The sequence below is a fragment of the Motacilla alba genome, unplaced genomic scaffold (assembly GCF_015832195.1).
Source record: "Motacilla alba alba isolate MOTALB_02 unplaced genomic scaffold, Motacilla_alba_V1.0_pri HiC_scaffold_28, whole genome shotgun sequence".
NCBI classification, from domain to species: domain Eukaryota; kingdom Metazoa; phylum Chordata; class Aves; order Passeriformes; family Motacillidae; genus Motacilla; species Motacilla alba.
Genome location: NW_024037374.1, coordinates 4,682,653 through 4,752,830, shown reverse-complemented (window position 1 = coordinate 4,752,830; position 70,178 = coordinate 4,682,653). Strand labels below are relative to the sequence as shown.

At 50.3% G+C, this 70,178-nt stretch overlaps 2 protein-coding genes and 1 pseudogene across 5 annotated transcripts; 1 reads left to right on the top strand and 2 right to left on the bottom strand.

Annotated features, from left to right (window-relative positions):
• The first annotated feature begins 10,114 nt into the window (after positions 1-10,114).
• On the top strand, positions 10,115-11,330 carry LOC119696436 (annotated as a pseudogene).
• Positions 11,331-26,189: 14,859 nt separating this feature from the next.
• On the bottom strand, positions 26,190-29,269 carry LOC119696432 (olfactory receptor 14J1-like). Its single transcript, XM_038126167.1, has 2 exons — positions 28,718-29,269; positions 26,190-27,607 (listed from the first exon to the last, which is right to left on the bottom strand). The coding sequence occupies exon 2, from the start codon at positions 27,582-27,584 to the stop codon at positions 26,652-26,654; it is 933 nt and encodes a 310-aa protein (XP_037982095.1). The 5' UTR covers positions 27,585-27,607; positions 28,718-29,269; the 3' UTR covers positions 26,190-26,651.
• Positions 29,270-32,123: 2,854 nt separating this feature from the next.
• LOC119696420 lies at positions 32,124-61,690 on the bottom strand. 4 transcript variants are annotated; one of them, XM_038126151.1, is made up of 11 exons: positions 61,597-61,687; positions 57,017-57,071; positions 56,299-56,325; positions 55,605-55,658; positions 48,117-48,170; positions 47,761-47,823; positions 46,528-46,686; positions 45,853-46,017; positions 43,157-43,321; positions 38,816-38,956; positions 32,124-32,701 (listed from the first exon to the last, which is right to left on the bottom strand). In XM_038126151.1, the coding sequence occupies exons 2-11, from the start codon at positions 57,048-57,050 to the stop codon at positions 32,658-32,660; spliced, it is 906 nt and encodes a 301-aa protein (XP_037982079.1). In that variant the 5' UTR covers positions 57,051-57,071; positions 61,597-61,687; the 3' UTR covers positions 32,124-32,657. The 4 variants fall into 4 exon arrangements, with proteins under 4 accessions (XP_037982079.1, XP_037982077.1, XP_037982080.1 ...); XM_038126149.1 differs by having other exon boundaries at positions 56,299-56,366; positions 61,597-61,672; XM_038126152.1 differs by lacking the exon at positions 55,605-55,658 and having other exon boundaries at positions 61,597-61,690.
• Between the last annotated feature and the right edge of the window lie 8,488 nt (positions 61,691-70,178).

Below are 70,178 nucleotides of genomic sequence, written 5' to 3'. Positions count from 1 at the left end.
TGAACTACCCATGATGGCATGCTTGTATCTGTATCTGCATGTATATATGTATATAATTTTTAAAGGTTTAAATTTGATGTAACATGTTGGTGTGGGAAAAAATTTGGGGTGGATAATGTTGGGGGTTGGGTTTTAGTTTTTTTTCTTTCTTTCCCGTTCTTTCCTTATCACCTATAGAATTTTTTCCCATTGAGTTGCTAATGGGAACTGATGGCTTGAACTGGGTAGGGAGGAGGAACTCTACGTTTTTTGGGAGTTTCTTGGGGAGAGGGGGAGGACGGCAGGGATATCAGGAGATTTGGGCTGGGGGCAGTTCCTAGCTCCCTCTCTTGGCACTGGAAGGGACACAGGCTGGGGAGGGAATTCGCCACCACTGTGAGACTCTGTCCCTGCTGCCTTCTCCTACCACCCCGGTGACCCAGCAGGAAACCTTCCTTCTGCTGCTGGGCCCCGCATCCCCCTGCCCTGCCAGGACATCCCACAGGTTCCAACTATTGCCATGGAGTTTCTGATATATCTCATCCACTGCTTCGGGATTTTCTGCTCACCCTTGCCGTTCCATCCGGTCGCTCCCGAGAGTCCTGTTGGGGCACGGGGCTCGGCTGCCCCAGGGTTTGAGAAGCAAAGCCTCTCCTCCATCCCTCCCCGTCTCGGCCCAGCCGCCATTGCCGCTGCTCCCCGAGCCCACGCCGGAGCGCCCCCTGCAGCCCGTGGGGATCACTGCACCGGCCCTGCCCGCCGGGAGCCAGCAGCGCCCCTGCTGGCTGTGCCCAGAACTGCGCCAGAGGGGAAAGCGCCGCAGCCCAAAGGCTGGGACTGGGTTCCTGCTCCTGCTCTTGGGAATGCTGCAGCTGCTGGGGTTTCGTGTGCCTTGTGACACACACGGGTAAAGAACTGTTATTACTATTCCTATAGCTTTGCCTGAGAGCCCCTTAATCTCAAAATTACAATAATTCAGAGGGAGGGGGTTTACATTCTCCATTCCAAAGGAGGCTTTCTGCCTGCCCTAGCACACCCTTCCATTGTAAACAAAACCAGGTTGGATGAGGGAAATGGTGGGGTGGTGGTAGGGACAAAGTGTGATTGGTTGTCAGCCATGAAAGATCCTGATTTTCATATATATTCAAACTGCACTAGGAGGTGCTAGGGATCAATATCAATTGGAGACTGCTGATATCAATCTAGAAAAAGAGAAAGAAAACTAAACACGACAAAACAATTCTCCTTTCCTTGTTTTCAATAGAGTAGATTCACTTTGAACACACTTCTGAAATCTATCTGATTAACCACAGAAGAATGGAAGACTTTAATTATTCCCATGGGCTTGTCTTGTCTGGGTGTTTTGAACAAGTGTTTATGAGTCTTTGTCATTGAATGTCTCAGCTGAAGATCTCAAGAAAGAAGAAGCCTCTGGAAAAGTAAAATTCATCACCAGCCTCCATGTTGCTGAGGATGCATCCTCATCAGAGAGGAATGAACAGAAATGGGCACAGCTTTGTGGCTGCCCCAGCTTTGGCATGGGCACTGGGCCTGGAGCAGGAACAGAAGTGGCTCTTGAGGACCTCAAGGCTGGGGCTCTTGTGCTGGCTGGGGCAGATGGGATGGCAGCAGGGGCTGCAGAGCTCTCAGGATCTCCTGCAGAGGAGAGCAGGGCACCCAGGGAGCCTCCTTTCCCTTGGCCAGGCCCGTTCCCCCATACTGGGGCTGAGTCCTGTGGCAGCTGCAGCTGCTGCTGTGCCCTTGAGAGGGGCTGAGGCCGTGGGGCCAGTGCCCAGAGCAGCCTGGCCTGAGCAGAGCTGTGGGGCCAGAGCCGGCTGGGCTGGGCTGGGGAGAGGCCCTTGGTGCTGCCCAGAGCTCAGGGCAGCTGGCAGAGCTTGCAGGGAGCTGGGCTGGGCTCAGAGAGCCTGGCACAGAAACCATCAGTGTCCATCTCAGCCTGGCTGAGCGTGCAGGGGCCAGGAAGAACACCCCAGGGTGTGCAAGTTCTCTGTGTGGGAGCTGAGCTTGTGAGCCCTTGAGCCCTGCCAAGAGCTGGGGCTGCACCTGCAGCTCCAGAGGAGATGGGACAGATGGGAGCAGAGGAAAATCATTCCTGTTGAATTCTTTCTTGTTTGCTTATACAGGTGACCTGGATCCATATGAAGAGGAGGTGTTTTGTGTCAGATAACACTGGTAGAGTGAAAAGAATAATATATTTTCGCTGAAAATAATATTTCATGCATAATATACAATGAGAAATAAAAGGCAGATATGATCAGAAGAGCATCTGAGTTTTTCAGTGGATGAGAGACTCATTGATGTTCCAGTAGTCAAACCTGTTCAAATACTTGTGGGGTTTTGTGCCCCCGGATTGGGGTGACCCCAAAAGATGGAAAAGTCTCTCCTCCAACCCGTGCCTTCAAAGAAAGACTCAGTAGTCCTCTGTTGTCCAGTCTCAAGGTTGTTTATTATTGGTTATCTAAAAGATTCTTTTCCTGAACTGCTGTGGCCTGTTCAGCAGGTCAGACAAAGGCACACTGCCCTCCCAGGGGGCTGGTGCTATCTTTTATATCATATATTACGTACTACATGTTTATACTTTTTCCCCAATGCCTATCATCTATATTGAATAGTGACTTTCTACTCTAAACCAATCTGTGAGTGCCAACATCACCAAAGACATGGAGACTAGGAAGGAGAAAGAAGGAGGACAGGGCACACACAAATCCCTCCATCTTAAAACTCCTGATCCCAATGCACAAAACTTGGACCCCTGCGTACAAGGCTTAAAACTCCCCTGTACAGCACTCAAAAATCCTTCCTTTCACTTCGTGACTACTTCTACTACTGTCGTGGTTTGAGAGGAAGTGAGTTTTTGGGAGGTGGTGGTCAAACCAATAGGTGCTCAGATGTGAATATTGGCACATAGTTTGGCCACTGAGGATATGGATACGCCTCTGAGAACACAGGGGTAAAAGCAAAGAGCTTCCAGGGGAACACTCTCTCTTGGTTCCGGTGGATGGAGAGGTCAGACCTCCCCTGCCCAGCTGCAGGCTGGGCGGGGGAGGGGAAGCCACGAGGCCGGAGGGAGGTAGGCTGGAGCCTTGGGCAGAGAAGGGAGGTGAAGGCCCCTGGCCCCGGTAGGACAAGAGTGAGTTTCCCATAGATTGTAGAAAGGTGGAAGAACTCTGTGAGGCATCGGGCAGCCCTCCTTTCCCAGAAGGGAGAGATAGAGAGAGAGAGCATGCCAATTTGATAGCACTGGCTTGGCCGAGAAGGAGAAGGGGGGGTGGCAAGAAGAGTGCCCAGCAGGGCCAACGTGTGAGTTCTGGACGAGTAGAGACTGTGATTTTAACCCTTCTATGGGATGATGGAAACCTTGCAAATGCTGATCCTCCGGGAGCTGAAGGAGAAGAGAGATAGGGACAAAATAGGAGGAAATGCGCAAGTGTGGTGCAAGCTGTGCAAGTGAAGAATGACTGAGAGAAGTTGAGAAGAATTCTAGGTGGGAGGAGATGATGGAGTGGCTTTTGGCTGGACTTTTCTCGTATGGCCATGGACAGAACCATTTTTCCTGTAATACAGAGACTGCATTTTAGGGGGAGGCGATGGCTTGGTGCCGAAGGAGTGATGTGAGCGGAGACGACAGGTGAGGAGGTGATGGTGCTCTCGAGACCCCTCGGCCCCAGGGGATGAAATTTGGGGGGGACTGGTGTCCCAAAAAGGTGAGAGACCGTCATTTTCTCCTGGAACTGGGTGAAGCATCCTTGAAAAGGGAACCCTAAAAGCAGCTCTGGTCCATGTGCAGTGGTGAGAGCACTGGACATGGAAGGAAGAAGTCACAAAGGTGATGCTGAGTGACGTGGAAACACAACTGAACTCGGCTGTGTTTCCAGGGGATGCCTGTGGTGCAAGAGGGACTCATCTCTCCTTGGTGAAATGAGAGGTGATTGTCGGAAGGGTGGAGATGGACTAAGAGTTGATTATTTGAAGGGTGATGGACTGGTAAAAATCTAAGGTTTTGTTTTATTCTGTGGGAAATTGAGTGGGGGGAGGAAAAATGTTTGAAAGGTTTCCATTTTGCTCTGTGTGTTCATTTTATAATAGTTGTAAGATAATAAAGTTTCTTCCCCTCCTTTGTTCATAAGTAGAGGCCTGCTTTGCTCTGTCTCTGATCGCATCGCACAGCAGAAACCAGGGAGAATATGTTTTCATGGGGGCACTGGCATTGCGCCAGCACCAAACCATGACAACTACAATACCTAAACTTTTGTGTGTGGCTTGTAATTCTTCATACAGAGTTGGTAATTTGCTCCATGGGCTATGATCAAAACCCCATGTGTGTCTTTGGCTGCATGCCAGGGTCTCAGAGCCCCCTGCCAGTGGCTCTGGCCATCCAGGACACCCAGAGCGATGTCCTGGGTTCCCACAAATACTTTCTTCAGGGCTTCCTTGAGATGAGAGGAGACTTCCAGAGGCCAAGGCCAGCCAGAGCTCTCTGTCCTGGCAGCTTTTGTCTGGAAGAACCCTTGCATATAGGGAATTTATCAGGGGGAGATCAATTTTGGCCATAGGCACCTAGAAAGAGGTATGGTTCTTTTCCACAGGAAAGAAAGCACAGAGCCCCAATTCTTCTGAGGCTGATGAGAGGCAGCCCTCGACATTCTGAAGAGCAGATGGACCTGTCAGGTGGTCCCTGGGAGGCCAAACCAGCCAGAGCTGTTCCATGTCCCCTTGGTTCCATGAGGCCCTGCAGGGTCACAATGGCCCTTTGGTTCCATGAGGCCCCACAGTGTCACAATGGTCTCCATGATTCCATGGGGCCTTGCAATTCCACAATGCTCTCCATGGATCCACGGTGCCCTGCAGGATCCCAACGGCTCCACAAGGCCCTGAAATGCAACAATGGCCTCTTGATTCCACAAAGCCCTGCTGCTTCACACTGGCCCCTTGAGACCATGCGGCCCAGCAGTGCCACAGTGATGTCCTTGGTGCCACAAGGCCCCACAGTGTCACCATGGTCTCCACAGATAGGAAACCACGGAGTCCCAGTGTTTCAGGGGCTGATGAACTGCAGTCAACAGAGGCCAAGGCCAGACTGACCTGCCTGTTCTGGCAGCTTTGTGAGTGAGCAACCCTTGGATATTTGAAATGTTGCATGTGAAATCCCAGTTTCAGCCATTTGCGCCTGGAGGAGAAGGCCAGTTCTTTTCCATAGAAAGGAAAGCATGTACCCCCTGAGTTTGGAAGGCAGGTGAGAGCCGGCCCTCAGGAGGCCCAGACCAGCCATACCTGTCTGTAATGGCAGCTTTTGTACAGGAGCAATTTTTGGATATAGGACTTTTGGAGGTGGAATCCCAATTTCAGCCATCAGCACCTGGAGAAGAAGGATGGTTCTTTTCCATAGGAAGGAAAGGGTGGAGCTCCAGTGTTTCAGGGCAGAATAGAGATGACCACCAGAGGCCAAGGCCAGTCAGAGCAGTCTGTCCTGGCAGCTTTTGTCTGAGAGAAACAATTGCATATAGGAGTTTTAGAGGAAAAGTACCAGTTTTGGCCATGGGTGCCTGTGCAAGAGGGATGGTTCTTTTCCATAGCAAGAAAAGCACTGAGCCCCAGTGTTTGAAGGCAAGTGTGACCCAGGTCTCAGGAAGACACGGTCAGCCAGACTTATTAATGGCAGCTTTTGTCTGGGAGCAATCTGTGGATATTGGGAATTTTGGAGGGGATATACCATTTTGGCCATGGATGCTTGAATGAGAAGGGCAGTTCTTTTCCATTTGAAGGAAAATCCAGAGCTCCAGGGTTTCAGGGGTACATGAGAAGAGACCCTCAACATGCCCAGGGCAGTTGGACCAGTCAGGCCAAGCCAACCAGACCAGATCCCTGTTCCCTTGGATTCATGGGGCCCTGCAGTGTCACAGTGGCGGTGTCATATTGGATCCTTGGTTCCATGAGGCCCAGATGTGTCACACTGGCCTCTTGCTTCCATGGGGCTCCATAGTGCCACAATGGTCCCTTGCTTCCATGAGGCCTTGCAGTGTCACAGGGGTCTCCTTGGTGCTGCAGTGTCGCAATGGAGCCTTGGTTCCATGGGGACTCACAAAGTCAGAAGGGTCTCCTTGGTTCCATGAGGCCCTGCAGAGCTCCTTGATTCAACGAGGCCTCAAAGTGTCATCATGGCCTCCAGGATTCCATGAGGCTCTGCAATGTCCCAATGGACCTTTGGTTCCATGGGGTCCTGGACTATTCCATGTACCCTTAGTTCCATAGGGCCCTGTAGTGTCACAATGGCCTCACTGGTTCTATGGTGCCACACAGTGTGACAACTGCCCCTTGGCCTGCAAAAACCCCATAGAGTCACAATGGCCCTTTGCTTCCATGAGGCCTTGTAGTTGCACAGAAGTCTCCATGATTCCACAAGGCCTGGCAGTGTAACAACAGACAGTTGCTTTCACCGAGCCCCACAGTGTCACTGTGGTCCCCTTGGCTCCACAAGGCTCTGAAGTGCCACAATGGCCCTTTGGTTTCACAAGGCCTCAGAGTGTAAAAATGGCCTCCATGGTTCCATGAGGCCCTGCTGTGTCACAGTTGCCCCTTGGTTCCATGATGCCCCACAGTGTCACAATGGTATCCTTGGTTCCACGGTGTCAGAATGGACCCTTCATCCCATGGACACCCACAGTGTTCACTGCAGTCCCCTTGATTCCACAAGGCCCTGCCATGCTCTAATGGCCCCTTGGTTCCAGTGGGTCCCAAAGTGTCAGAAGAGTCTCCATTGTTCCACGAGGCCCCGCAATGTCACTGTGCTCCCCTTGGTTCCACAGGGCCCCACAGTGGAACAATGGACTCTTGGTTCCATGAGGTTCCTCACTCACAATGGTCTCCTTGGATCCACAGTAACACAGCGGCCCCTTGGCTCCATGTGGCCACGCTGTGTCACAATGGCTCATGGTTCCATGAGGCCACACAGTTTAACAACAGACCCTTGGTTCCATGAGGCCTTGCTGGCTCACAATGGACTGCTGGTTCCATGAGCTTTCACACTGCCAACAGCAGTCTCCTTGGTTCTGCAGTGTCACCAGGGTCCCTTTGTTCCATGAGGTCCCACAGTAGAACACGGTCACCTTGGCTCCGTGAGGTTCTGCAGTGTCACAATGGACCCATGGTTCCACGAGGCCTTGCTGTGTCAGAATGGCCCCTTGGTTCCAAGAGGTTTCTCAGGGTCACAATGGTCTCCTTGGATCCGCAGGATCACAATGGACCATTGGGTCAATGTGGCCCCAGTGTGCCACAATGGATTTTGGTTCCATGGGGTTCTGCTGTGTCACAATGGACCCTTTGTTCCATGAGGTTCCACAGTGTCAGAGCTGACTCCTTGGTTCTGTGAGCCTCTGCTGTCACCAAATCTCTGAAATATCAGAATGAGGCTCCTTAACTCTAATTTGCTATTTCAGAGGGTATCATATATTCAGGCCTGAGGTCTAGTGAGGGATAACTTCTAACCTTATATGGACATGTAATTCTACCAGGGTGTTGCTCATATACTGTCACTAAATGCCAATTACAATTCACCCATTTCCATAACACCCATCCCAAGTTTCCAGATTCAGTCCTTGTTTTCTCTGTCGCTGCACCCTTGAGCCAGATGTCTTCTCCTTCTCTTCCAACCATCCTTGCTGGGAAAGCAGCCCCTGCATGCCTTGTTCCTGTGCTGAAAGGTCACAGGCAGGGTAAAAATGGAATGAAGCCTTTTGGTATCAGCCCAAGGCTTTGTGTGGGCAGGCAGAGGCAGGCAGGAGGCAGAGCTGTCAGCAAAGGAAGGGGCCAGCCAGGTGGGGCAGCCGGGGCATGAGGACAGCCTGCAGGGACAGAGGCGCAGGGCAGGGACACCGTGGCACAGCCTGGGCTGCACAGGGCACAGGCATGGGCAGCAGCTGCAAGGCCCTGACAGAGCCAACCTGGGCAGCACTTGGGCCATGGCTGCTGGCCCTGGGCCTGAGGCAGGAGCAGCAGACAAGTGACCCTTGCAGGCCTGGGGCCTCATTGCCTCCTTGGCCCTGCTCAGCAGCCTGGCAGGGGCCGCCCCATGCTCCTGCCCTTGCCATTGCACATCCCCACATGCCAGTGCCCATCCCAGGAAGAGCCCTGAGCAAGGAGGGAGGGACAGCATCTGCCTGGCCAGGGGCTGGGGCTCAGGCCTTGGCCCTTTGCATTCCTGAAACACATCCAGCTTTGCTCAGCACCACAGACACCTTGGCCTTGTTTGTGCCCAGCTGTCATCACTGCCTCCAGTGTTCTGCTCTAACTGGAACCTGGGGACACTTTCTCAGTCGTGTCCCTCAGTGGGACCCATTAAAACTTCAAGAAACTTTGGAGTTTCCATCTGAATTTGAGTTCTTGAGAAGTTTTCTGAACACTCTCTCAGGGACTGAGTCTGATGAATACAACACCAAAGCCCTGAGAGAGTCATTAAAGTCCTTGTGCTGTGTCTGTGCTGCTGAGCTTTAAAGGAACAGCTCTTGCCAGGACCAGCTCCTCTCCCAGCCCAGCAGGGCTGAGGGCTCTGCCTGCAGGCACTGAGGGGAGAGGAGCCAGGCAGAACAGGCTGAAGGGAATCAGGATTGGGAAGACATTTGTGGGAGGTGGGCTGAGAGAAGCATCGGGGATGCCTTGGGAGGAGACATGTGTGTGAGGCAGTCCCCACCTGTCAATCAGTGTGCCACTCACCTGCTCCCCACTCCCTTGTTCTGGAAGGTTCTGTTGTTCTCTGTCCCCCATTAGTCCCCTGCCCTAAACCACTCCCTTCCCTCCTTCCCGTTGGTCTGTGCCTTGTTAACCCGCCCTAACTCCTCCCCAATCTCCGCCTTTACTCCCCTCGATTATATACCCGAACCCCTCCCAGGGTCGGGGCTTTTTTGCCTCTGCTGCCCCTCGGGGCGAGTTGTACCCCTGTTCCCTTCTACGTCTTTCCTTGAATAAACTCCTCCGGACTTGGCAAGCAAAGGAGCCCCCCTGCTCGTCATTTCCTGGTGAGGCGTCGATACTATCCGGGCTTGGGCGGAAGGTTGGCTGAGGGCTCCCATCCGAGGGACCTGTCGGGACCGGCCCAAGGACAAGACACCCCCGCAGACATTGAGCTGAGAATTCACCTGGGGAAAGATCTCCACAGCCCTCGACACGGTGAGTCTGTGGATGCAGGGCAATGTCCTCTGTGCTCCTGGAGGGATCTCCTGAAGCTGGCAAACCCCACAGCCTGGGGGATGTGTCAGGACGGTTGCAGGGGGTGAAGCTGGGGCTGCAGCCAGGGCTGCCCAGGGCTGTCCTGCAGAGCAGCTCCTGCAGCCCTCAGGGCTCTTGGCCAGCCCAGGGCATGTGCCACCTGCCAGGGGCAGCTCTCAGCCTGCCTGGCAGCTCCCCATGGACGCTGCAGGGGAGAAGTTGGAGGTGGAAGGAGCCACCCCCATCAGGGCAGATTCCTGCTGCTCTGGAGATGGTGCTGTGTGGCCAGGGCTGCTCTCAGCTTTCTCCTAAAGGGAAGGGAAAGGGGCTGCCAGCTTTGTCTGTGTCACTGAGACTCCTGCTCTGTCAGCCTGGGCATCAGCAGATGTGCCTCAGATCTCCCTCAGAAAGTGCCTCCTCAGCCTCCTCTCCCTACAGACAGCAGCAGCAGCACCTTGGCTTGCAGCATCTCTGTTTGTCTGCCCTGCCCTTCAGGCCCTGCTGCCAGGGAGATGCCCCTGGGCAGTGCCCTGTGCTGGGAGGGGTCTGCAGGGCAGAGCTGAGCCCCCAGGGCTGGGCTGGGCGCTGGGAGCCCTGGCAGGGACAAGGCTTGGATAGAGAGAAACAGCTCCCAGTAGGCACAACTCCAGGCAGCAGAGTGCCAGACCAACCCTGGATATCCCTTCCTGTTCAGGTGCACAGGGAAAGAGAGAAAGGCTTAGAGAAATTGTCTTTGAAACTGGCGTCTATTAAAAACTCCACTTTATTTTTCAAGAAAGTTTTAAGTGTGATGACACTGAAATAGAGGGAGGTGAAATGAGCAAAGGGCACCTGGGTAGTTCCAGCAGGTCTGACTGCACTGGGGCACAGAGAGCCCTGTTTTCCCTCTGGGCTCCCTAGTGTTCAGGCGGAGAGCAATGAGGCAGTAATTTAGCAGCACAATCCTGAACTCAAAAAAGTTTAGCCGTTTAGCCAAGTTCAGGAAGAATATTTGGCTCCCGGGAAGATAAGTCATTTTGAGGGGATTCCAAATAAAACCATAGGATTGACTCAAAGAAATAGGTCCCAGTTTGTCAATGTCTTCTTTCAACAGTGCACGATGCCTAGATTGAAGAAATGTCCAACAGCAGCTCCATCAGGCACTTCCTCCTGCTGCCATTGGCAGACACGCGGCAGCTGCAGCTCCTGCACTTCTGCCTCTTCCTCGGCATCTCCCTGGCTGCCCTCCTGGGCAACGGCCTCATCATCAGCACCGTAGCCTGCGGCCACCACCTGCACACGCCCATGTTCTTCTTCCTGCTCAACCTGGCCCTCAGCGACCTGGGCTCCATCTGCACCACTGTCCCCAAAGCCATGCACAATTCCCTCTGGGACACAAGGGACATCACCTACTCAGGATGTGCTGCACAGGTATTTTTCTTTGCCTTTTTCATGTCAGCAGAATTTTCCCTTCTCACCGTCATGTGCTAAGACCGCTACGTGTCCATCTGCAAACCCCTGCACTACGGGACCCTCCTGGGCAGCAGAGCTTGTGCCCACATGGCAGCAGCTGCCTGGGCCAGTGGCTTTCTCAATGCTCTCATGCACACGGCCAATACATTTTCCCTGCCCCTGTGCCAGGGCAATGCCCTGGGCCAGTTCTTCTGTGAAATCCCACAGATCCTCAAGCTCTCCTGCTCACACTCCAAACTCAGGGAAGTTTGGCTCATTGTGCTAAGTGCTCTTCTATATTTTGGTTGTTTTGTGTTCATGGTTTTCTCCTATGTGCAGATCTTCAGGGCCGTGCTGAGGATCCCCTCTGAGCAGGGACGGCACAAAGCCTTTTCCACCTGCCTCCCTCACCTGGTCGTGCTCTCCCTGTTCCTCAGCACTGCAGCATTTGCCCACCTGAAGCCGCCCTCCATGTCCTCCCCATCTCTGGATCTGGCCCTGTCAGTTCTGTACTCGGTGGTGCCTCCAGCCCTGAACCCCCTCATGTACAGCCTGAGGAACCAGGAGTTCAAGGATACCCTGGGAAAACTGGTGACTGTATCTTCAAAAGCAATAAATTCTCTTTTCTTCTGCAGAGCCTTCAGAATGTAACTCTTTACAATCTCAGCCTTTTTCCCTCACTTTTTCTATTTTTTCTATTGTAAGTTTTTTCTATTGTTGTAATGTTTCTCACAAAATACTGTAGTACTACTCTTAGCATTTCTACATGAATATCTACCTTTCTTTTGAAATACAAAGATCTGCAAGAGGCTTGTTTCCTTGGCGTTTAAATAAAAACAAGTGCTTGCCCTAACCTGTGTGTCCATGATTCTTCCTCAGCCCTTCTCTGTCCCTGCAGGGGCAGTGCCTGTGGGCAGAGGTGGAGGGAAGAGACTCCCAGCACAGCAGCACAGCCAGGGACAGTGGCCCTGGCTCTTCCCACGTCTGCTCTTCCCAACTCCACCCTCTCCTTCCCAGCCCTGCTGTGGCTGTGAGGCCGGAGTGCTCTGGCAGCTTGGGCACTGTCCTGCTGCGTGTCCCTGCTGTGACCACAGGCAGGGACAGGCCACGGGCACTGCTGGGACACAGCTGGGCTCCAGCACAGCAGCTCCATCAGCAGAGGGCATCTCCTGAGGGCAGGGCAGGGAGGCTTTGCTCTCCTCCAGAGCCACTCTCATGAACAGGCCCAAGGAACAGACCCTGAAGAGGGTCCTGTGTTCCTTGTGTTCCTTGTGTTCCTTGTGCTCCTTGTGTTCCTTGTTCTCCCAGGGCTCCGTGGGATGAGATCAGTGTCCCAGTGGGACTTTAAGGGGACTCAGGTCTGAGTCAGCTTTTGCTTGTGGGTGGCCAGTGCCCATCAGATGCTGAATGGTCTGTGCTGAACCTTCCTGGGGCTCTGCAGCTTGTGCCAGGGCTGATGGCAGGGCAGTGTTTGTCTGGAGGGCCTTGGGAGCTGCCAGGAGAACACAGGGAACCTGCAGGGACAGTGTGTGCCAGGATCAGCAGGGAGTGGAGCTCACAGGGCACAGGCCTGTGCAGGGTGGGGTCACCTGAGATCAAGGACTGAATGTCTGCTGTGAGCCAGGAGAGCTCTGCAGCCCAGGGGACACAGCAGGCCCAGGGAAAGGAGTCTGGGCACTGACTCGTCTGACCTCAGGGAACTCCCCCAGGAGGATCCAGGGCAGCCCCAAGCCCATCTGGCAGCCCTGGCACAAGGCAGGCACCCCTGAGCCCCCTCCATGGCCCCGCAGAGCCTGTGTGGGAGGGGGTCAGTGCAGGGAGCAGCATCAGCTGCCTCTGTGTGCCAGGCTGAGCAGCAGAGCCCAGCAGAGGCAGCCCAGGGCCCCGGGCAGCACAGCCCCCGAGCTCTGCAGAGCAGCAGCCCCAGCTCGGGGCTCTGGGGAGCAGGGCAGGGGCTGCAGCAATGGCTGCTCAGGCCAGCCCAGACGTGTTCCCCTGGCAAAGGCTCTGGGGGCACCTGGCATGGGCCAGGAGCAGAGCAGGAGCCCGTGGGTGTGCAGAGGAGCCCTGGCAAGAGGCTGCCCTGTCCCTGGGCCAGCAGGAGCTGCCTGAGGAGCCCCGGGGCCAACTCTGTGCTGCTGTGCTGGGCAGCAGGGCTGGCCCTGGGGCTGCAGGAGCTGCCTGAGCTGAGCATCTGCTGAACATTCCAAACACAGCGTGGCTGTCCCTGACTTCCAGTGCCTCCAGTTCCTGCTGCAGGGCCAGGAAGGGCTGGGCTGCTCAGCGGGGTTGGGGCAGGGAGAGGAAAACAATGGGCCTTTGGTTACAGGAGCCCCCAAAGCGTCATAACGACCTCCATGGTTCCATGTGGCCCCACAGTGTCACTCTGGTCCCCTTGGTTCCCGGTGGCCCCACAGTGTCCCTCCAGTCCCCTTGGTTCCATGTGGCCCCACAGTGTCACTCTGGTCCCCTTGGTCACACTGAGCCCTGCAGTGTCACAAGGCACCTTTGGTTCTGTGGCCCTGCAGTGTCTGTTTTGCCAGTGGGCAGGGTCAGCACCAAAGACACAAACACCAAGCTCAGGAATTGTGTGATTTATTATAATGCAAAACTGCAAAAAGTCACAGGAAGAGCAGCTCAGCAATGCACTCAACCATGACCACCAAAGATTGCCTGCAGTGATTAGGAAAGAGACAGCCCCAGTTACCCTCAGCCTTTACCATCCCCCAGATCCACACAGCAGCTGGGGAAGCTGTCACAGCCAAGGGCTGCAGAGCCACTCCTGGACACTGGGAATTGCTGCAGGTGCCTCCAGCCACAGGTGAGGCTCCAGCGCTGCTGTGAGAGGGCCCAGCTCTGACGGTGCTGAATGAACAAACTGACAGCACTGCTAATGTGGGAACATCTGGTTTCATTCTCCTCTTTGGTTCCACCCAAAGCCTGGCCAGGGCCCAAGGAGGAACCAAGGGAGCTGACTTTGACCATACAGCCCCAAACAAAGCCAGATGGGGCCTTGTCTGGTTTCTAAATAGAGAAAGGTAAATCCCTGTTTCACCAATGAACAGATACATACATCCTATTGCTAATAATGCTTTGTTAATCAGCAGGTACAAGTAGCCTTTGGTTGGTAGGTTTTTCCAGAGGTCGCCTTTGGCTCAGGGCCTGCTGTCCAGGCCTTGGTACTTCAGTAGGACCTTTGACCTAGAGATGAACTACAACCTTCATAACAATTCTGTTGATAACCGAGTTCAGATTTAGGTATTAGGCATAAAGGCATCGCATCTTGTTCTTCAATTAAATGCTGTTCAAGTTCATTATTCAGAGTTATAATTCACATTCCTTTAAACCTGCCTAATTAGTTGCTATTATCCATGTTATTTATCAAATCCCCCTTTTCTCTTGAGACCGTATCTTTTTAGACAAGTCTTAATATGCCATTTTCCAGCACAAAGTATCACAACAACTCTCACATGGAATTGTAACACAGAAAATGCTCACACTGCAGTGATTACAGTGATTGCCACAAATGCATTTTGTAGCAGCCTCCAATTTGGCAGTCATGAAGCCAATCCCATCAAGAAGAAATTTTCTTCTTTCTGCCACTCTTCTACTGCTCTTTCTATCAAGGTGATTCCTGATTGTTGGACTTCAAACCCAGCACTGATAGAAGTGCAACATTCCTGTCCTAGAATAGCCCAAGTTCCTCCCAGGCCAGCAAGCAGATAATCCAAGGCCATGCAGTTCTGTGGAGCCCCATTAGTGTTTGTTGGAGCTCATAAGATGGCCTATCAATGTTTTAATAGCATAAATCACTACTTCTTCTAATATTTGATTTAGTTCATTAATGTAAACTCCATAGGATGAGGCAGTGTGCATGGGGCACAGGGTGAACCAGAATCTTTTGGTTTCTGAAATCCAAGGGACTCTTTTGGAGGGAAGATGTTCTCCTGGCCCCAACTCTTCCTTGTGGTTGTTGCCAAAGTACCCTAAAGGGAGGCACCAACATTACCTGGAAACAGGACCCAAACCATCCTTTGGGAAGCCATTTATGGGCAGTCTCCACACACCCAGCAGGTCCCATTCCCAGTACCAAAGGTCTGATTTCCTATTTCCCACTGTGGGCTGCTGGTGGATCCAGGCTCCTCCCTGTGCTCCTGTTGTGTCCTCTGTGCCTTTGGGCCAGAGTATTTAATGTTTTTGCCTGGGGTTTTGAGCTGATCTGATAAGCTCTCAACACCCAAACGTTATATCCCAGAATAGCTCAGCATTCATTGGGAGGCATAAAAGAAGCAGGAGGCTTATATGACAGCGTCAGGAACAAAAAAAGGTTTAATAAAAGACAAAATACCAAACTCAAATCGACCCAGGTGCCACTAGCCTGTGCTCCTGGTAAAGACACCTCACAAAAGCGTGACGGAGAAGGAAGACTTGCACACCCGATGATGATCAACAAGTCTCAAACTGTATTGATAGGCACGCATATTTATATTGGTGTTAATGAGGCTAATACATATTGCAAAAGGCGAGCTCATTATTGGTTAGTTACTTATCAGCCAGCTACACCTACTTTTGCATTCTTGTGGTAATACTGTTACAACTTTTCTGCTTTTCTTCATATTTCTAACCAAAGATCTTCCTCCTTATCCTGCTGTTGCACCAAGGGCACAGTGTCCTTGCCTTATACGGAAACTGACTGCTGACTCCTATACTTGTCTCCTTCTCACTTAACCAAGGGTATTATATCTATATGGCCTCTCTCAGCTAGCCAACTTTCCCCAAAACTCTCCACACTTCCCCCATTTTCTTTTTGGGTCAGAAGTGTCGTAGCCAAGCCTTGTCCATCATTTGGCTAACCATTCTTTGTAAGCAACTAAATAAGCATGGTAATACAAGCATTAGCAACACAATAACAACTAATATCCCTATTGCATACATAATCATTGTTCGCAGTCAGGGGCCTAATCCAAGACTCTTTAGCCATGCTTCTAACCCCAATCCATCTTCTTCTTTCAGGGCGTGCAGCCCTTTCTGGAGCTCCTTAATCTTTGTATGTATGGATGTGGAATGATCCAATAAATTCATGCAACACATACCCTCAAATTCTTCACAGCCATAGCCTTGTGCAAGTAAAAGGAAGTCAATTGCAGCCCTATTTTGAAGCGTTGCATGGCGAATAGAATCAACATCAAGCAAAAGGCTAGAAAGTGCCAAAGAGGTGGCATTGGTTTGTTTAGCAAGCCAGCATCCTAGCTTATTTAAAATGGCATGGGCACCTGCTGCCGATACTCCTGGAGTTAAAAAGGATGCTGCCACTATGGACCCTGGAGACCAAAATTTTCTAACACAGCTGCTCGGGTCCATTTAGCAGGTACCCACAAGTATTCTGTAGGGGTAGAAACACAAAGATATCTGCGGCCCCAATATAATAACTTATCAGGATCTTGCCATTGCCCTGTCTTAGGATCTCTGTATTTTACCCACGCATCCCATTTGTGACTTCTGATATGGATAACAGAGAAAGAATATTTTCTCAACTTAATTGCCCTCTGTAACTGTATAAACAGCTCATGTAACCTCCTGTTTTGAACCTCTTTGATAGAGGCATCTTCTATTCGCTCACATACTCCTGCAACATACAAAGAATCTGTCACTATATTGAGAGGTCCAGAAAAATGCATCATGGCCCAAACAACAGCCAATAACTCCATCGTTTGTAAAGTATCCGATTTGGAGGCCTGGAGAATCTGATGGTGCCATTGTCCCTTTTCCTGCCAATCACTGCAGCAGTTCTGGATTTTCTTCCTGCATCCGTGTAGGCTGTGATAGCATCCGACAGGGGTTTCTGTGACCTTTTTGGGCATTGCATCCAACCCCACTGCCCTATCCAGTTCAACAGTATATTGGGAATATTATCAGTGGCGATCACGCTTCCGGCCCCCAACAGCGCCTCTTGTAATTCCATACTATTTATCAGGTACCAGGCTGTTGAAGTGGAAGAGATATCCATTCCAAGGCCCACGCCTCCCCCGTTTTTCTGTCTTGCTGAGTAAGTGCACCCAGTAAATCTTTAGTTCCACACCAGACTGTCAGCTGTATCCCCCATATAATCAGCGTCTATTACTCCAGTTAAAACAAATAATCCCATCATGGTGGCCGATGATCGTCCCAGCAACAAAGCACCCATAGGTTGTCCATCAATAATGATTGGTCCCTTTATTCCAGTCAGCACCTTTTCTGGGTGGGTGGTTATCAAGGTTACTGCTACTGAGGCTGCAACGTCCAGCCCGAGGCTTCCGGCGGTGGCTGGTTGTAGTGGAGCTGGGCTGAGGTGTTGACAGTGGTGTTGTGGGTGTCCGACCGACAATTTTGGCACCGCACTCCTCCAGCTTGGCATTCTCGGCGAAAATGACCACTTCCCCCACACCGATAGCATTTTGCTGAGCCTTGTCTCAGTGCTGGGATTACGGCTGCGGAGACTCGGAGAGGTGCAAGAGCAGCTAACACCTGATTCTGAGAGGCTTTCGCTTGCTCCTGAAGGCCCACGTCCAATTGTTTAATAGTGTCCACCAAAAATGCCTGGGTCCCAATAGGGATTTGGGCCATCCTCTCTAGTGCTTCCTCTATGGACCAGTTCGCCCCTAGGGTGCTTAATACATTTTTTGTGGATTGATTACAATTCTGAAGGGCACATTGTTTTAATAGTGCGCTTCGCATAAACTCCGGCACCCCTGCTTTTTCTATAGCAGCTGCAGCCCTATCTACAAACGTGCCAAATGCTTCATCTCGTCCTTGCTTAATCCCCATATACATTGGTACACCACCCGGCTCCTTCACTTGCTCTATAGCCTGCCTCACCAATCTCATAGCCTCTCTACACTTATCCGGTCCTATCAATGCCTGCACCTCTGTGCAAAGAAATGCACCCAACCCCATCAATTCTTCTGTTGTCACGCCATGCAAGGGATCCCCCTGCTGTCTTGGTGTGGCTACACACTCATTAACCAGCGCTTGCCAGTGCGCATTGAACAGCAGTTGCTGATGTTGTGTAAAAATCAATCTCACTATCCCTCTACAATCAGCAGGCAAAAGTATCTGCATACCCCAAATGTAATCTAGCATTTGCTTCACAGGCTCGCTCGTCACTCCAAACTGGCTAACAGTCGCTCTAAGCTGAGACAGTAATTTCCAGTCAAGAGCAGTGATTGTTACCTGCATTCCTCCCCCGGCAACTGCTGAAAGACTGCCGGGAATGCCAGCACTGAGGCTGCCTCCATTAATCCCCTGTCCCCCTTATCCAAACAGTCCTTGGCCAGCGCCGCCCACGCCTCCCTCCGTTCCCTGGCGATGGCCTCCGCTAGGTCGCTTTTTGCCCCAGGAATCGGCTCATCACCTGACAGGGGTGAATTTATAGGTGGCTTAGGGCAGGACTGTGACCCTTTCGGGGGTGTTAGTGATTGGGGGGGCGCTGATGGCTCACCGGAGGCTCCGGCATTGGAAGCAGGAGGCAGGGGGGGCAGGACAACACTATTAACCGCAGGAGGTAGCGGAGTAGACTGGAACCAGTCCTTATCATAGTTCCCGTTTCTATCTTGAGTGGCCGATGCTTGCTCTGCTGCCTTCTTTTCTGCCTGATACTGTAAAAGCTCATTATGCACGACCTTCCATAGCTTCCCTAACTTTTTCGCTGTTTTATCGTCCTCCAACATGGCTTCCCACAACTTATCCCCAAATTTACGCCATTCTGATAACTCATGCACTGTATGTGGATTCTGAAAAAACCCCTTTTCATATCCATAAGCTAACAATCCTGGCAACTCCTTTTGCAAATCTATCTCCTTTACTTGCCTTCTCTGTAAAAAGGCAGTGAATAAATCATATGCTGCTTGCCTCTCCATACCTTTTTTCGTCAGCGCTGTTGCAGGTTTCCCAGGCTCCGGCAGCACGTATGGCCAGGACTGTCTGTACAGCTCCTGGGGACCGCAGACCGCAAACCTGTGGCCGATCCAGTTATGCCATTCCCCCTGCAGCAGGAACCCAACTCCTACTTCATCCTTCCATGGCGGGCGTGCTCCCCCGTTTTCTTTTCGGGGGGGGTCGTCGGGGTCACCATTTGACGGAGAAGGAAGACTTGCACACCCGCTGATGATCAACAAGTCTCAAACTTTATTGATAGGCATGCATATTTATATTGGTGTTAATGAGGCTAATACATATTGCAAAAGGCGAGCTCATTATTGGTTAGTTACTTATCAGCCAGCTACACCTACTTCTGCATTCTTGTGGATATACTGTTACAACTTTTCTGCTTTTCTTCATATTTCTAACCAAAGATCTTCCTCCTTATCCTGCTGTTGTACCAAGGGCACAGTGTCCTTGCCTTATACGGAAACTGACTGCTGACTCCTATACTTGTCTCCTTCTCGCTTAACCAAGGCTATTATGTCTATATGGCCTCTCTCAGCTAGCCAACTATCCACAAAACACTCCACACTTGGACTCTGTGCTTTCCTTCCTGTGGAAAAGAACTGTCCTTCTTATCTACACAGGAATGGCCAAAATTGGGATTCCACCTGCAAAATTCCCTATATCCGCAGGTCGCTTTCAGACAAAAGCTACCAGGACAGAGTTGAGCTGGCCTTGGCCTCTGATGGCCGCCTTTCATTTGGCCCTGAAACACTATTGCTCCTTGCCTTCCTTCCTATGTAAAAGAATGGTCCTTCTCCTCCAGGCGTTCCTGTCCAAAATGGGTATTCTGCCTCTAAAATCCCAAATATCTGGAAATTGCTCCCAGACAAAATCTGCCAGCACTGTCTGATGTGGCTGCCCTTGGCCTATGGTGGCTGCTGCTCATCTGCCCCTGGAACACTGGGGCTTGGTTGTTTCCTTCCTCTGGAGACCATTGTGGCGCTGTGGGACCTCGTGGCACCAGGGACATCACTGTGGCACTGCTGGGCCGCATGGTCCCAAGGGGCCAGTGTGAAGCAGCAGGGCTTGGTGGAACCAAGAGGCCATTGCTGCATTGCAGGGCCTTGTGGAACCAAAGGGCCGTTGTGATCCTGCAGGGCACCGTGGATCCATGGAGAGCATTGTGGCATTGCAAGGCCCCTTGGAATCATGGAGACCATTGTGACACTGTGGGGCCCCAGGGAACCAAAGGGCCATTGTGACCCTGCGGGCCACATGGAAGCACGGGGCCATTGTGACACTTCAGAAGCAAGGGGAACATTGTGACACTGCAGGGCCTCATGGAGCCAAGCCTTGTGGAACAGATCTGGTTTGTTTTGCTTCCCAGGGGCCACCTAACAGGTCCAGCTGATCTTGGAATGTTGAGGACTGCCTCTCATCAGTCTCTGGAGAACTGGGGCTCTGTGCTTTCCTTCCTATGGAAATGAACCATCCATCTTTCCAGGTGCCCATGGCCAAAACTGACGCTCCCCATGATAAATTCCCTATATGCAAGGGTTCTCTCAGACAAAAGCTGCCAGGACAGAGAGCTCTAGCTGGCCTTGGCCTCTGGTGGTCATCTCTCATCTCAAGGAAGCCCTGAGGAAAGTATATGGACAGAGTTCACCACTGGAACATCAGTGAGTCTCTCATCCTCTGAAAAACTCAGATGCTCTTCTGATCATAGGTGTCTTTTTTCCTCATTGTGTATTATACATGAAATATTATTTTTAGCTTAAAAATTATTATTATTCTCCCTCTAGCAGTGTTATGTGACACAAAACATCTTGTCTAGCAATGGATCCAGGTCACCTGTATAAGCAAACACAAGAAAGAATGCAGCTCGAGGGGTCACAAGCTCAGCTGCCACACAGAGAACTTGCAGACCCTGGGGTGCCCCTGTCAGCTTCAGTGCCCAGAGCCTTTCTGCAACCTTCCCCCTGGAGCTGCTGCTTCCCTGCAGCCCCAGCCACGGCCAGCAGCAGATCCTGTTGTGTCCCGAGCAGCAGAGTCAGCTCAGAGCCCTGTGGGGAGCAGGGACTGGGGCAGCAGGACAAGCCAGCCCGGCCATGGCCAGGACACGCTCAGCCAGGGAAAGGGATGTCCAGGGAGAAGAGCAAGGGAGCGTTTCTGGGCCTGCAGGAAGGAATGCAGAGGAAGCTGCTGCTGCAGGCACCAGCTCTGGCCAGGCCTCTCTGTCCCCTGCCCAGGGCTGCTGTGCTGGCCTGGGGAGAGGGGCTGGCACTGAGTGGGCAGAGGCAGCCTGTGCTGGGCATCTCCTGGAGGAATTCAGAAATCTGACCTGAGCGTGTGTTCGTGTGTTTAGGAAAGCCAAAGCTCAGCTGGAGCTGATGGAGGCTGCAGGCAACAAACAGAGCAAAGTTAATTCAGGCACCGTGTTTACAGTAAATGGCTGCAAAAGGAACATGTCAACCTGCTGCTGCTGCATGAGGGCAGGGAGGGGCAAATCTAGGGTCATAGAATGGCTTGGGTTGGAATCCTAAAGATGATCCCGTTTCCATGGGCAGGGACGCCTTCCACTGGACCAGACTGCACCATCCAACCTGGCCTTGAACACCTCCAGAGGTGGGGAGTCTGCAGCCTGCCTGGGGAACCTGTGCCAAGGCCTCAGCACCCTCACTGGGAAGAATTTCTTCCCAATATCCCATTTAAACCTGCCCTCCTTCACCTCATGGCCATTCCCCCTTGTCCTGTCCCTCCAAGCCTTTGTCCAAAGTCCCTCTCCAGCTCTCTCAAAGCCCCTTTAGGGGCTGGAATGGGCTCTGATGTCTCCCTGGAGCCCTCTCGTGCCCAGGCTGAACAGCTCCAGCTCTCTCAGCCTGGCTCCAGAGCAGAGGAGTTCCAGCCCTGCAAATGTCCATTGTGACACTGCAGGGCTTCATGTAACCAAGGCTCCATTGTCACACTGTGGAACCAAGGAGACCCTTGTGGAAGCCACAAGGAACCAAGGGGCCATTGTGACACAGCAGAGCCCCATGGAACCGTTTACGTATCCTAGAACTCCAGGGGCAGTGGGAACATCTCAAAGTGGGAATACCCTAGAAGTTTCCCCTTCCTCCCTGCTATCTTCTGTATGTACCTTCTTTTTCCCCATGTCCGGCTTGCTGGTGGTGAGCCCGCCCCCCCTGTAGGTACTACTTGTGTTTCTTCTGTGATGGTTTGAGGTAGGCTGTGTGTTTGTTGTGTGCCTGAGGCTTGGTCCGTTATTATAGAGCCTTCAGGTTCCGCCGGTGCAGCCGTCTGAGCTGACTCAGGCATCTGCGGATTTTCCGGAGGGGGTGGCGCAGACGCCTGAGCCGGCAGGTATGGAGGCGGGAGGGTTTCTAAAGGTTCCCATTCCTCCTTTTTGGCCGTGTTCCCTTTGTAAACTCTATTGGGATATAACCCCACCGCGGCCTGCTCCCATAACTGAGCATATTCTTCTTCCTCATAATTTGGAGCCCTTAAATCGTGCACATACGCACACAGAGCTGGGCAGACTCTTTTCTCAAAGGTCCCGAATACTGGCCAAATCATGTTTCTCCTTATTTCCTTCCCTCCACATACCTTTACAAAATAATGGATCATCTTTCTCTTAGATTTCCACCTCCTATCGTAGCTGTCATCCCACCTTTCTAACATCCATCCCAAAGGACTGTTAATGGGGATTTCTAACTCAGGTTGCTCCTTTTCAGGCTTTTCCTGATTTTTATCCACCTCCTTACTTTTTCTTAGTTCCATACTTACGCAGCCTATTAGGACTTGCTTTCTTTTTGATCCTCTTCTCCAAACTCTTTGTCCATTTGAAGACTCTTTAATTTTACTTGGTTCCCTATCCCCACTGGTGTTACTGATCTTACAGTGAATCGCTCTATAAGGGTTTCCTCACCAGCGCTTAGGCTCTCAGATTTTTATACTTACCGTGGGCTTCGCTGTTAAGCCCTAGGGTTCGGGCGTGCTTCTATCTCCTCTGTCCTGAGGATTAGCCTTCCTGAGCCCTCCCGTGACTGAACTCCCGGACCCCCACCCATGTCCCGGAGTTGACGTGTGTGTGTTTTTCAGTCACTTCCCCTTTGCCTGACCCCTTCCCTCGTGGGAGAGGGGAACTGGGGTTGCCAGGTCTGCACTTGCTCCGTGATAATATCACGTCTCACACACCCACGCTCAGTCACCCTCACTCAACCACGCGATACTTACGATTCCTGTTCCCGCGTGGACTTCTTTGTGCACGTAGACCTTTTTACAAGTGAAAAAAAAGTATCCCTGGTTTTGGAGACCTATTCTCTAAGGTTCTGAGAGCTCTTACAATGGGCCCGTCCTATCCCTAAATCGTGGTTTTTGGGGTTTTTTTTAGTGTTCTGGATCTAATTGGTCTTTTAGAGGCCCCCCAATCCAGCGGGACCGCCAAGTGCTCGGGCATGGCGGGGCACGTCCCCACTGGGACGGAGCTTCTCTAAAGAGCTGAATTAGACCACGGCGGTGGTCACCATTTGTTATAAATGTAATTGCCAATTACGCCAGATCAATAATTTGCGAGAGTCAAATTATTATAAAATAACAAAGTATAAGATTTATTTTGCATTCAAATTCACAATTTAAGCCAGCCACGAAGTGAAACGGACAGAGTCAAGCCGGGGACTTTGGCTCTGGGTGACACACGTATGCAGCTCTGAGCTGCTGTCGCATCAGAGAGGTAGTGGCACACCATGGCCATGTCCGAGTCCAGTTTTTATACTCTTTTTCTAGCTGGAGGCGAGGATGTCCTTTGTCCTTTTCATAATCAAGTGAGTTTCCAAAGCTTCTCTGGTCCAGGGATAATACTATCAGATAGAAGACAGTCCAGTTCTCGATGTCTTGGGAATAATTCATCGGCTTCTTGTCTTCTGCTAGACAAGTCCTTAAGGAGCGCGTTTACAATACACAAACCAGCGTTCAGGAAGCTACACAAGTTAAACAGTCTTTTACAGGTAGTACTTTACATATTAACAGATTTCCCCGAAACAGACTATAGACTAAGTGAATTATCATAAAATATGCTATCTCTCCAGCTATCTGTGGCCAGGTGTGCTGCTGATAGCTTATTCCTGACTTTGTTAAGGTTTCCCAGTTTCTGGGTTGCCTTCCTATTCTTCACATGTAAATGTGGCAAAACTACGTGTGGTATGTGTAAGACAACTGGTTTCCCAAGCCCTGAGAGCTACTATGTAAACTCCATTCTTTAGCTTTGGTAACTAGCCTGGGCATGTTTCCTTCAGCAGTTTTTATATAGAGTTGTAAACTCTTAATATTCTCATAACAGATCTAAGAAAGAGCTATATTTTAGTACATTTATAATTACTGTACTTATAAGGACATTACATTCAGCATATTAATTGCATACTACTATTTTATCCCCCTATGAATTTTGACATATCTATAACAATCTGGTAACATCCCGCCCTTTGAGGCTTGCGAAGCTTCTCTTCTCTTCCAGTCTTCCTAAGCCTCACATCAGTGTCTGCTGGAATTAAATCCCCCTCCCCATCCCACAGCAGCCCTGCCTTTCCCTCCTCCAGCCTTGGTCTCCAGCACAGCCATGGAGGCTCTTTGGGCTCTTGACTGCTCCTGCAGCCACCAAGGGCAGCTGAACTCTGTCTTTGGCACAGTCAGCCCTGCCCAGCGCAGGCCATGCTCAGCAATTCCTTGTGTGTGCCCGGCCTTGCTGTCAGCCCCGGCAGTGGCTGCGTGGCCCCTTTGTGGCCCTGTGCTGGCCCAGCCATGGTGCCCCAGCCCCTGGGCAGGCCCAGCCCAGGCCAGGAGCATTGCGGCTGGGAACGGCCCCTGTGTCGTGGTGCCCACAGCAGCCTTGGGGCTCTGTGCCCCGTGGCCTCCCTGCTGGGCAGCCTCTGCCAGCTCCTGCAGAGCCCGTGGCACCTGTGGGGCTGCCCAGACAGCCCAGCCCCAGGCTCTGCCGGCCTCTGGGCCAGCAGAGAGGCAGCCAGGGCTGGCCATGGCCGGGAACAGGCCCTGAGCCCCGCAGGAGGATGGAGCTGGGCCACAGCCAAACTCACCTCCTAAAGCACTCTGAATAAATATGAAAATCAAGACCCTTCATGGCTGAAAACTAATAACACTTTGAGCCCGACACCTCTCCACCATTTCCCTCGTCTAACCCCTGGAATTCCTATGGATGAGGAATTGTGTGGCGAGCAGGACCAAGGCAGTGATTCTTCCCCTCTACGTGGCACTGTTTGGACAGCACCTTGAGTGCTGTGTCCAGATAGTTCTGGGCACATCAATTTAGGAAGGCCATGGAGGTGCTGGAGCATGTCCAGAGAAGGGCAACAAGGCTGGTGAGGGCTCTAGAAAACAAGTCCTGTGAGGAGTGGCTGAGAGAGCTGGGCTTGTTTATCCTGGAGAAGAAGAGGCTCAGGGAGACAAGGTGGTGTCAGGGCACAGGTTGGACTTGATGATCTCCAAGGTCTTTTCCAGCCTGGCTGGTTCTTTGATTGTCTGTAACCACCCTTGGAGCAGTTGCACGATGAGTCCTGGGCCTCCCCTTCAGAAGCTCCAGCAGCCCAGGTCTCTCAGCTTCTCCTGCCAGCCCCAAAGCCCATCCTGTCAGTCCTGCAGAGCCTCTGCAGCCCCTCCTCATTGCCCAGAACAGGGAGCCCCACAGGCAGACACAGCAGCCCAGATGTGCCCCCTGGCCTGTGGTGCCTCTGGCAAGGGAGCAGCACGAGGCACTGCAGGAGCCTGCAGACAATTCCTGCAGCACTTGTAGGATGATCCTGCTCCCCAAGGGACGTTCCCATGGTGCCAAATCAGGAACTGCAATGGGGAGTGTGGCCAGAGAGGAAAGGGCAAACAGGGATGGGCTGTTTGCAGGGGAGGGGACAGGGCTGGGCAATAGCAGGAAATCTGGAGCAGGAAAGAAGAGAGAAAGGAAAGGTGAAGCAAAGGAAATGCTCAGGGTAGTTTGGGGGTGGCTGCCAGGCAGCCCTGGGTCTGAGCAACAGCATCTGCAGTGGGACAGGAAACTCCCAGCTCATGGGAACAAACTTTCTGGCTGACTGCAGAGGCCACGACAAAGCTGAGTGCTTTCCCTGGTGTCCCCCAGCCCTTCCTGGCCCCAGGGGTTGGTGGCATTTGTGCTCCCTCAGGTTCATGTCCCCACAGCAACAGCATGGGGGTGCTCCTGCCTGCTGTGTGCAATGCAAACAGGGGCTCCTGAGCCAGTGCTGCCGTGCCTGTGCCTGCAAGGATGCAGCACCTCTGGGAGCTGTGGGAGAGGCCAGGGCTGCAGAGGGGGGATGTTGTTGGCAGCTCCATGAGGACGCTCTGGGACGCTGCCCTGGGCTGTCCAGCGCACTGGGAATGGATCAGCCCCTGCTCTGCTGCTCCTTCCCGTCTGCCCCAGGGCCCTTGCAGAGCCCCAGCCATGCTGTTTGCCCCCAGCCTGCCCACGGCCACCCTGGGGCTGCTCACGGGGCTTTTCTGTGCTGAGCCTTGGCCTGGGCGTGTTCTTGAGAGAGCCTGAGCAAGGAGGCTGGAGCATCCAGGCCTGGCCTGAGGCGTCAGCGCTGCCCCAGCAGTGCCCATGGCCTGTCCCTGCTGCAGCCCCGGCACTGCCACCCCCAGCACTGTGCCCGGCCCCGAGAGCACTCAGGCCCTACAGCAACACCAGGGCCACCAGGGCAGTGGGGCAGGGCCACGGGAGCAGCGCTGGCAGCACCAAGTGCTGCTGCTGCTGCTGGGCACAGCTGCTGTGCCAGCACTGATCTGCCCCCAGCTCTGCACACAGACATTGCTGCTGCAGCTCCAGAGGAGGGAACAAAAGGGGCATCTCTGCTGAAAACTTTGCTGGGAGATCCTTTAATTCATTTAAAGCCACCAAGGGCACAGCTCCTCATTGACACAGTCTGTGGGTCACAGGAAAGTTGGAGAGAAACAAAATGATAAATGGCACAAACAACGCCCTTGCATTGTAGGCAATATTAAAAAAGCTAAATAATGAAAAAGAACCTCCAAAATGAAACCAACAAGTACTATCAAAGATGACTTTTATTACAAGAGGTATGGAGAAATTGGAAACCAGTTTAGTGTTTCTGAAAGCATCCAGTCATCAGTCTCCACACTGCAGCCTTGAGCTCCTGGTTCCTCAGGCTGTAGATGAGGGAGTTCAGAGCTGGAGGCACCACCGAGTACAGAACTGACAGGGCCAGGTCCAGGGATGGGGAGGAGATGGAGGGCGGCTTCAGGTGGGCAAATGCTGCAGTGCTGAGGAACAGGGAGAGCACGACCAGGTGAGGGAGGCAGGTGGAAAAGGCTTTGTGCCGTCCCTGCTCAGAGGGGATCCTCAGCACGGCCCTGAAGATCTGCACATAGGAGAAAACCATGAACACAAAACAACCAAAATATAGAAGAGCACTTAGCACAATGAGCCAAACTTCCCTGAGTTTGGAGTGTGAGCAGGAGAGCTTGAGGATCTGTGGGATTTCACAGAAGAACTGGCCCAGGGCATTGCCCTGGCACAGGGGCAGGGAAAATGTATTGGCCGTGTGCATGAGAGCATTGAGAAAGCCACTGGCCCAGGCAGCTGCTGCCATGTGGGCACAAGCTCTGCTGCCCAGGAGGGTCCCGTAGTGCAGGGGTTTGCAGATGGACACGTAGCGGTCGTAGCTCATGGCGGTGAGAAGGGAAAATTCTGCTGACATGAAAAAGGCAAAGAAAAATACCTGTGCAGCACATCCTGAGTAGGTGATGTCCCTGGTGTCCCAGAGGGAATTGTGCATGGCTTTGGGGACAGTGGTGCAGATGGAGCCCAGGTCGCTGAGGGCCAGGTTGAGCAGGAAGAAGAACATGGGCGTGTGCAGGTGGTGGCCGCAGGCTACGGCGCTGATGATGAGGCCGTTGCCCAGGAGGGCAGCCAGGGAGATGCTGAGGAAGAGGCAGAAGTGCAGGAGCTGCAGCTGCCGCGTGTCTGCCAATGGCAGCAGGAGGAAGTGCCTGATGGAGCTGCTGTTGGACATTTCTTCAATCTAGGCATCGTGCACTGTTGAAAGAAGACATTGACAAACTGGGACCTATTTCTTTGAGTCAATCCTAAGGTTTTATTTGGAATCCCCTCAAAATTACTTCTGTTCATGTGAGGGTACTTTCCTAAATACTTTTCAGTTTGGGTTTGTGTTGTTGAGTTGCTTTTTCCTCCTCAGCATTGCTCTCAGCCTGAACACTGGAGAGCTCAGCGGGAAAACAGGGCTCCCTGCGCCCCAGTGCAGGCAGACCTGCTGCGTCGCACACAGGTGTCTTTTGGTCATCACACCTCCCTCTATTTCAGGGTGATTGCACTTAAAATACATTAAAAAAAAAAAAAAAAAGTGGCGTTTTTAAAGGGTATAGTTTCAAACTCTTCTCTCTTTCCCTGTGCACCTGAACAGGAAGGGATATCCAGGGTTGTTCTGGCTCTCTGCTGCCTGGAGTTGTGCCTACTGGGAGCTGTTTCTCTCTATCCAAGCCTTGTCCCTGCCAGGGCTTCCAGAGCCCAGCCCAGCCCTGGGGGCTCAGCTCTGCCCTGCAGACCCCTCCCAGCACAGGGCACTGCCCAGGGGCATCTCCCTGGCAGCAGGGCCTGAAGGGCAGGGCAGACAAACAGAGATGCTGCAAGCCAAGGTGCTGCTGCTGCTGTCTGTAGGGAGAGGAGGCTGAGGAGGCACTTTCTGAGGGAGATCTGAGGCACATCTGCTGATGCCCAGGCTGACAGAGCAGGAGTCTCAGTGACACAGACAAAGCTGGCAGCCCCTTTCCCTTCCCTTTAGGAGAAAGCTGAGAGCAGCCCTGGCCACACAGCACCATCTCCACAGCAGGAGGAATCTGCCCCAATCGGGGTCGCTCCTTCCACCTCCAACTTCTCCCCTGCAGCGTCCATGGGGAGCTGCCAGGCAGGCTGAGAGCTGCCCCTGGCAGGTGGCACATGCCCTAGGCTGGCCAAGAGCCCTGAGGGCTGCAGGAGCTGCTCTGCAGGACAGCCCTGGGCAGCCCTGGCTGCAGCCCCAGCTTCACCCCCTGCAGCCGTCCTGACACATCCCCCAGGCTGTGGGGTGTGCCAGCTTCAGGAGATCCCTCCAGGAGCACAGAGGACATTGCCCTGCATCCACACACTCACCATGTAGAGGGCTGTGAAGATCTTTCCCCAGGTGAAGTCTCAGCTCAATGTCTTCCCAGTCCTGATTGCCTTCAGCCTGTCTCTGCCTGGCTCCTCTCCCCTCAGTGCCTGCAGGCAGAGCCCTCAGCCCTGCTGGGCTGGGAGAGGAGCTGGTCCTGGCAAGAGCTGTTCCTTTAAAGCTCAGCAGCACAGACACAGCACAAGGACTTTAATGACTCTCTCAGGGCTTTGGTGTTGTATTCATCAGACTCAGTCCCTGAGAGAGTGTTCAAAAAAACTTCTCAAGAACTCAAATTCAGATGAAAACTCCAAAGTTTCTTGAAGTTTTAATGGGTCCCACTGAGGGACATGTACCAGAAAGTGTCCCCAGGTTCCAGGTAGAGCAGTTAGAGCAGAACACTGGAGGCAGTGATGACAGCTGGGCACAAACAAGGCCAAGGTGTCTGTGGTGCTGAGCAAAGCTGGATGTGTTTCAGGAATGCCAAGGGCCAAGGCCTGAGCCCCAGCCCCTGGCCAGGCAGATGCTGTCCCTCCCTCCTTGCTCAGGGCTCTTCCTGGGATGGGCACTGGCATGTGGGGATGTGCAATGGCAAGGGCAGGAGCATGGGGCGGCCCCTGCCAGGCTGCTGAGCAGGGCCAAGGAGGCAATGAGGCCCCAGGCCTGCAAGGGTCACTTGTCTGCTGCTCCTGCCTCAGGCCCAGGGCCAGCAGCCATGGCCCAAGTGCTGCCCAGGTTGGCTCTGTCAGGGCCTTGCAGCTGCTGCCCATGCCTGTGCCCTGTGCAGCCCAGGCTGTGCCACGGTGTCCCTGCCCTGCGCCTCTGTCCCTGCAGGCTGTCCTCATGCCCCGGCTGCCCCACCTGGCTGGCCCCTTCTTTTGCTGACAGCTCTGCCTCCTGCCTGCCTCTGCCTGCCCACACAAAGCCTTGGGCTGATACCAAAAGGCTTCATTCCATTTTTACCCTGCCTGTGACCTTTCAGCACAGGAACAAGGCATGCAGGGGCTGCTTTCCCAGCAAGGATGGTTGGAAGAGAAGAAGAAGACATCTGGCTCAAGGGTGCAGGGACAGAGAAAACAAGGACTGAATCAGGGAACTTGGGCTGGGTTTTATGGAAATGGGGAAATTGTAATTTGCATTTGGGGACTGTATATACGCAACACACTGGTAGAATTACATGTCCATGTACGGTTAGGAGGTATTCCTCACTAGACCTGAGGCCTGAATACCCTCTCAAACACCAAAGTAGTCTTATGGAGTCTTATTCTGATATTTCAGAGATTTGGTGACAGCAGAGGCTCACAGAACCAAGGAGTCAGCTATGACACTGTGGAATCTCATGGAACTAAGGGTCCATTGGGATGCCATGGAACCCCATGGAACCAAAATCCATTGTATCAGAGCAAGGCCTCATGGAACCAAGGAGACCATTGCTGACAGTATGGAAGCTCATGGAGCCATGAGGTCATTGTGACAGTGTGGGGCTGCATGGAAACAGTGGTCCATTGTGACACTGCAGAACCTTCTGGAGTCAAGGGGATCATGGTATGCTATGGAACCTCATCGAACAAAGGGTCCATGGTGACACTGTGGAACTCAGACCATTTTTGACAGTGATGAAGCTCCTGGAACCAAGGGTCCATTGTGGCTCTGTAGGGCTTCACAGAGCCAAGGAGACTATTTTGACACTGGGGGGCCTCATGGAACCACCTGCCACTGTGACACTGCGGGGCCACTTGGAGCCAAGGGGCCACTGAGACACTGAGGAACCTCATGGAACCAAAGGTCCATTGTTCCACTGTGGGACCCTGTGGAAGCACTGGGACCATGGTGACACTGTGGTACTCCATGGAACCAAGGGGCCATTCTGATTCTGCTTTGCCTCGTTGAACCAAGGGGCCACTACAATCCTGCAGGGCTTGCTTTGTCAAACTAAGGCAGCCTTGTGACACTGCGGGCCCCCTTGGAACCAAGGCCCCATTGGGATATGGCAGGCACTCATGGAACCATGGAGACCATTATGACCCTTTGGAAGCCATTGGAACCAAGGGACTATTGTGGCACTGCAGGGCTTTTTGGGATCAAGGGGACCCTAGTGACACAGTGACTGTGATCTAGTGACAGTGACTGTGGGGCTCTGTGGGACAAAGGGGCCATTCTGACACCATGGAACCAAGGAGGCCATTTTGACACAGCAGGGCCTCATGGTACCATGGAGACCATTATGACACATGGGAACCTGTGGAACCAAGGGCACCATAGGGACACTGTGGGGCTCCAAGGGACCAAAGCAGGGGATTCTTATAGTGCACAATCAAGGAGACCATTGTGACACGACAGAGCATCATGGAGCCGAGGGTCCGTGGTGAACACAGCAGGGCCTCATGAAGGCTTGGAGGCCATTTTTACACTTTGAAGCCTTTTGAAACCAAAGGGCAGTTGTGGCACTTTGTGTCGCCATGGAACCAAGGAGTCCATTGTGAAAGTATGAGGCCTGTTGGGCCAAAGGGCAGTTGTGGCACTGTGTGGCACCATGGAACCAAGGAGTCCATTGTGATGACACTACAGCTCCCCATGAAACTAAAGATTCATGGAACAATGTGGGACTCATGGAACCAAAGGTCCATTGTGACATTGTGGGGCCTCATGGAATACTGGAGACCATTGTGACACTTCAAGGCCTCCTTGCATCAAGGGGCTCTGCAGGACCTTGTGGAACCAAGGAGACCACTGTGACACAGCAAGGCCTCATGGAAGCAAGGGGGGAAAATTGTGACAATATGGGGCCCCATGGAAGCAAGGGGCCAGCGTGACACAGCTGGGCCTCATGGAACAAGGTGGAACCATTTTGATGCTTCGGGGCCCAATGGAAGCGAGGGCCAGTGTGACGCAGCTGGGCCTCATGCAGCCAAGGGGCCACTGGGATCCTGAGGAGCCCAAAAGAACCAAGGGGCCATTGTGACACTCTGCAGCCTCACGGAACCAAAGGGCCATTTTGTCATTGTGCAGCTCCATATAACCAAGGAGGACACTGTGACACAGCAAAGCCTCTTGGGAAGCAAGGTACCACTGTGACACAGCAAGCTCTCATGGAAGCAAGGGGCCATAGTGACACTGTGGGGCTCCATGGAATCAAGGGGCCAGCGTTACACACTGAGGCCTCAGGGAACCCAGGATCCAATATGACACCAGCATTGTGACCCTGCAGGGCCCCATGGTTCCAAGGGAACAGGTAACAGGTCTGGTTGGCTTGGCCTGACCAGCTCAACTGACCTCGGCATTTTGAGGGTCTCTTCTCATGTATCCCTGAAACACGGGGGCTCTGTGCTTTCCTTTCTATGGAAAAGAACCACCCCTCCTGCCCAGGCACCCCTTGTGGGAAAACAGGACTCCCATACAACTAACCAATACGATTAAGCAGAAGCCATTTATTGTTTACATTATGCACTTATTTACACATTCTAACCCTACTGCACACACTGATCACGCTCTTCTTCATTGGTGCCTCTGTCTTGTCCATGCGTTCTGCATGCACTTCTCAGAGAATGTGATTGGTTACAGTCCAGGCGGTTCTCAGCCCTCTGTTATCTAGTTCTTGCAGTCTTGGTATTCTGTTTCTCAGCCTCTTATTTCTTAATTTAGCACAGTTTATATCTTAGTAACCTTGATGAATTCCAGAGGGCTCTGATAAGAATAACTACAAGCACTATGGCTGGTGCACAGAGAGGCCTAAGTTGTTCAGATACATTGCTACAATTCCCCGTCTTTTTCTTCTTGCAATAGCCAAACCCTTTTCATTGTATTTTCTACCAAGCGGGTCACCAATTTCATTAGACATGGAATAATACAAAGCAATATAATAGTGACAGCTAGAAATAACAAAGCTCCCTTTACAACCATCCAATTATTCCCCATGCCTCAAACCATTCATCCAAGACCAAATCATTCACATTCAATTTCTTCATGTTGTCTTGTAGTTGAGTTTCCTGTCAATGGATGCAGAGTGGTCAGAGAGGTTCATACAACACATTCCTTCATAATCCTCACACCTGTGCCCATGTGCTAACAGCAACAAATCTATAGCAGCTCTGTTTTGCAGCGTGCCATGTCTAATACTGTCTGCATCAGTGAGCATCTGATTTAAAATAGCTGAACTTGTGTTCAGTTGTTTTGACTGTCCAGCATCCCAACTTATTAAGCATAGCCAAAGCTTGAGCAGCAGCAACACCTGGAGTATGATGCTGTTATTTGTGCTGGAGCGCCCCAAATTCTACATGATTGTCACAATCAGGTCTTAAGCTTGTGATTGCTCTTTTAGATTTCTTGCTATGTCCTGCTCTCCAAACAGTCTGATTCAGCATTTTGCACATGCTAGGGTCAAACATGGTTAACTTTCCTAAACAACAGGGACCACCAAATGGATTGCTCGCAAGTGCGGGCCATGCCCTACCCCCACAGGCACACTTGCACCAGCACTGCCAGGATAAGTCCAATTGTGGCAATATTTGGTCACATTCTTATACCATGGAGAATTGGGATTAAGGATGACACTATTATTTTTGGGACGCGGGACTAGGCCATTGCTCATATCAGTTGATTTTGGGTTTAAAAAGTAGTTAAAAAACAAGCAATAATTCCCAGGTACCAATCCTAGCAAGTCAAGTTCTTGGGGCTCTAGTCTGCTTTCATTCAGTGATTGTGTTCTCATACCTGCTTGGAAGCCCTCATCGTTTGGCCTAATTCCCAACCTTTTGCATATGTCCAATTTTGTACCACCTCTGGTTGTGTTACACCAGTGATCTAGTTACAACACTTGATCTATTTCCTCCCACGTATGGCTTTCCTCTGGCTCCCACCCATTTTGCAAAACCAGTAAAATTACTTATTGGGATACCAAATAATCATGTACAGAAGGGATCTCTGGGCATGTGTCGTGGTTTGAGAGGAAGTGAGTTTTTGGGAGGTGGTGGTGGTCAAACCAATAGGTGCTCAGATGTGAATATTGGCACCTGGTTTGGCCACTGAGGATATGGATCCGCCTCTGAGAACACAGGGGTTAAAAGCAAAGAACTCCCAGGAGAGCGCTCTCTCTTGGTTCTGGTGGATGGAGAGGTCAGACATCCCCTGCCCAGCTGCGGGCTGGGTGGGGGAGGAGAAGCCACGAGGCCGAGGGAGGTAGGCCGGAGCCTTGGGTAGAGGAAAGGGAGGTGAAGGCCCCAGTAGGATAAGAGTGAGTTCCCCACGGAGGTGGAAGGGTGGAAGAACTCTGAGAGGCATCGGGCAGCCCCCCTTTCCCATGAGGGATAGAGAGAGAGAGAGAGAGAGAGGTGCCAGTGCTACCTTGAAATTTGATAGCACTGGCCTGGCCGAGAAGGAGAAGGGGGAGCGGCAAGAAGAGTGCCCGGCAGAGCCAGCGTGGGAGTTCTGGACGAGTAGAGACTGTGATTTTAACCCTTCTGTGGGATGATGGAAACCTTGCAAATGCTGATCCTCCGGGAGTTGAAGGAAAAGAGAGACGGGGATAAAGTAGGAGGAAACGTGCAAGTATGATGCAAGTTGTGGAGGTGAAGAATGACCGAGAGAAGTTGAGAAGAATTCTAGGTGGGAGGAGATGATGGAGTGGCTTTTGGCTGGACTTTTCTTGTATGGCCATGGACAGAACCTTTCCTGTAATACGGAGACTGCATTTTAGGGGGAGGCGGATGGCTTGGTGCCAAAGGAGTGATGTGAGCGGAGACGACAGGTGATGAGGTGATGGTGCTCTTGAGACCCCTCGGCCCCAGGGGGTGAAATATTGGGGGGAACTAAGGTCCCAAAAAGGTGAGAGACTGTCGTTTTCTCCTGGAACTGGGCGAAGCATCCTTGAAAAGGGAACCCCTAAAAGCAGCTCTGGTCCATGTGCAGTGGTGAGAGCACTGAACATGGAAGGAAGAAGTCACGAAGGTGGTTGCTGAGTGACGGGGAAACACAACTGGACTCAGCTGTGTTTCCAGGGGAAACCTGTGGCGCAAGGGGGACTCCTCTCTCCTTGATGAAATGAGAGGTGATTGTCAGAAGGGTGGAGATGGACTAAGAGTTGATTATTTGAAGGGTGATGGACTGGATAAAGATCTAAGGTTTTGGTTTATGATGTGGGAAATTGAGTGGGGGGAGGAAAAACATTTTGAAAGGTTTCCATTTTGCTCTGTGTGTTCATTTTATTATAGTTATATGATAATAAAGTTTTTTTTCCTTTTCTTTGTTCATAAGTAGAGGCCTGCTTTGCTCTGTTTCAGATCGCATCTCACAGCTGATACCAGGGAGAATATGTTTTCATGGGGGCACTGGCATTGGGCCAGCGCCAAACCATGACAGCATGGCTAAGGATAAACAAAAGGAGTCCACCCCAGTAGCACTGGCCCAAGTAAGCCACAAATTCTGTTGATGCCATCCCAGCAGGTTAATTTCTTCTGCACTACGGATGGTACCACATATTCCAAGTAACAGAGGGAGACTTCCAAAAACCCACACATCTAATTGAAGACAATTCTTAACCCCTATCATTGGCAAAAAAACCCTTTCCCTGTGAGATCAGGGATAAAATCCAAACTGACCGTGCCTCTTGCTCTTTGTGCTCTTCACCTATTCCTTCTCCTTTGGTTCTTCTCTTCCCACCTTTGCTTTGTTTGTTCCCACTGCTCAGGTCTAACTCCCCAAGTCCTAGGGATAAATATTCCTTTCCCACATTCAATAGCCTTGATCTAATTCTCTCTTTTTCTTGAGCTTCCAGAGTTCGTTATCATACCACTGAATACCCTGCCTCAACTGCTCCTGAGAGTCAAACAAGAAACATAATATGCTCTTTTCTCTGACAGTGCCTGTCGCATCGTAGAGATGAACCGGAAGTGGAAAGCAGCCGTGTGGAGCCCCACAAGACAGGATGCACAAGCTACCGAAGGAGAAGGGATCAAGTCAACTTGCTGAACTCAAGGCCGTTCAGCTGGCCCTAGACATTGCTGAAAGAGAGAAGTGGCCAAAGCTCTACCTCTGCACTGATTCCTGGATGGTAGCCAGTGCTCTGTGGGGTTGACTGGAAAGGAGGAAACAGGCCAACTGGCAGCATAGGGGAAAATCAATCTGGGCTGCTGATGAGAGGAAAGACATTGCCACATGGGTACAGAAGCTACCTGTGAAAGTTCATCACATAGTTGTCCATGTCCCTGAGAGTCAGGCTAATGAGGAGCACCAAAACAATGAGCAGGTAGATCAGGCTGCAAAGATAGAGGTGTCAAAGATAGACTTAGATTGCTAACATGTTATTCTCCATTGCTCTGGCAGCCGAACGCAGGCCTCAGTTTGCTTTCACCTGGAGGGGCGTGCAGTACACCTGGAACCAACTGCCCCAGGGGTGGAAACACAGCCCCACCCACCATGGACTGATCCAGGCTGCACTGCCAAAGGGTGAAGCTCCAGAACACCTGCAGACATCAATGACATCATTGTGTGGGGAACACGGCAATGGAAGTATTTGAGAAAGAAGAGAGGATCATCCAGATTCTGCTGGAAGCTGGCTTCGCCATCAAGAAGAGCAAAGTTGAGGGACCTGCCTGAGAGATCCAGTTCCTGGGAGTAAAGTGGCAAGATGAACGGCGTCAGATTTCAACTGAGGTCAACAATAAGACCACCATGACGTCTCCATCGACCAGCAAGAAGGAATCACAAGCTCTCCTAGGTGCCATAGGCTTTTGGAGAATGCACATGCCTGAGTACAGCCAGATTTTGAGCCCTCTCTCCCTGGTCACCCACAAGATGAATGATTTCCACTGGGGCCCTGAGCAGCAACAAGCCTTTGCCCAGATCAAGCAGGAGATCAATCATGCAGTAGCCCTTGGCCCAGTCAGGACGGGACCAGAGGTGAAGAACGTGCTCTACTCTGCAGCTGGCAACAATGGCCTGTCCAGGAGCCTTTGGCAGAAACTGCCTGGGGAGACTGGAGGCCAACCACGGGAACCCTGGAGCCGAAGTTACAGAGGGTCTGAAGCCAACTACACTCCCACAGAGAAGGAAATCTTGGCTGCCTGTGAAAGAGTTCAAGATCCTTTGGACATGACTGGCATGGAAACACAACTCCTCCTGGCACCCCGACTACCGGTGCTGGGGTGGATGTTTAAAGGAAAGGTTCCCTCTAGCCACCATGCCCCAACACAACGTGGAGCAAATGGATTGCCCTCACCACACAGCGTGCCCGTACTGGAAACCTGAACTGCCCTGGGATATTGGAGATAATTACAAACTGGCCAGAAGGTGAGAACTTTAGTCTCACTCACAAAAAGGGGCAGGAAGCAGTGACACGGGCTCCATTGTACAACCAACTACCAGCAGAAGAAACAGAATATGCTCTTTTCCCTGACGGTTCCTGTCACATTGTAGGGATGAACCGGAAGTGGAAAGCAGCCGTGTGGAGCCCCACAAGACAGGATGCACAAGCTACCGAAGGAGAAGGGATCAAGTCAACTTGCTGAACTCAAGGCCGTTCAGCTGGCCCTGGACATTGCTGAAAGAGAGAAGAGGCCAAAGCTCTACCTCTGCACTGATTCCTGGATGGTAGCCAGTGCTCTGTGGGGTTGGCTGGAAAGGAGGAAACAGGCCAACTGGCAGCGTAGGGGAAAATCAATCTGGGCTGCTGATGAGTGGAAAGACATTGCCGCTTGGGTACAGAAGCTACCTGTGAAAGTTCATCATGTAGCTGCCCATGTCCCTGAGAGTCAGGCTAATGAGGAGCACCAAAACAATGAGCAGGTAGATCAGGCTGCAAAGATAGAGGTATCAAAGATAGACTTAGATTGGCAACATAAGGGGGAGTTGTTCCTAACTTGATGGGCCCATGATGCCTGAGATCATCAGGGCAGAAATGCCACCTCTAAGTAGGCACGAGACCGAGGGGTGGATCCAACCATGGACAGTATTTCTCAGGTCATCCATGACTGTGAGACGTGTGCTGCCATCAAGCAGGCCAAGTGGGTGAAGCCCCTATGGTATGGTGGGCAGTGGCCCAAGTACAAGTATGGAGAGGCCTGGCAGATTGGCTACATCCCAATGCCCCAGACACGCCAAGGCAAGCGCTACGTGATGACCATGGTGGAAGCCACCACAGGATGGCTGCAGACCTCCCCTGTGCCTCACGCCACTGCCTGTGACACCATTTTGGGCCTGGAAAAGCAGGTCCTGCGGAGGCATGGTACCCCTGAGAGGACTGAGTCTGACAATGGGACCCATTTCAAGAACAGCCTTGTCAACACCTGGGCTGGAGAACATGGCATTGAGTGGGTGTACCATGTTCCTTATCGTGCACCCGTGGCCGGGAAAGCTGAATGATGCAATGGCCTGCTTGAAACCACCCTGAAGGCACTGGGTGGGGAGACTTTCAAGAACTGGGAGATTAATTTAGCAAAGGCCACATGGTTAGTGAACACCCGAGCTTCCACTAACCGAGCAGAACCTGCCCAATCTGAGCCCTTGCAAACAACAGATGGAGGCAAGGTTCCAGTGGTACATATGAGAGCTATGCTGGGAAAAACTGTTTGGGTTACTTCTGCCTCCAGCAAAGACAATTCCGTGGGGATCACTGCACCGGCCCTGCCCGCCGGGAGCCAGCAGCGCCCCTGCTGGCTGTGCCCGGAACTGCGCCAGACGGGAAAGCGCCGCAGCCCAAAGGCTGGGACTGGGTTCCTGCTCCTGCTCTTGGGAATGCTGCAGCTGCTGGTGTTTCGTGTGCCTTCTGATACACACGGGTAAAGAACTGTTATTACTATTCCTATAGCTTTGCCTGAGAGCCCCTTAATCTCAAAATTATAATAATTCAAAGCGGCAGGGGTTCTCCAGTCCAAGTGGGGCTATCATGCCTTTCCTAGCACACAGCTGTCTTGTAAACCAAGACAAGGTGTTTCAGTGCCATGGATCACAGAATGTGCCATGGATCATTTCCATGTTCTCCCTGGAAGGACTGTCCCTCCCCATTCCCTCTGAGGAGCTGAGCAGGAGGAGCTCACAGGCTGGATGGCCTGTAGAGCAGCTTCTGCCTTCAGATGGATGAAAGTCTGCTTGGCAACGGCCCTGCTTACCTGAGTTCTTCTCCAGGTACTCAATGGGAAACAGAACCTCATGATTTATGGCCTTCTTTAAGTCTTCCACAATTATAGATCCTTGGGAGAGCTGCAAGAGGTTCATCAACACGGCCATTGCAATTTCCTCTGCATTGTATCCTGTGATGAAAGAACAAGGTCACAGGGTCACTGATGGTTCCTCCTTGAGCAGGAGACCAGCTATCTGACACAAGCATGCCCAAAGGCTCTGATTTAACCTCCCTGGCAGAGGGTCTCTCCTCAGTGCTCTCCTCTGGGTGGTTTTTTCCTTCTTCACTCTCTCTTAGAAATCCTCACCTCACAGGAATTCCATTTGGCCATGAAGGCACAATCTGGAAATGGTTTGCCCTTTACCCTCACACTTTTAGCAAGGAGGGGACAAGAAACACAGAACAAATTTTCATCCCTTTTCAAAGTCTCATTTGTGCTTTCTGGAGCCCAATAAATGAAGAGCTCCAACTTTGAAGTGGGCCACACAATTCCAAGCCCACAACAGCTTGAGCCAGCAGGAATTGCAGGGGTTTCCCTGGACCCTCCTGGGCTGCTCCTTGCCCTGGCTTTGCTGGCTGCAGCTGGAGCACAAACAGGACCCACGGCCAGGGAAAGCCGATCCCTCCTCAGCTGTCCCTGCCCTGGGGCCAGAGGCTGTTCCCAACACACTTTGTGTGCTGCCTGAGCCAGGCCCAGGGGCACAGTCTGGGGCCAGCCAGGCCCACACTGGAGGCTGTGCCCCAGCTGACTCTTCCCTGCACCAGCACCAGCTCCTGCAGGCAGAGCTGCTCTCCACAGGCCCTGCGCTCACAGACACATCCAGGCTCTGCTCAGGGAAGCTCCTCTCCCTGCTGATCATCAACAGGGAAACAAGGCTGAGCTCACATGGGCCCCAGCATGGCACCTGGAGTGGGGCAGCAGGAGAAGGGCAGGGGGAGAGGGAGAGAGACTGGGACAGGACTTCAAGGGGGGACCCTTAGCAAGTATCAGGCAGTGAGGGAACTCCCAGCACACACCCTCTGCAAAGGTGAGGGACTGAAGAGAGACTCTGACCACCTGAACCTGCCGAGAACACTTCAGCATGGAGATGTGTGGCAGCAGCTCTCAGGCTACAGAGAGCAGCACGACTTTCCCAGGCATTGTGCTGGGAAAGGCTGTAAGAAGATCAGAGAGAAGAATGAGAAATATTTCTTATCTTCATCTGCTAACCTGACGTGTGTTACATCGATCACTCCTTCGTGGATTCACAGGATGGGCAGTGACGCCTCGGCACCCCGATGGGACTGCGCTAGGACCCCGCGTCGCCCCATGCAGCCCACTCCTAACCTAACACCTTCTGTTTCCCTGGAAAGGTAACATGACCTTTCCCTGTGTCTTCCTGGAGAAGATCTGTCCCTCAGGACTGCATTTTTTGCCTCATAGCCTAAGGGCTGGGGCAAGGAACAGATCTCCCAACAATAGCACTGACTGCAGCCTGGGCTGGGCTTATGGTTGGGAAAGGGCGCCTGCAAAAATAAATGGCCATCCGAATTTCTATGCGTAACTGTTGTGTAATGTGTATGTGTAACTGTTACAGTGTTGCAGGAAACTTATGATTCGCTCTAAGAGACTTCCTGTGTCGGAAGATGCTCTCTGCAGGTTTTTCAGTTGGGCCAAAAGTCACGGTTTCCCTGTGGATGCGGAAACCTCACTGGATCCGCGGGCCTGGGACTCAATGGGTTTCTGTCTGTTGGGACTCAGGAAGGGAGATGCGAGTGTACCTCGACTACGACCCATCTGGTCACTGCTTTCCGAAGCAATGAGGGGCTGGAGCCCAAGGAAAAGCGAATCCACCTCAGTAGGCATGTCCCAGTCGGACGTGGAGGAGTGCCTCCCCCTGAGTGGGCGGCCACCGGCCTTTCCGCCGCGGGCAGCCGGGAAACGATCCTTCCACGGACAGCCGCCGCTGGATCCTTCCCCCCGGCACTGCGGGGGGGAAGCATCGCCCACATCGCACCCAGAGCAGCTCTCTCCTGGCTTCCCAGTGCATGTGCAGGAAGGACCGGAGCCTTTAGCTGCTCCGCTGCCACGGTCACAATTTAATCTGACCTGAGCCGCGGTCTCTCTGCCCCTTTGCTTCCACCAGTGCCAACGGGACCATCGCCTCCTCCTCCTCCGCCCCGTGCAGCGTGTGGCTCGGCCCCGCCGCTGGGTTTCCTCCCCCCTGCACCGCAGGACGGGGCAGAGGCAGCTCTGCTGCTGACAAGGGATGCAGCCGGGTCCGCGGCAGCGGCTGGCCCCCCACGCTGAGCTCACAGCCAGCCCCTCTGCCCTGCAGCCGGTTCATCGGCAGCGGCGCCCACAGAGCCGGCTGGAGATCCCCCGCACTGGATCAGCCGCCTCCAGCCGGCGCGGGAGGAGCGGGGTCCCGAGAGGCTGCGGCTTGGCCCATGCCCGGGAGGGGCGGGGGAAGGGTGAAATGCCAGGGGGCATGGCCGAGATATTGGCTGCTTGTGGGGGGCAGGCGGTGAAGGAGAAGGCGGGGGTGACCCTCTCATCCTGGGACAGGCACAGGCTGTCGCAGGGACCCCAAACCCAGGGGCCCCAAATGACACCCGTGCAAAACTGGGGGAAGGGAACAAGCCAAATGAATCTGGGCTCGGCAGTGGCGGAGTCGCTGCCCCGCCTGCCAGGGCCGGGTACCTCAGCCCGCTGATGCTGCTGGCTTTCTGTGAGAAAAAAAAAAAAAAAAAAACAAACAAAAAACCCAAAACCAAAAAGGGTGATAGAGGTACCAAGACTCACTGTCTTCACTTCTTCACTGACAGCTCAAAGTGCTGAAAGGCCACAAGTCAGGCTCGGCCAACTGGTTGGATTAAAGGCTGTGGCCATGGCATTCCAGAGATTTCTCAAGTACCTCTGAATTTGATAACAGTTTTACACAGAAAAGGTAATCCTGCAAACCCTCCAATTAGAACTTGGGCTGTGGCCTGGCCCTGACTCTACCTGGATGGGATGATTGACAATCAACCCAGATGTTTTCTGCATCCAAAGGATTCAAGTAATTTTGGCTTGGCAATTTGACCACATATATATGACAGCTGAGCCTGCTCTCAAAGGCAGTTTGGGAACGTTGTCTGGACATGCTTTCCAACTCTGCTGAGTTGAGGTCTATCAGCTGTTGCAGACTCTGGGATGACAGTCAGTGCTATAGTGCCTGATAACTATATAATATCACATGTGTTATTGATTATGTGCATTATCTGATTGATTTCTAACTGTTGCCAATTTCTTCTTCATTGCATGCATTGATTTTGCTCTGATGCTTCCTCATGCTCATAACCAAGACACACCTGTATCTGGAAACATATAAGAAGCAATTCCTCAGTGCAGCTTTTATCATCATCATAGTATGATGCCCCTGTTAACCTTCTTCAGCTGTTCTCTGTTTCAGGATCAAGAAGGACATTCAGGGATGTCAAAGATCAACATCTCCAGCTAATGGACCTTCTCCTGAAACTCAGCTGTTTGGACTTTAAAACAATGATCATTCATTGCATTCGCCAAAGAGACATTGCTATTTGGTATTCTCATATTGTAAACCCTGTCTCAATGACATGATAGAGATAGATATTCTACTGGTAAAGAATCTCCCTGACCATTCTATGTCAGCATCTGATTGCGGTTCTGACTGACAACCAGCAAATTGCTGGGGGAGCCTCTTGAGCTGTGTTTGTCCTCCTTCCTGCAAAGGGCCCTGCAGAGGACTTCAAACACCACCTTTCATTTTTAAACACAAATGGGTGAACTGTGGCAGCATTTTTAAACACAAAAGGGTGAACTGTGGCTACAGAGAGCAGCATGACTTTCCCAGGCATTGTGCTGGGAAAGGCTGTGAGAAGATCAGAGAGAAGAATGAGAAATAATTGTTATCTTCACGTGCTGCACCAGTTGTTGTGAACATGTGGAATGTGTTATTTGTGGAGATTTGTCAACCAAAGGGTGGTTTCTTAATTAGCCAATGGTGATGGTGTTTGGACTGGAGGACCAATTAGGTCCACCTGTTTTGTAACTGTCTGTAAAAGCAATGGGTTTCTTAATAAGTACAGGATAATAATGGGATTGATCAGCCTTCTGTGAATCATGGGGTCAATGCTAATTATTACCCGCCTGGGGGCCTGTGACAACAGAGGAGTTTCAGTGCCATGGATCACAGAAGCTGTTCCCCCTGGAAGGACTGTCCCTCCCCATCCCCTCTGAGGAGCTGAGCAGGAGGAGCTCACAGGGTGGATGGCCTGTAGAGCAGCTTCTGCCTTCAGATGGATCAAAGTCTGCTTGGCAATGGCTTACCTGAGTTCTTCTTCAGCTCTGCTCTGAAAAGCTGAAGCTCATCCATTATGGCTTCTGGCCATTCCTCTACATCTCGTTGCAGAGTTCGAATTCTTCGGGAGAGCTCCCGGAAGTTCTTCTTCAACTTGGATTCCAGGGCCCTTGCAATTTCCTCCTCTTCGTATCCTATGATGAAAGAACAAGGTCACAGGGTCACTGATGGTTCCTCCTTGAGCAGGAGACCAGCTATCTGACACAAGCATGCCCAAAGGCTCTGATTTAACCTCCCTGGCAGAGGGTCTCTCCTCAGGGCTCTCCTCTGGGTGGCTTTTTCCTTCCTGATTCCCCCTTAGAAATCCTCACCTCACAGGAATTCCATTTGGCCATGAAGGCACAATCTGGAAATGGTTTGCCCTTTACCCTCACACTTTTAGCAAGGAGGGGACAAGAAACACAGAACAAGTTTTCATCCTTTTTCAAAGTCTCATTTGTGCTTTCTGGAGCCCAATAAATGAAGAGCTCCAACTTTGAAGTGGGCCACACAATTCCAAGCCCACAACAGCTTGAGCCAGCAGGAATTGCAGGGGTTTCCCTGGACCCTCCTGGGCTGCTCCTTGCCCTGGCTTTGCTGGCTGCAGCTGGAGCACAAACAGGACCCAGGGCCAGGGAAGGCCGATCCCTCCTCAGCTGTCCCTGCCCTGGGGCCAGAGGCTGTTCCCAACACACTTTGTGTGCTGCCTGAGCCAGGCCCAGGGGCACAGTCTGGGGCCAGCCAGGCCCACACTGGAGGCTGTGCCCCAGCTGACCCTTCCCAGCACCAGCACCAGCTCCTGCAGGCAGAGCTGCTCTCCACAAGCCCTGCGCTCACAGACACATCCAGGCTCTGCTCAGGGAAGCTCCTCTCCCTTCTGATCATCAACAGGGAAACAAGGCGGAGCTCACATGGGCCCCAGCATGGCACCTGGAGTGGGGCAGCAGGAGAAGGGCAGGGGGAAAGGGAGAGAGACGGGGACAGGACTTCAAGGGGGGGACACTTAGCAAGTATCAGGCAGTGAGAGAAGTCCCAGCACACAGCCTCTGCAAAGGTGAGGCACAGAAGAGGGACTCTGACCACCTGAACCTGCAGAGGACACTTCAGCATGGAGGTGTTTCAGTGCCATGGTGTCGTGGTTTGAGAGGAAGTGAGTTTTTGGGAGGTGGTGGTCAAACCCATAGGTGTTCAGATGTGAATATTGGCACCTGGTTTGGCCACTGAGGATATGGATACTCCTCTGAGAACACAGGGGTTAAAAGCGAGGAACTCCCAGGGGAGCACTCTCTCTTGGTTCCAGTGGATGAAGAGGTCAGACCTCCCCTGCCCAGCTGCGGGCTGGGCGGGGGAGGAGAAGCCACGAGGCCGGAGGGAGGTAGGCCGGAGCCTTGGGCAGAGACGGGAGGTGAAGGCCCCTGTAGGACAAGAGTGAGTCCCCCACAGAGATGGAAGGGTGGAAGAACTCTGTGAGGCATCGGGCAGCCCCCTTTCTCAGAAGGGAGAGAGAGAGAGAGAGAGCTGCCAGTGCTACCTTGAAATTTGATAGCACTGGCCTGGCCGAGAAGGAGAAGGGGGGCGGCGAGAAGAGTGCCCGGCAGAGCCAGCGTGGGAGTTCTGGACGAGTAGAGACTGTGATTTTAACCCTTCTATGGGATGATGGAAACCTCGTAAATGCTGATCCTCCGGGAGTTGAAGGAGAAGAGAGACAGGAATAAAGTAGGAGGAAACGTGCAAGTATGATGCAAGTTGTGCAAGTGAAGAATGACTGAGAGAAGTTGAGAAGAATTCTAGGTGGGAGGAGATGATGGAGTGGCTTTTGGCTGGACTTTTCTTGTATGGCCATGGACAGAACCTTTCCTGTAATACAGAGACTGCATTTTAGGGGGAGGCAATGGCTTGGTGCCAAAGGAGTGATGTGAGCGGAGACGACGGGTGAGGAGGTGATGGTGCTCTCGAGACCCCTCGGCCCCAGGGGGTGAAATCTGGGGGGGACTAATGTCCCAAAAAGGTGAGAGACTGTCGTTTTCTCCTGGAACTGGACAGAGCATCCTTGAAAAGGGAACCCCTAAAAGCAGCTCTGGTCCATGTGCAGTGGTGAGAGCACTGAACATGGAAGGAAGAAATCACGAAGGTGGTGCTGAGTGACACGGAAACACAAATGGACTCGGCTGTGTTTCTAGGGGAAGCCTGTGGTGCAAGAGGGACTCCTCTCTCCTTGATGAAATGAGAGGTGATTGTTGGAAGGGTGGAGATGGACTAAGAGTTAAATATTTGAAGGGTGATGGACTGGGTAAAGATCTAAGGTTTTGTTTTATGCTGTGGGAAATTGAGTGGGGGGAGGAGAAATGCTTTTTGAAAGGTTTCCATTTTGCTCTGTGTGTTCCTTTTATTATAGTCCTAAGATAATTAAGTTTTTTCTTTGTTCATATGTAGAGGCCTGCTGTGCTCTGTTTCTGATCACATCTCACAGCAGAATACCAGGGAGTATATGTTTTCATGGGGGCACTGGCATTGGGCCAGCGCCAAACCATGACACATGGATCACAGAAGCTGTTCCCCCTGGAAGGACTGTCCTTCCCCATCCCCTCTGAGGAGCTGAGCAGGAGGAGCTCACAGGCTGGATGGCCTGTAGAGCTGCTTCTGCCTTCAGATGGATCAAAGTCTGCTTGGCAATGGCCCTGCTCACCTGGGCTCTTCTTCAGCTCTGCTCTGAAAAGCTGAAGGTCATCCTTTATGGCTTCTGGCCATTCCTCTACATCTTCTTCCACACACTGAATTTTTCGGGAGAGCTCCCGGAGTTTCATATTCAACTTGGCTTTCAGGGTACTTACAATTTCCTCCTCTTCATATCCTGTGATGAAAGAACAAGGACACAGGGTCACTGATGTTTCCTCCTTGAGAAGGAGACCAGCTATCTGACACAAGCATGGCCAAGGGCTCCAGTTTATTCTCCCCGACAGAGGGTCTCTCCTCAGGGGAAACAAGGCTGAGCTCACATGGGCCCCAGCATGGCACCTGGAGTGGGGCAGCAGGAGAAGGGCAGGGGGAAAGGGAGACAGACGGGGACAGGACTTCAAGGAGGGACCCTTAGCAAGTATCAGGCAATGAGAGAACTCCCAGCACACAGCCTCTGCAAAGGTGAGGGACTGAAGAGGGACTCTGACCACCTGAACCTGCCGAGAACACTTCAGCATGGAGGCGTTTCAGTGCCATGGGTCACAGAAGCTGTTCCCCCTGGAAGGACTGTCCCTCCCCATTCCCTCTGAGGAGCTGAGCAGGAGGAGCTCACAGGGTGGATGGCCTGTAGAGCAGCTTCTGCCTTCAGATGGATCAAAGTCTGCTTGGCAATGATCCTGCTCACCTGAGTTCTTCTCCAGCTCTGCTCTGATCTCCTCACTCTGTTTGGACTCTAAGTTTTTGAAAATTTCTTGCAGAGCTTTCATTTTATTGTTGAGGTCCTGGAAGGCCTCATGTATTTTGGATTCCAGAGCCTTGCTGGTCTCCTCACTCTCTCTCCTTCCTGTAGGAAAAGACTGGTGTTAGTGGGAAACTGACATTTCTCCCTTGAGCGGGAGACCACCCATCCTCTCTGAGGATGCTCATATCCTCATTTTTTTGAAGTCTCTTCATGAGGGTCTCTTCTTAGATCTTGCAACAGGTTGATTTTTTCTTCCTGTCTCTGGAGAAACAATCACTTCAGAGGAATTAAGCACTGTGCTCAAGGTGCAATCCAGAAATAGATGCTTTTCATGCTTTATTTCTTTGTTCAGAGGAAAAACCAAAAGCTCAGACTGAGTTCCCTCATGTCCTGCCTGTTTATCAATTTGTTTTCTCCAGACCTCTTTTTCTTAAATCATCCTTTCTAACTCAGCAGCCTTGGAAATAAATTCACTCATTCCTGAGAAACAGAGATGTGGGATTCACGGGCTGATGCACCTGCGGGCACCACCTACCACTACCCTAGCTTTCAAATCCTGTTCCAACAGGAGTTTGCTCTGGGAAGAAACCTTGGCCTCCCTACTGTAGCCCCAGTGTTCTTCCAGACATGAAGACTTTTTGTCTAACAGCTTTTTCCTGATGAAAGGAGTCTTGGCACAACTGAGAGCCCTTCTAAACATGGGTTTGGAACTCCTGTGCAGCTGGTGAGGAATACTGGGAGGAACCCCATGGCCTCCTCACTGCCCAAAGGCCTGGACATGGGGGAGAGCCCAGGCCATGCTAAATTCCAATGTGCCTTGAGGGAATGACATTCCCCTGCCAACATCCCAGCTGGAAAGAGCAGGGGCAGGAGAACAGCTGGCCTTAGAATCCAGGGGGTGGGATCCAGCAGAGGCCAGGCTGTGCTGGTCTGTGCTGGGAAAAGCCCACTGCTGGGACATCTCTGCACCCTGGGATCCCGGGGTCCTGGGCATCTGCATGGGGATGGGCAACATAACAAGGGACTGGCTGGAGGCCTCTGGAAATGGGAATTTATGGACAGGTGGGATTGCTTGATCTGACTGCACTGGGCCCTCATGCATGACAGGCCTCTGGATCTCCTTCCTGCTTGGCAGGGTTTAGTTTCCAGGTAGTGTGGGCAAGGACTGGCACTCACCTGCACAGAAAGGCTCCTCTGTCTGGTCCCTGTAGCTAAACCCAGGGTGAGATTCCTCCTTTCCTGTTCAAAGAAAGCAAAGGAAATCCCAGAAGGGATGTGCTATGTCTTTGAAATTGTTACCAATTGCAAGGATCATCCACTGCTAGAGTAGGATGTGTCAAAGGTCACCCCTCTGACCAAACTGATCCCACCCCAAGGTTAAGGCCTTCTGCTGTGCTCTGGAAGGGGTTCTGCAGCAACGTGCTCAGGGCAGAGACCTGCACTGGCCTCACTTCTCTCAGGGATAACACATCCCATCCCAGGGGTTCCCAAGGATGGCCACAGACAAGAGCAATGGGGCCTAACACACTTACTTGATCTGGTGAATGTCCTTTTCATCCATTCCTTAGCTGTATTCCATGCCGTTTCTGGATATCAAGTACATATGAAAATAAAATCAGAAAGAAAACCAGGACATTTAGCAATGACCTTTCCCCAGGGAACTCCAGGACTGCACTGAGCAAGTTCTGGGCCAGAACACATCCCACAGCTGGCCCTGGAGCCATGAGCTCCTGTGGACCAGCAGCCCCACAGCAGTGCTGGGGGGTTCCTGACCCTCGGGCCCACTGAGGCTCTCCTGGGCCAGGAGCTGCCTCAGCTGCCACAGCACTCAGGCACCACACAGGTGCCCCAGTCCCACCAGAGCACAGCCACCCAGCAGAGGGTGAGACGCTTCTGCCGCACACTCCGGGAGTGGAGGGGAACCTCCCAGGCCCCTTCACTGTCCCTTGGCACATTCATTTCAGCCTGACCCTCAAAGCCCTGCTCAGCAACAACCCTTGTGTGGAGTCCTCTGAATCCCCACCCCTCACCAGGAGCAAAGCTAATCAAAAAACATCCAGTTTAAAGACCAAAGACTCCAAACACTGACTGCTCCCCAGCTGGAGTTCCTGTGTTCATGCTAGCACATCTGTTTTCTCTTCAGAGGACAGTGATACCTCAGATTCAGACAGTGAATTTTAGGATACTGGGCAAAAGTCCAAAGAGAAGCAGCTTTGGACAGTAATTGGGATTTTGCTCAAAAATAAAAGTACTAGCAGCCCCAGCTATATACAAAAGAGGGAGATTCCCTAAATGGGAATCTGTTCCATACAACAAACTTAAAGAACTATGCAAAGCATCTAAAATTATCGATGTAAATCTCCATATTTTAAATATCTATTACAAATAACTGTCTCAGCTCATGTGCTTGCCCCCCATGGTCTTTGCTATCTTAGGTCCCTCCTCCTATCACCTACAGAGCTTCTTCTGTGGGAATCAATTTGGAAAAAACAAGTAAAAGCATTAGTAAAAAATTACAAAACTGAGGATGGGCGAGTTCATTTTACACTAGAGCATTTGAGGGGGGAAGGACCATTTCAAAATCCACAGGACCAAGCCCTAAATCCACCCCTAGCTGTTTTAGAGGACATTTAAAATGCTGCCCAGAATGCTTTATTCCAAACACGGGATGGTACCACCCCACAACTAAGTTTCACTGACATTTGTCAGAGCATTGGTGAGGCATTTATTGAATTCATAGACAGACTAAAAGACACTGTTGATAAACAAGTCGATTGCCCAAGGGCTAGAGAAGAGTTGCTCAGTAAACTAGCAGTGTCCAACGTGAATGAGGAATGCCAAAAATTATAGGAGCACTCCCTCCAGACCCTGAATCCACCATTCAGCAAATGGTGGAAGCCTGTACCCATCTCACAACTACAGAACATATGGTAGCCCTGGCAGCCAGCAAAGGAGTAGCTGAAGCCTTTGTGGCACAAAATAAACAAAATATGAGATGTTATAAGTGTGGGGAACAAGGCCACCTCAAGGTGGAAAGTGATAAAGACTTTTTGCAGAAACACCCCTCCACTGGTTGTTCCCTCCGCTGCATGCTTAAACTGTAAAGAACATTTTAAACACCATCCCCAGTTTCAGTATCACGAGCAGATCCAGCATCAGCTATCTCAACAGCGACACCAGGGAAAATTCCAGCAAAGTGCAGGGTGGCCCTGTGCAATGACACCAAGTGCCAAGGTGTTCCGTCCCTCTTTCCCCACCATCCCAAGTCAATGCACCAAGAGACTATCTGTGACAACGAGAAACAACTCTCCGAGACCTACCAATACATTCAGGCAAGGACACAGCACACGCTGGTAAGGGCCCTTTCCATCCAGTTTGAGGATGAGGCAAGCTACTGAATTCCAACTGGTGAATTTGGACCTTCTGATGGACCAAGGGCCATTTTAATCATGGGGGTTCTATTAACAGACTAGACAGTTTGCAAGTACTTCCAGAAGTCCAAACTGTGGGACTAAGGGATGAAATTATTGTGACTGTCTCATGTGTAGACCCACCTTGGTATTTATCTAAGGGCACACCCATCGCCCAGGGTTTCCTCATACCCACATGGACTGACATGATGCCAAAAAAACCCCAAAGTTTTTTTGGCAGACTGTGGGCCAAGAAAGACCTCTTATAGAGTGTGGCTTGTTTAACAAAGGGGACAAAGTTTATCTTACAGGTGTAGCAGATACCAGAGAGGACCTGACCATTATTGCCCACTCCCGAGTGGCCACAGGACTGGGAACTGGTGCCAGCCAATCCAGACATCTCTGGGACTGGAGGAGCTGCCACCTCTATGCGGAGCAAAGAGACAATTCTTACTCAAGGACCTGAGGGTCAGGAAGCCACAGTAAGACCTTCTGTGGTAAGGGCACCTTTTACCTTATGGGGCAGAGACCTATTGTCTCAATGGGGAGCAACCCACCCTGACCATCACAGGATTTCTAGCTGGGGCCACTGTGGAGCGCCCTACCACACCGCTGACATGGAAAACTGATGAACCAGTGTGGGTTGATCAGTGGCCCCTCTCAGAAGTAAAGTTAAAGGTGCTCAAATCCCTCGTGCAGGAGCAGTTTTCCAAAGGCCACGCAGTACCATCCATTAGCCCTTGGAACAGCCCTGTCTTTGTCATCCATAAACCAGTCAAAGACAAGTGGAGGCTCCTGCAAGGCCTCAGGAAGGTCAATGAGGTCACTGAAGACATAGGCCCTCTGCAGCCCGGCCTACCCTCACCCTCAATGCTCCTGAGAGATTGGAAACTGGCAGTCATTGATATCAGAGATTGCTTTTTTAACATCCCTTTCCATCCCAGAGATGCCCCAAAGATTTGCATTTTCCATCCCATCAATTAACAGACAAGCCCCTCTCAAAAGATATCAATGGGAAGTTCTTCCCCAAAGAATGAAAAGTTCACCAGCTATCTGCCAAATGTTTGTAGGTCGCATTCTCTCGCCCATTCGAGAAAAATTTCCTGATGCCATAATTTTTCACTTTATGGACGATATTTTAATATGCACTGAGACTGACTACTATTTGGAGACTGTTCTCAAAAAGACTATCCAAGCCATTGAAGGAGCAGAATTTGAAGTTGCTACAGAGACAATTCAACACACCTGCCCATGGACCTTCCTAGGGCTGTGGATCAGCGGAAGAACCATTGTACCTCAGCAGCTCACCATCAAGGACAACCTGAGAATCCTGAGAGAGTTTCATCAGCTATATGGGAGCATCAGCTGGGTTTGTTCACTGCTGGGGATCACAACCAAGGACCTTGCACCCCTTTTCAAACTCCTGAGAGGCTGCAATGACCTCGACTCACCACAAACAATCACACTGGAAGCCCAGGTAGTGATCCAAAAGGTATCAGAGGCATTGTCCACGAGACAAGCCCACTGTGCTGACCCTACCCTACCTTTCCAATTTGTCATCTTGGGTAAGTCACCCAAAATTCATGGGCTCATTTTCCAGTGGGACCCCACTCTGAAGGATCAGCTTTTAATCATAGAGTGGGTGTTCCGATCACACCAACCACATAAGATTAAGACAATCACTACACCCCAGGAGCTGATGGCTCAGCTCATTATAAAAGCCAGATCACGCCTCAAAACCCTAGCAGGGTGAGAGTTCAATACATTTACCTCCCAGTGACATCAGGTGAACTGGAAGCTTTGCTCTAGGACCAATGAACACTTTCAGTTTGCTCTTGACAGCTACCCAGGTCAAATCTCTATCCACCTACAGAAACATAAACTATTTAATGATTGTTTTAATTTGGTTCCAAAATCATTAAAGAGTTGTACTCCTTTAAAGGCACGGACTGTTTTTACTGATGGCTCTGGAAAATCCCACAAGTCATAACTGACTTGGAAAAATCCTGACACTCAAGAGTGGGAGTCTGGTGTTCCAATTGTTCAGGGATCCCCACAAACTGCAGAATTAGCAGCCATTCTCAGAGCCTTTGAGAAGTTCAAACAACCCTTGAATCTGGTTACTGATTCGGCTTATGTTGCTGGAATAGCTGAAAGAGCAGAACAGTCCTTGTTAAAGGAAGTGCCAAATCCAGATTTGTACAGCTTGCTTTCAAAGTTAACATACCTCCTCTCCCACCGAGAGCAACCATATCACATTAGGCATGGGAGGTCACACACTGATCTCCCAGGACTGGTTACAGAAGGCAAATGGAGAGCAGATATCTTAGCCATGGCAGTGCAGACCACCCTACCACACATTTTTAATCAGGCTAAATTGAGCCATTCATTTTTTCACCAAAATGCACCAGCCCTTGTCTGTATGTTTAAAACCACAAGGGAACAGGCGAGAGCAATTGTGGGCTCCTGCCCCAGTTGCCAGGAGTTTCATTTGCCTTCCATGGGGGCTGGAGTTAACCCCCAAGGCCTCGAAAGTTTACAATTGTGGCAAACAGATATTACACACTATGCACCCTTTGGGAGACAGGAATACATTCACACGTCCATAGACGCCTTCTTCAGGGCTATATTTGCATCTGCCCACACAGGAGAAAAGGCCAAAGACGTTATCAAACATTTTCTTCTAGTGTCTTCCATCCTAGGCATTCTGTAAGCCATCAAAACAGATAATCGTCCTGCTTACCCCTCCAAAAATTTCCAGTAATTCTTAGATCAATGGGGGGTGAAACACACCACTGGCATATCCCATTCCCCAATGGGGCAATCTGTTGTAGAGACGGCTCACTGTACACTCAAGGGAGTCCTTGATCAGCAGCGCAGGGGAGTTGAAATACTACTGAATGTAGAAAGATTATGTAAGGCTCTTTATGTCATCGGTTTTCTTAATAATTCATTCATGGAGCCAAACCCCCCCAATGTCAGGCACTTCTCAAAGTGCCTTGAGCTCAGCTCACAGAGAAAACCCCCTGTGCTGATCAAAGACCCCGAATCCAAGCGAGTAATGGGCCCATTCCCATTAGTAACTTGGGGCAGAGGCTATGCTTGCACGTCCACAGAATCTGGTCCAAGGTGGATTCCCGGCAAGAATGTCATGCTGTTCATCGAATCGCCAAGTGCAGCTCCCAGAGACACTTCCCCGGAACCCCAGAGACAGCATAGAAATCAAGCTCGGGAGGCATGGAGGAGAAGAAGGAGAAAGACTGCAAACGCAGATGTTTGTCACAGAGATGACTCTCCACTGCTCCAGAAGATCATAAGACTCTCTGTTGCATTTTATTTGCTCTTTGTTTTGCACTGTTACCCCTCTTTAGCTGGTTTTACTGCTACCTCTCTTGAGTTTGTTGCACTATTACCCCCTCTTGTTTTCCCACCCCTTTTCTACTCAGTAAAAACTGAGGGGATAAGAAGAGAAGATCTGAGGGACTGTTAAAATTATATAAGTCTAAAAATCCATTTTTTCAAACTCACAGATCAACTCATCACCCCCAAGCATCCTGCCATGTTTCCAGCAACAGGGAATCCCCAACTATTCCAGATGGGATTTTGGATGCTCCTCGCCTTTCCATCAGCTGGTGCGTGGATTGTCCCTCAGCCCAATCAGAACATCTGGGTCACACCAGCCAAGACTTTACAGCAAGACAATCTATGCCTGTCCATGGGTAGCGTGGACAAGCCGCTGCTGATGTGCCTGGTAGGGGTTCCTTTAGCAGCAAATGAATTACCCATATACAGATAAGAAACCCAACCCGGTAGACACTTGGGACAGGTGGACCAAGACCCTACCTCGAGCACCAGAGGAACCCCAAGAATTAGAGCTGTTGGGGTCCTCTAAAGCTCATTACTGTGTCCAATTTCAGTATCAACCTCCCGACCAACACTTGACCTGCCTTAAACTTATTAAGTCTACCCACAGGAAAGATGCAACCCCATTTCATAAAAATTATACCCCTCCAAATTGGTGCAACTACACCAGTCCCACACTTTCTTTATCCTCACTCCACCCCAAAGTGCTGCCCCGGGGAGTGTTCCTTATCTGTGGAGACTGAGTATGGACCAGGATCCCCATACACCTTCAAGGGGGTCCCTGCAGCCTTGGCCAGCTTACTACCTTCACCTCAAACATAACTTTACTCCAAAATTGGAAACAAAAAGGGAAATTGGCACACCAAAAGAGATCATATACTGAATTTGATGAAAATTGCATAAGCCAAGTTTACAATTGGAACAAAGAAAAGAGAGCCATGGTCTCACTTTTTTTTTACCTTGGGGGGCCACAGCTAAGGCTCTGGGTGAGCTTTCTCACCTAGAGGGTTGGCTCAGTAAGCAGGCAAATGCTGCCTCCACTGCAGTCAGTGACCTGCTTAGTGACACTGAGACTACCAGGCATGTAACAATGCAAAACCAAGCAGCAACAGACTTTTTACTGCTTGCCCATGGACATGGCTGCCAAGATTTTGAAGGGATGTGCTGCCTCAACCTTTCTTCATACTCAAAATCTATCCATGCAAGCATCGAGAAGCTGAGGGAACAAATAAAGGACTTAAAGGTGGAAAAGAACCCAGATTGGATCAATGAACTTTTCTGACAATGGGCATTGACGAGATGGGTTTCATCTTTTGTTAAAGGAATTTTTAGATTGTAATCATTGTTTTTATCGTATTACACGTGTTTCCCTGTTTATTTAAGTGTCTGCAGAAGTCCATTGGGGAAGTCTTCACTGTAAGAAAAAACAGGGGAGTTGTGGAATCCTCTGAATCCTTCCCCCGCAGGGAAATCCCCAGAGCATTGCCTTGGAGACACTTACCATAGAGTTTTCCCCACCTGGGAAAGGAAGGACAGAAAGGACTTCCCCATGGACTCTTGCTTAACACTGATCCATCCCACTTCCCCTTATGTCCCAACTTCCCCTGGTTTCTCCTTTCCCTGTTTCCTCATAGGCTGTGGTACCACTGGTGGCTGGCCCCGTCTTCCCTTAAGGCCACTGCCCTTTGCCCTGCCCTTTGTACCACCCCCGTGCCCTCCCATAGATAAGACTGTGCACAGCACATGGCCAGGTCTTTTTGCCCCTGGTTTCCCTTCGGAGTGCCACAGAAAACCTTGCTGAACCATTCAAAAAGGTCCTTCTGCCTCTCTTTGCCGAGCTAGTGGTGGTGAGTGCGGTGTGTGGACTTCACTGCTTTTCCTGAATGCTGACCAAAGTGGCCTTTCCACAGGAGATGCTTATCGGGAACAGATATAGATAGCAGCAATCACGATCCAAACCCGCGCCACTACACCCCCGCTAGAGTAGGACATGTCCCTGGTCAAAGGTCACCCCTCTGACCAAACTGATCCCACCCCAAAGGCCAGGCCTTCTCCTGTGCTCAGGAAGGGGTTCTGCAGGCAACATGCTCAGGGGAGAGACCTCCACTGGCTTCACTTCTCTCAGGGATAACACATCCCAACCCATCCCATCCCATCCCATCCCATCCCATCCCATCCCATCCCATCCCATCCCATCCCATCCCAAGGATTCCCACAGACAAGAGCAATGGGATCCAGAACACTTACTGATTGTGTCAAATATATCTTTTATCAATTCCTTAGCTGTATTCCATGCCGTTTCTGGACATCAGGTACATATGAAAAAAAAATCAGAAAGAAAACCAGGACATTTAGCAACGACCTTTCCCCAGGGAACTCCTGGACTGCACTGAGCAAGTTCTGGGCCAGAACACATCCCACAGCTGGCCCTGGAGCCATGAGCTCCTGTGGACCAGCAGCCCCACAGCAGTGCTGGGGGGTTCCTGACTCTCAGGCCCCCTGAGGCTCTCCTGGGCCAGGAGCTGCCTCAGCTGCCACAGCACTCAGGCACCACACAGGTGCCCCAGTCCCACCAGAGCACAGCCACTCACCAGAGGGTGAGACTCTTCTGCCGCACACTCCGGGAGTGGAGGGGAACCTCCCAGGCCCGTTCACTGTCCCTTGGCACATTCATTTCAGCCTGACCCTCAAAGCCCTGCTCAGCAATATCCCCGCTAGAGTAGGATGTGTCTCTGGTCAAAGGAAGTCACCCCTCTGACCAAACTGCTCCCACCCCAAAGGCCAGGTCTTCTGCTATGCTCTGGAAGGGGTTCTGCAGGTAATGTGCTTAGGGGAGAGATTTCCAATGGCCTCACTTCTCTCAGGGATAACACATCCCATCCCATCCCAAGGGTTCCCAAGGATGGCCACAGGCAAGAGCAATGGGATCCAGCACACTTACTCATTTCACTGATTAGCTTTGATATGCCTTTCTCAGCCAGGTAGCCAGCATCCCGAAACACCACACGTCAGGGTACATATGAAAATAAAATCAGAAAGAAAACCAGGACATTTAGCAACGACCTTTCCCCAGGGAACTCCTGGACTGCACTGAGCAAGTTCTGGGCCAGAACACATCCCACAGCTGGCCCAGGAGCCATGAGCTCCTGTGGACCAGCAGCCCCACAGCAGTGCTGGGGGGTTCCTGACCCTCGGGCCCACTGAGGCTCTCCTGGGCCAGGAGCTGCCTCAGCTGCCACACAACTCAGGCACCACACAGATGCCCCAGTCCCACCAGAGCACAGCCACCCAGCAGAGGGTGAGACTCTTCTGCCGCACACTCCGGGAGTGGAGAGGGACCTCCCAGGCCCCTTCACTGTCCCTTGACACATTCATTTCAGCCTGACCCTCAAAGCCCTGCTCAGCAACACCCCTGCTAGAGTAGGACATGTCCCTGGTCAAAGAAGGTCACCCCTCTGACCAAACTGCTCCCACCCCAAAGGCCAGGCCTTCTGCTGTGCTCTGGAAGGGGTTCTGCAGGCAACGTGCTCAGGGCAGAGACCTCCACTGGCCTCACTTCTCTCAGGGATAACACATCCCATCCCATCCCAAGGGTTCCCAAGGATGGCCACAGACAACAGCAATGGGATCCATGAGTCCACTCTCACTTATGGACCTACCTGAGAATCGTTGAGTGTACTTCGACAAGCTCATTTCTTCCAGCCACTTCTTTGTCTGAAAAGAAAAAGTGAAAAAGAGGAAGCTTCACTATGGTTTTTCCCTAAGGATATAAAAAGCTCATTTCAGATCTTTTTGGGGACACATATGTCCTTTATACTACTCAAACCTCTGATCTCCTCAGGGTTTTTTAATTTACTGGTTTTTCCTTCCATCACTGTCTACACAAGTAATACAACTCTCAGCAAAAAATTTAGCCATGTCCTCGTTTCTTGTTACCTGTATCCTTTTTTCAATAATCACTCTGCAATGCAAGAGAAAAGAGGGTCAAAATCTCTGTGGTGGGCACAGCACTGGAGAAGCTATCACAGTTGATAAGATGCTCTGCTGTACTCCCAGCTGATCCCTAACCCATCTTGTCTGCCCTGGAGCTCTGAGAATTCTCACATACACCATCTTCCTTGGTCAATATTAGGACCTTTTGCAGAGTGCAAAACCTGGTGTTCAACCCCAGCCACCATTTTCCACAAAGGAAAGGGACCATTTTCCATTCCTTCAGACTCAAATCCTGGAGGGCATCCTGACCAACTATGAAGAAATCTATGGAGAAAGGACAAGTGACCTTGGCTGGCTGCCAGATGCCCACCAAACTTCTCTCACTCCCCCTCCCCAACTGGACAGAAGGAAAAAATACAACTGAAGAGCTCACATAAAGCCTGGGACATCCTCTCCAGTTGCCATCATGGACAAACCAGACTCGACTTGGGGACCATTGCTTTGCTTTCTCAGCAATTCCCAACAGAGCAGCAAGCCAAGTAACAAAGACAAAACTGAAACCACCCCACTGCCACTCTCCCCTCTCCTGGTTGTGAACACCCCTGGTGCAGGTGGCTGGGGAAGCTGCAGTGCCAGATGCAAGCTGAGCTCCAGGGGGGAGCCGGAGACAAGAGCTGCCAACAAAGCACAACAAAGAGTGAAAACACCACCAAGAGTGGTGGCACAGCTGGGGAAGGGACACCGAGAGACCCAGCAGATCTGAGGGCCTGGGAGGAAGAGCCAGACTTGAGCCTTGGGCATGCAGATTGTGAGGGGATAAAACTGAGCGGCTCCCTTGCTGGGGTAACAGCTCAGCCTGTTCCTGTGTTACTGCACTGGGAATAAATGGCTTTATGGAATCAGACAGCTGAGACTGCTCTGGGAACCCTGGGCTGGAACCAGGGAGGACACAGGGGCTGGGTGTGGGGAGTCCAGCAGGGCCCACTGGGGCACTGCAGCCACTGCTGCGGAGGGGCTCTGGTCCCAGCACTGAACACCTCTGCTGGCTGGAGGGTGATGGCCAGAGAGCCTCGGGAAGGCTCAGACTGGGAAGTTTCCTAAATATCCTCTTCTGCACAGCTGGCTGCAGAAAGCAGGGCCCTGCTGACCCTTCCAGCAAAGCCGCCTGTCCCTTCTGAGCACATCCATCAGAGCAGCAGGGACGAGGTGAAGGCACAAACAGGGACTGCTCAGGAGTGAGGAAAGGTCTGCTCAGGGCACAGCTCACTGCCGAGCTCTGCTCTTCCTCTCCTTCTTGCACTCCCTTTCCCTGGGCTGTCTGCTCCTTGTGACTTTCTGTTCTCTTTGCCCAGGGCCATGTTCCAGAGAAGGAGGAGGACCTGGACTGAATTAAGGAAGCCCTTGCCAAAAGCTGCTGCATGTCAAGAAAGCTTTCCTGGTGTTCAAGGGGAGGATAGACCCGGGTGAGGAAAGGAGCTCCACTGAGGATTAGAAGTAGAGAAGTGCCAGCAGGAACCCAAGAGAAGTCACAGCCCCAGGGCCCACGGCTGTCCCAGGGGTCTGACTGAAGGCATCAGACAGGAAATGCCAGGGGTGCTTTGCCAGGACTGAGCCCTGCTCTGTCTCCTCATTTTTGCTCTTTTGCTCTGGTCTGAAAGGAGGGAAAGCATACAAATGGCATAAACCACTCCGGGTTTGAGGTGTTTTCTCCTGCAAGCAGAGCAATAGCGGGATGGCTTCTCAAACAGTAGCAGTGAATAGATGATGTGCACATGGAGCTGCCCTGGATGTGCCTCTGCCACTGATAACTGATTACAAATTACAAATTAGACTTCTTGAATTATGCATTGAATGTAATACAACAATAATACCAGTATTTGAGTGAAATCCAGGTGGATTGTATGAGTGGTGGTGAAATTTCTTTATTCTTTGTCTGGGGTACCAAGGTGAGCTATTTAATTTTATATTATGAAGTTCTACTCACTCCATGAAATAATTATTCATTATATATTCCGACTAAACATTTTTCGGATCAGCCAGGACAAAGAAACAAACAATTTTCCATAATATGTTCATGGCATCCAGCATGTGCCTAATCAATATGCTACTTGCTTTTGACTTTTCTCCCTTTTAATGTGCAGCAAGAGTCACGGCAACATTTTTTGCTATCAGACAAAAAACCTATTAAATAAATAAGGCCTGAATTGATAATTTTTTCTCCTTGTAGGAATGATTTAGGAGCTGGATTAGTGTCTGTAGACAGTGGGGGGGAAGGGACAATGGACTTTGAACGGGAATTCTATGAAATATTAACTTTGTGGTCTCCCTCCAACCCTTCTTGACTGGTCCCTCACTCTCTGCAGCACAGCTGGGCCTTGATGAGGCAAAGACACTGAAAGCCCTGGGGGCCCTGGAGGGCAGCAGGGCTCCTTCAAACCTCAGCAAAGCCCCGTGAAGGCCCCAGGATGGTCCAGGGAGCTTTTCCCACTCAGCCCCCTCTGGCAGAACTGGACACGGCACTTGAGGGGCCTCAGCAGTGCCCAGCCCAGGGACGGTCACTGCCCGGGAAGCCTTGTGAGGAGGGGCTGTCACTGCTGTCCATTGCCAACAGCGATTCCACGGGCCTTGCCCAGAGGGGCGGCTGCAGACTGTGCAGATTGCTCTGCTGCAGACAGTTCTGTTTGGGCAGGGTCACGCTTCTGTTGCTGGTTTTGTTGTTGCAGACACTGATGTGCTTAAGGAAATCCCACCGGCCCTGGAAGGGCAGCTGGAGGATTGCACCTCAGCGACCTCCAGGGCAGTGGTTCCCGAGTGCCACAGCCCCGCTGCAGCTGGGCAGGTGTGGTGTCCATGTGCTGGGCAGGGGTTCAGCCCTTCCCCTGGCTGTGCCCCTGCTCACACAGCCCCGGTGCTGTTGCCTTGCTTTGCTGCTGGCTCCTGTGCTCCACCTGCCATGTGCTGCCTTTTCACCCTGGAGCTCGGTCAGTTCAGCCGAGAGCCTCAGGAGATGAGAGCTCTACTCCTGGCTCTTGGAGAGACATTCCTGCTCCCTATCAGATTTTCTGAGAGGCATTTACGGGCAAGCAGTGTCAAACCGAGAAAGGAGGGGCTGGGGGGAGGGAGGAGCCCGTGGGGGTGGGAACCCCCCAGAGCTGCTGCCTCTGCCACCACCTGTTTCAGCCCATCAAAGTCTTCTCCTCTGGAGCCCCAGCTCTGTGCTCTGCTGCTGCCTCAGTCCCTGCCCTTGGTGCCTGGACCCCACGATCTCCTGGCTGGGACAGCCCCGGCGGGCACTGATGAGCACATCCCTGACCAGCCCTTCCTTGTGGGGCAGGACCAGGTCCCCGTGAGCATCCCCCTGTTCACCCACCAGGCAGCTCTGCTGAGCCATCGCTCCCACATCCCCCGCGCTGCTGGAGCCCTTTGCTTTGCCTGCCCACAATGCCAGGGCAGTTGCCATTCCCATGGGAACCTGCTCACCGGCCTGGAGACCCCCCCAGGCTGCCCCCAGAGCTCTCTGCCAACTCTCCCTGGTGATCAGGGAGTTTCTGAGCTGACAAGACAGCGGCCCCCCTTCCTGACCCCTCCACTGCTCACTCACACAAGTCAGCTTAGCCCTTGCCCATCCTGTTGAGGATCTCCAGGTATCACAGCTGCTCTTCACCCCTCCCATCCTCATCCTCCCTGACACTCCTCTGGCAGAGCCTCTCCTTCCACTGCATTCCACCAGCACTCCGGCACAGCCTTCCAAACCATCTAGGGACGAGTTTGGCTCCGAAAAAAATGATGTAGGCAGCTTCTGAGATCAAAACAAGCAATTTTGGGTTCTCAGGGGTTCAGAATCTCCCATTCAGGAGCATTTGGGCTGAGAAACTGCACGGTTGGGAGCTTTGGGACTCAGTGATTTAGGGCGCTTTGGGGTCCCAAACACGGATTCAGAGAGATTTTGGGCTCTGAACAAGCCCAAACTTCAGGCAGCATTGGGGTTGAGAAACAGCAATTTAGGGACATGCAGGCCTACAAAACCCTGATTTGGGGAGTTCAAGGCTAAGAAAAAATCATGTCGGGAGCTTTGGGAATCAGGGATAGTGATCTGGGGATATTTTCAGATCAGCAAGAACGATTCAGAGAGCTTTTGGGCTCCCAAAAAACAATTTAAGCCGATTTGGGGCTGTGTAGTTCCCATTTAGGGAGCTTTTAGAGCTCCAAAGCAGCGTTTCGGGAGCTTTTGGGCTGAGAAACATCAATTTGGGGAGCAGAAGGAGCAAACGCCGGGGAAACACGGGAGCACGGGGCTGGCGCTTACCTGGGACACGGCTGGCAAGAAGCAGCTCCGCGCTGGGCTGTGAGCACCGGGGGCTCCTCATCCCGGGTATTTCCCACCCTGCCCGCCCCCGCGGCTCCTCCCTCCCCCCGCAGCTCCTTTCTCGGTTTTGCACCGATTTCTCGGAAATCCATTTTCAGCCTGGAAACGGAAAGTGAAAATGCTCCGATCGGGGGGCGGCTCCTTGGCTGGGGGTGGGAAATGGGCGCAGCCAGCGGCCCCTCCCTGCTCCTGGAGCCTCCCGGGGGCGCCGGGAATGCCCCGGGAGGGCGCCGGGAGCGCTGGGAGTGAGCCCCCCCGGCTGATGGCAAACAGGACACAGGGCTCATTGAGTTAGGGGCGTCAGGGCTCTGGAACACTGATTTTGGGAACTCCATGGCTTAGAAATCTAATCTATTTCAGCAGCTTCGGGGCCATAACGGTGATTTCAGGAGCTTTGGAAGCGAGAAAGAGCAGTTTTGGCGGCTTTGGGGCTCCAAAACAATGATTTTGGGGGGTTTTTGGCTCGGGGAAAAAAAATAGGTTGCTTGGAATCTCAAAAAAGCAGTTTAAGGATATTTTGAATTTAGAAACAGCAATTTAAGGATATTTTGATGTCTGAAACACCTTTTTAGGGATCTGACAAAAATTAATTTAGAGAGGATTAGGGCTCAGAAATATCAAATCCAAACCATATTTAGGGTGAGGTTTGCTCACGAGGGCTGTGTGAGAAACACGTCTCACTATTTAAAATTTTTATAAAAGCCTATTAAGGGATAAAAGGGATAGCATCCAGTCCTGGGGTGCTTGGCTATCTGCCAAAAGCACGCCTTTAACCTAAACCCTGTTCTCTGTATATGTTACATTACAGGGGGTACAGGCATATTCATAAGAGTTTATACATATTCAAACATTCTTTTGAGTTGAGATGTTCTTTTACTTGGTTTTAACCTTTGACTTGTCTTCATGCTATCTTGTAGATTAAACTAATATATTTTATTTCTCCTTGTGGTTCCATCCTGTTCTGATAATGAGGGTTAATAAATTATTCTCTTTTTTTCGGTGCTCTGGTTACTTTTTCTGCTATCTTTCAGATAAAATAGTCTGCTTGTCTTTCAGATAAAATAGTCCCCCAACGTGGGTAATGACCTAATTATTTTACACCTTTTTCTGAGTTAGTTACATGAAAAATTATTTCAACATTTCACAGTCTCTATTATGCAGTTATGTTTGCCCAGCTATCCAATCACAAATAAAAAAACCAAACAGAATAAAATTAGCAGCAATTTTAATGAAGTAGTTTAGAATATATAAAATTGAATACACTCAAAATATTGGCAATATAATTTGGTTAAAATGAGAAATAATCTGGTTCTGATAATAATGCATAAGCAAGAAAATTACCGTGGGGTACGGAGTGCATGGGCTTTGGGACCCCTGCCACCTCATGTACACGGTCATCAAGTTACAATTCCCCTTTTTATGCTGTGTGCCATCACCATCTCCTCCCATTTTCGATTTGTCGCATTTGTATCCCTACCCTCATCATCATCTTCATCACGCATGCGCCACCATTCATTTTAGGGGGTTGCACCACTCTTTGGTGGTCGTCTGAGGAAGGCTTCTCCTCTTCCTCAGGTGTCCTTTATTTCACCCTTGGATTACACATGCGCACCAAGCGGGTATAATGTGAGCCAAAACTAGCATTATATGAGCCAATGCCATGTTCTTACATTAAAGCAATAAATCTCATAAAATTAACAAGTTCCTGATTTCCACCCAAGTTTTCCCTCTCTTTCAGATAAATTTAGTAATAGTTATCTCTTGCTTCTTCCTGCCCTGAACATCTGCAGGAGAAAGGGGGGAAGTGGACCCCTCCCCTCCCTTCTTCCTCGCATTTCCCTTTTTAACCATTTTGTTATCTCCAAATAACAATTACTGTATCAATATTGACTACTGTTTCAATTTTGTCAGCAGGAATCACACCTATTTATCACAATGCTATTGTCTAAAGTAGTATATATTACACACTATTTATAAAACCTATATGGTGTATATATAAACGGACAGATTAAACTATATCAAAAGCAGTAATTACAAATTGTACTATATCAGAATTTTTATGATCAATAACTTCCACAACAAAAGTTAATACATAAATGCTAAAGCAAATAATATATTTGTTATTTATAACAATTTTCCCCCTTTTTTTTTCTTATTTTATTTGGCTTGATCTTAAACTTTCTGTATTAAATACAGAGAAAGAAAAAAAAGGAAAGAAAGGAGAATAAAATAGAAAAAGGAAGTATGTGTGGGGGTGAGGGACAGAGAGAGTGGCAGGGCTTAGGTGGAAGCATATCACCCTTCTGAGGGTTCTAAGGATGTTTTTTTTTTATTTGCTTCTAAGCAGGAATGCTCGCATGTCTCCTCTGTAGGGGGGTCAGTCCAACATTTTCCCTTGCAGCACCGTGGATCTGTTGCACTATGCTGCAGTGCTCTGGTGCAGAGTCTGGGGACTCTTCTGGGGGAAGCTTTTGATGGGTTACGACATGCCTTCTGCTGTGGATGAGTCTTTCTTTTTTTCTCTGGGTGAAGGGATTTTTCAGCTGGGCTTTCTTGCGGTGGAGGATAGACGCTCACTGCGACTCTGATCAGAGGCTTTCTTTTAACACACACTCAAAGCTGCTTTCTCTTCCCCACCTCCACCTCTTGGTGTGAGGGTCTGCGTGAGCCTGGCAGCTGATAGCCTCGTGGCTGTGGTTTCTGCTCTGAAGGTGTGAGGCCTGTGCTTTGTGAGTGTCCCCAGCTCTGAGTAGTTCCTTTCTCTTATCTTCATCAGTGAATGATGTGGGGCCTCTTAGAGCTCTACTCAGGGTGCGATGGTCTTCTCTGCAGCTTTTGTAACACAGTTCTCTTAGAAAAGTCTTCATGAAAATGTTTAAGTCATAACCTATTATATTTCAGTCTTTGACAATTTACCCATGACTTAAACATTGTAATGACTTTTCTTCTGATTTTTCTTCATCTTGTGGGTTGTCCACCGTGGGTGATACGTGAGAGTGGTTAGTAAGAGAAAAGATAGAAGAAGTAATAATGCAAGTAATATAATAGTTATTTTAATTATTAAAAGTATAAATTCAATTGTAGTCATTAATCTAATGGTTATTAGTTAAAGGGATCTTCAGCTCTTGTAATATAATTGCACCTTGGAACAAATGTGAATAAATTTGTTGAAGATGTGTGCTTATGTATTTCAAAGGTTGCAAAATAGGTTGACTGTATTCACATATAATTGCAAAAAATTCATCAAACATATTTCTACATTAAGGCTATGTTCTGTTTTTTTAGGGAATAGATGACACTGTAGCAATTTTAATTTTTGACACAAAACAGAAACTGCAGCTTTGTGGGTGAAAAAAAAATTAATTTCTTCTTCTTTAAATTCAGTTGTATTACTTTAAGAAATTCTCTTGCTCTTTTGACTTCTTACACTCTGCAACCTTCGTGGAGTAGAGGGTGCTAGGGTTACTACACAGATTAGTATAACTAAAAGAAGTGAGGTAAAATTGAAATGTCCCCCTAGAACATAGGAAGTTTTACAGTACATTAAAGATGTTCAGGAGGCTTTGAGAGTTGGTAGAAGATGGTTTTCTATTTTACTTACACTTTGTTAGGATTCTTTAGCTCACCAATTAACAACTTTTTAAAGAAATTTAGCCAAATTATAAAAAAATTTTTAAGGTAAAATTGGGAAAGTCAATACATGTATGATTTCTTACATGTATAAACTTCTGCACTAACTTTCAAAATAAAATCATCAAAACAAATTGTATGTTCATAAGACTTTTTGCCATATCATATTTTCTTTTGCAAGAAGATGAAGCAAGTTTGGCAAAAAGACTTCAACCCAATTATATATAAAATGTTTTAATCAATACTTGATTTTTTTAGAATGCAAATATAAACAAATTACAAGTGTTAACAAATTTGACAATGCAAACTACTACGACAACAATCCAAAAGTTTCATTTGTTTTTACATCGTTCTATCTCATTTGTTGGTAGGGTGTTATATACACAAAAAATGAAACTCGGCCCACTATAGACCAATATCAAAAGAAAACAAAAACTTCTCACAGTTTCCACAATGTGACAAAGCTTAAAGTGAAGAAATAGTTATTACATCTGGGTGCAAATCTGTTGCATGCAGTCTTCAGGCTCCCAAATTTGCTCTCCCCATCTTCAGCACAGGGATGTTTGGAATTCCCAACAGAAAAAAAACCTCTGGGCAAAGAGCATGCTCAAGTGTAACAAGTTGTTACAGTTCCCTACAAAGTTTGGTCGGGTTTTTTGCCTTTTTTTTTTTTTTTAATTTTAATTTTATTTGTATTTTAAAGCTTTCCTTGGGCATGATAATCAAGTTTGGCAGCAGGTAAGGATCTCGCCCACAGTTGTTTTTTTGACCTCTTTCCCTGCAAGCAGGGTACAGAACTAAGTAATAATGACTTGAATGCTACAACAACTACCCTTGTGCCCAGATTATCTTTGTAGAAAATGACCTGGTACTAAATTTATTTAACAAAGAAAGTAGAGCTTGTATATTGTATTTTATATTACTTTAAAGGTTGGCAAGATCATCTCCAGGCGTGCTCTGTGTATGCTAATTCTTAAAAGTCTCACTCCTCTCTCTGGGAAGGTGTTTCTTCTACTAAATTAAACAAAATCAAAGTTATAAATACTGGAGTAGTCTCTCTTGAGGAGTGCTCCTTATAAAATATTTTCTAAGGTTTTACTCTTTACACCTTGAGAGCACTTAGTGTTTAACAAAGTTGCAAATCGCAAACTGACAAATTATGTAGTTTAAAAACTGATTGTAGTAGTTTTGATTTATTTGGTTTAATTTGGAACGAATGCACAATAATGTATGTCAAGGGGAAAGAAAACCATGGGAGAAAAAACAGTAAATAATTGTTTTCACCTAAAAGCAAAGTGGTAGTAATGATGTAGAATTTTTCAGTTGAAAACAGCTTACAGCATAATGCTTTAGATATTTTCTCATTGGTTACAGCAAAAGTGTTATTTAAGTAATGTAATAAAAGAATGTTATGCGTTAGTAAGCTGAAAATATAAATTTATGCTTATGGCTATAAATTTTCCTTTTTAATGCCCCATAATGGGCATCTAGGAAAGGAAAAAACTAGTTTTTCAGGAAAAAAAAAAAGCATTTTGTTAGACTGATGATTATTTTAGGTAACTTTACAAAGTTTCCAGGGTATTTTTTTAATGTGTATGAAGAAAGCAAAAAGTTTAAAAAAATAAACTGATGTTAGGCAAGATTATAACAAACTTATTTCTTGGTACAGAATACTAAACATGGCTAATGCTTAAGACAAATAAAATAGTATCACTTTTATAGTTTTCACAAATTTATGGATTTCACATAATTTATTTATTTTCCTTTTTTTTTAAATGAAATTTTAAATGAAGCATGAACTTTGTTTCTTTAAGAGTACTACCAGCTCCGAAGAGAAGAGACAGTAAGGGAAAGAGTGAGAACAGACTATATCAAGAAAAGACAACTTACTTTAGTGATTATATAAATTTCTTTTTAACTTGTTTAACAAGAGAATTTAGAAGTTAAGGCATTCTTTTGCTTGGTTTTAACCTTTGACTTGTCTTCATGCTATCTTGTAGATTAAACTAATACATTTTATTTCTCCTTGTGGTTCCATCCTGTTGTATTTTCACCCTCTGATAACAAGGGTTAATAAATTCTTCTCTTTTTTTTTGGTGCTGTCCTGGGTTTAAGATGTGTGGATTCTATTTCCCATCTCTTAGAGGTTATCTTCTGTTAATGGGGCAGTTTGTTTTATCTCTTCCACAACCAATCCTCCCTCGGGGCAGATATCTTCACTTAATGGGCCATTGAGTCTCACTGCATGACTGATAAAAATTACAGCATCTCATTGTGAGATCCTCTGCCCAGAGGGAGGAGCCAAGCATTCCTACCTGAATATAATCTGAGTTTTGGAGCACCAGAGCAGCTTTTCCCCACTGGATTCCAAGAGAAGCAGCTTTCTTCTCTGCTGGATGCCCAGAGGAAGACCAGGCCCATCTACACCACCACTGGACCTTTAGAGAAAAACCCCACCCTTCTACAGAATCACTGCTTAAACAGAGCCACACCAGTCACTGCAGGAGGACTGCAGCCACCATTTAATGGGACTGCTGCCAACACCCTGACCCGCAGAGTGTTGACTCTGTCAATGGGGGTATTTTGTTTGAACTATTGCATTTGTATTTTTAGTTTTCCTAAAATTTTCCTTTCCTTTTCTAGTAAAGAACTGTTATTCCTATTCCTACATCTTTGCCAGAGAGTCTTTTAATTTCAAAATTATAATAATTCAGAGGGAGGGGGTTTACATTTTCCATTTCAAGGAAGGGCTTCTGCCTTCCTTGGTGGATGCCTGTCTTTTCAAACCACGACAGCTGCTCTGGTTTCTGTTTCTATTATCTTGTCTTTCATATAATACAGTCCCCAAATGTGAGAAATCACCTAATTGTTTTACACCATTTTCTGAGTTAGTTACATGAAAAACTATTTCAACATTTCACAGTCTCTATTATGCTACAGTCGAAAATAGTATATATTACACTACTATTTATAAAAGCTATATGGTGCATACATAAACTGATAGATTATACTAAATCAAAAGCAGTAATTACAAATTGTACTATATCAGGGTTTTTGTGATTAATAATAACTTGCAAAACAAGTTATAATTGTGAAATTCAATAACTATATTTGTTATTTATAACAGAGCCCAAGGCTGTGAGCAGGGAGCTGCAATGCTGAGCAGGGCCTGGCTTGGCTGCAGGAAGCAGAAAGGCCAAGCCCTGAGCCCAGCCTGGGCCAGCAGGGCCTGTCCCTCACGGGTGGCTCGGGGCTCTTTGTGGGGCAGGGGATGTGAGGGGCAGCAAGGACAATGCCATCAACCCGTGGGACACTGCAGATCCTCAGGGAACCGAGGGCCAGTGTGACACAGCGGGGCCTCATGGCACAAGAGGCCATTGTGAGCCTGCGGGGCTGTGGCACCCCAGAACACTCAAATGCTGGGGGCAACCAAAGGCTCCTTCACTCGAGTTTGGTGCACAGGAGAAACACCAGCCAGATATTCTCAAGAGGTGAGAATGACACAAAATTTTACCGGCAAAATACAGAAAATCAAGGAATTTGGCAAAGCATTTAATACAACATCCAATTAAACATAAAACTTATCATAGCAGTAACTTCATTAGTTAGCTCATTTAACCTAGAAACCTTTAATTCCTTAAGATGTTACATTACCCAAAAAATGTTCTGGTAAAGAAGATTAAAAGGAGAAGAAATAGAGGGACACAGAAAGACAGAAGAGTTATAGACAGACACACATAAAGCTGCCAGCTGCTAGGGTTCCAGCGTGGGGGTGTGAAAGAAACACCAGAAAGAACTGACAGTGTCCAGACCCTGCTCTGTGTTTTAAGCCACTGCACCTTCATGGGCCCCCCCCAGGTGGGACTTCTGATCGCTCGGGCAATCAGGGCTGGGTCAGCGCTGTCCCCACTGTGTGACTGATTGACAGCTCATCCCAAGGTGTCTCAGGACATCGATTTCATCCAGCCTCTGACAGCGACCATGGTGACACTGGGGAACCTCATGGAACCATGGGTCAGATGTGACAATGCAGGTCCAAGGACACCATGGTGACACTGGGGAACCTCGTGGAACCAAGCAGGCCCTTGTGACACTGTAGGGCCTCATGGAAATGAGGAGTCCATTGTGACTGATAAGGAAGATTCTTTACAGACAGTTTGATGGGTGAAGGTTTGGGTGTTAACATCTTTGAAATGGGTCTTAATGTTTCTATTAACTTCAAGCAACAGATTTATTACAGAGCCCAGACAACCTGGCTCTTGAAACAGACACGTGGGTCTGCACGAGCTTGAGTTTATGAACTTTGGGGTAAAATGACAGGTTCAAGAGAGGAATATGTGGCAGATGGTTTGGGAAGGCTGAACCTTCCTGGTACCTGGGCCAAAGGGGAAAGGAAGAGGCCAACGTGCAGCCGGGAGTTTGGATAAAAGGAGGCTATGCCCTCCAGATCCTCCAGAGAGAAAACACTCCTGGCGTGTGCCATGGTGGCGGGGGGTGGTAAAGGTGCTGCAACCTTCCTGAAGAACATCCCGAGAAGGATGGTGCAGGGGTACAGGAACGTCCTTTTCCCAGCCCGGCGAGGGTTGCTCAGCTTCGGCTTCTTTCCCAGGGCAACATGGAGAAAGAGACAAGAGCTTTCTACGGCTTTCTATATTGCCACAGAGAGCAGGCCTTCATTAAGAGCAGGGCCCTCTGTGGAGGATAACATAGACAAAAGCCCCAAGAAACCAGGAAAGAACAGGGGTTTATATAGGGAAAGTGAGGGGCGGGACAGAACTCAGGAATCAATGGGGAGCAGGTGCAGGGCCAGAGCAAAAGGGGAAGGGCCAATGGATAAAAAAGAATCAACATAGGGTTGCAGAGGCCTCTGGGCTCTCACCCTAACCAAAGTT

What these genes read in the sequence shown, in the direction of transcription:
- LOC119696420 (XM_038126149.1), bottom strand. Translation starts at nt 61,657, where the DNA reads ATGAGGAGCCCCCGGTGCTCACAGCCCAGCGCGGAGCTGCTTCTTGCC. An exon ending in TCTTGCCAGCCGTGTCCCAG is followed by an intron (nt 57,072 to 61,596) that starts GTAAGCGCCAGC and finishes TTTTCTTTTCAG; the next exon opens with ACAAAGAAGTGGCTGGAAGA. An exon ending in GTACACTCAACGATTCTCAG is followed by an intron (nt 56,367 to 57,016) that starts GTAGGTCCATAA and finishes ATATGTACCCTG; the next exon opens with ACGTGTGGTGTTTCGGGATG.
- LOC119696432 (XM_038126167.1), bottom strand. Translation starts at nt 27,584, where the DNA reads ATGTCCAACAGCAGCTCCATCAGGCACTTCCTCCTGCTGCCATTGGCA.